Raw genomic sequence first — 72089 nt, forward strand, 5'->3', positions numbered from 1 at the left:
CTGAGCTGGGAGGGCTGGAATAGGCTTCTGAGGTCAAATCGCTTCCCAGTTGAGCTGACGCATGGCCTTAGAGGCTGACGTAGGGGCAGCGCAGAAGTAGCCAGGGAACTCATGGTTTAGTTGCTGAATCAGCCAAGACTTGCAGTGTAGAGTGAGGTAATCTCACTAATTTCTTCTACCAAGTGATTTTCTTTGTAACTGGATTGCCGGGAGGGCATCCAACGATTGTATTCAAAAATGCTTCTGCTTAATAATAAAACCCTCAAATCTGCTGCATCGGTTTTCCCACATTGGGTTTTTCCGGGGACATTTGTCCAAAAATAACTTTGTGTTGTATCTTTCTCTATTGTTCAATTCTTGTTTCGGCATGTTATTTAATTGGTGTAGGCTGCAGTGTATGTATTTCGATGTTTGCCGTAGGAAACTGCAAATAACTTGTTCATGTAAATCTAACAAGTACGAGAAATATCATCAGTTGTTGCAGTAGGGATTTTGAGTTTAAGGAATTTTCACATGGTATCGGAGCTGAGGGAGGTAAAACAAGAAGGAAAGAGTCCGAAGACCTAACGTTGAAAGAAGAAAGGAATTAGAAATTCCTGTAGGGGCAATAATTCGAATCCCCAAGGGGTTTGCGCAATTCAAGCCAGGAAGACTAGATTTTCGTGGTAAAGCTCTCTCTAAGTGAGTCAACAAAGAGGTAAGATTTCCTGATCGAAATCTGTCAACGGCAGAAGGAATAGCGCAGCAAAAGATTCAGCGAAGAGGGGTTTCTTAGGTGGGACGCAATTTTTCCTGTAGCAGTTGCTAGGGCAGGGTAGCGTCAGAAATCGGTTGAAAATAGCACAAAGATGGATACTCAAAGTGTCTCAGAATTATCTACTAGACCTAGTTTGCAGCAAATAAATCAAACCTCAAAACAGTGAGCTAAGGTATGTTTGGTAAAACATTCTTATAGGTGTTGGATCCATAATTTGGGTCGGTTTCATTTGCAGCCTCTGGGAGCCAAGTTGAAGGCTTGATTTGGTGATCGAGAGCCTCATAGGAGCATATCTTGCAGTGAGGGAATTTTTCCTCAGTAGACTTCCCGCCAAGAAGTTCGTTTTCCTATTGGCTGAGCAGTAGCAGTAGGAAGTAGAGAGGAGCAGTTCAACATTTTCGAGGCAGAGATGGCAACCAGTGGTTTGAGGGATCAGGATAGATTGGATGGAGCATCCAACTATGTCATCTCGAAGGCAAGGATGTCATTCCTTCTAGATGAGCACTCCCTCAAGACATATGTCGACAGTGTGGTGGTTGTGCCTACAGATCAAGATCCACTGAAGAAGTACCGAGCAGAAATGGCGAAGGCAAAGAGAATGATCCTCGACGGAGTGAAGGATCATGTAGTCTGTCACATCGCTAGCAGAGGGACTGTTAAGGAGATGTGGGATGCATTGTCTATGTTGTATCAGGGATCTTCCGAGCAATAGAAGATGTACTTAGAGCAGAAATTGAGATTTGCACAAATGCAGAAGGGGGAGAGCATAGATCCGTTCCTCACGAAGCTTCAGGAGACCTGTGATGAGTTAGCAGCTGTGGGTTCTATGCCTCAAGGGTCCGAGTTGGTTAGACTAGTCCTCAATTCAGTCTCAGATGAGTGTCAAGTCTTTGTCTAGAGTACCCTAGGCAGGACAACTTTGCCGAATTGGGATGAGATGTGGGCAGACTGGACCTCAATTCAGTCTTAGATGAGTGTCAAGTCTTTGTCCAGAGTACCCTTGGCAGGACAACTTTGTCGAATTGGGATGAAATGTGGGTAGCTCTCAAGCAAGAGGAGAGACTTGGTCAAGTGTAAGCTTAACGGAAGCAGCAGTTGTGGGTCGAAGCCCGAGGAGGAGGATGAGAATGCAACTCTTACATCGAAGGGGCAGCAGGAGTGGCGGAGGCGAAAGAAGGACGTCTCGAATATCAAATGCTTCCGGTGTGGTGAAATGGGTCACTACGCAACACAATGTCCTCTTAGGAAGAATGACAAAGATGAGAAGCACGATCTGAAGGCTGCACACGCGAAGATCGAGGAGGAGGAGTTCACCATGACATCCGAGATACCTCAAGGAGGGAGGTGGACTCATTTGGAGCTGTAGTTCGAAAGAGCTACAGATGGGCAGGATCCTTGAGGAGTCCACCTCTCAGATCAATACCTTGCTACAAGAGCCCAGATAAGTAGTAGTGGGATGGACAAAGTGTCAGATGATGCAAAGAAGTGTTGGAGCGACAGATGCAGTGGCTAGAACGCCAAGTCTGATTAGCATAGCGCAGAGTTGCAGTAGTGCAAGGAGGCACAGTGCAGTAGCAGCAACATCGCAGTGGCTTCAGAGGCACAGTGTGGGACTAGCAGCAGTCAGATCTTCAACATCGAGAGATGCATCTATGTTGAACACTAGTTCAGAAATTTTGGATGTTTTTCTGTTGTTGATGCAGTGGTAGCAATAGTTTGCAGTGCAGGGGCAATTGGCAGTGGTAGTGCCAGCAGTAGCACGGATGTAGAATTTAAGAGGGAGTTGCAATACGGATGCAATGTTGGTAGTGGCAGGGTCAACAACAGTATAGATGCAACAGTTGCGCAATGGTTGGTGGATAGCACATCAGACATCAGCAGCGCAGAGGACGATGTTATGAAGTCAGGGTGATGCTTCAGTGGGAAGCATTGCTAGAGCACATTCCTTGCTAAGAGGGAGTGTTGATTTCTGGTAGCATCAGATGTGCTCTAAGTCTCAAATTTTGTAGGGAGGCTTGGGCACATGTATTCCAAAGAACCCAGAAAGAGTTTTGGGAAATTCCACCCGGAGACAGTTTTATTAAAATAATTAATTATTTTTAATGGGTCCCTAAGTCTAAACTTAGGAAATTAAAATAATTAATGGGTATTAATCTAACTGTGGGTGTAACTTCTAGAAGAAGACGAGGATCAAGCATAAATGATCTTAGCCATTGATTAGCTTCTAATTTGGGTCGTTGAATGTCAACGAGAAGATTATTTAAAGAGGCTTGAGGGCCATTTGGAAGACACACAGAGAGTTGATCAGTCAGATATAATTGTTGAAGCTAGAGGCAATGCAGTGATTTCATAGTGATCATGCAGAGAAGGGCAGGGAGAGTTTTGGTTGGAGGATCTTCTCCGGCGCCAAGAATACTCAGCAGAGAGACACACAGAGGAGGCAGCGCAGAGGGTAGAGAGGGTGATGCAAAGCCAGGAAGGGCTCATGCAGGCCCCACGTGTTAGTTTTTGGTAGCATCGGAAGTGCTCTAGCCTTGAAAATTGGTGGGGAGGCTAAGGCACATGAGTTCTAAAGAACCCAAAAACTATTTGGTGAAATTCCACCCGGATTGTATTTTATTAAAATAATTAATATTTTTAATGGACTTCCTAAGTCTAAACTTAGGGAAATTAAAATATTAATGGGTATTAATCAAAACATCAGAGAGAATGATCTAGAAGGCGGATCAAGTCATGTTTTAATCTTCGCTGTTCATTAGAGACGTAATCTCAGTCATTGAAGACTCAACAGGAATAGTATAAAATGGAGGCTTGGATTCATTTGGAAACACACACACAGAGATTGAGGAAATCAATTTTCTGAGGTGAAAAGTTATCAGGAGGGAAATCGATTGGGGAGACCTTGCAGCTGAGGGGCAGTGAGAATCCAAGAGAAGGACTTTTCAGTGAATACTGACAGAAAGGCGGAGAGAGCTTGAAGAGAGGCAGTGCAATCGCTCGGAAAGGTTGACGCTGGGCCAATCATGGCCCACGCAGTCCTGACAAAGAGCCAAAAGGGCCTGCGCAGAGCAGAAAAGCTACCTATCTTGCAGAATCCAGAACTGTCGGAACAACTGGAAGAGCTGACATAGAGGGCGGAGAAGTTGATGTAGGGCTGACGTAGGGCCAGGGCTGAGCCAGCGCAAAAATAGCCGAGGTTAGCCAGTCTTATGTCAGATCAGCCAGAATTCTGCGAGATGAAATGAGGTAAAACTCACTCAGATTTTCTGCCAGTATTTTTCTCTATAAAGGATTGCTAGATGAGCATCCTAGATTTGTATTCAGATATTTCTCCTACATAATAATAAACCCTCAAAACTGTTGCACTGTTTTCCCACATTGGGTTTTTCCAAGGACTATCATGTCCAAAAATAAGTTTGTCCTATGTATCTTGTTCTTCGCTCTGTTTTTTGTTTCATGAGATCAAATATTTAATTAGTGTAGGCTGCAAAAGTAATTTGCTTCAGTATTAAGAAGAATAACTTGATGAATGTAACTTAAAAATCAAGTAGGTGAAGTAGATTCAGATTTGCTGCAGTAGGGGTTCCTTTAGTGTAGGAATTTTCACATGGTATCAGAGGATTGATTTTGAAACAGGAAGAGTAGATCCAATGCTGAGCAGTGAAGCCGAAAGCTGCACTTGATAGCAATTCAAATACCCTTGAAGGGATTGCACAATCCTTGTCGGGGAAAGCAGAGACTCCGAGGAAATCTCTCTCTGAGAGAGTCAACAGAGAGGTACGATTTCTGAATTGTGAGCTTGCAGAGGCAGAGGGAGTGACACATAGCCTCAACGCAGTACTTGAAGGGCATAGTTTCTGTCGGGGCAGAAATCCGCTGGAAAAGAACGAAGTAATGTAGAAGGGGAATTTTCTCCTCAAAGAACTTTTTGCCAGAAAGTTCGAATTTCTCACTTGCTGAGCAGTGCTAAGCAATGACTAGAGGAGTCAGTTCGACAGTTGGGTGAGATGGCATCGCATGGGCTCAAAGATCAAAACAGGTTGGACAAAGCCTCCAACTATGTCATATGGAAGACCATAATCTTAGCTGTTCTGGAGGGATATGATCTCGAGGCCTACGTCAAAATTGTTGTAGTTGTTCTTGATGATAACGATCAAAAGAAAAGTACAAGGTCGAGCAGGGGAAGGCGAAGAGGCTCACTCTCGATGGATTTCGAGATCATGTGGTCTCACACTTGCAGGGCAAGGATACAGCCCGAGAGATGTGGGAAGCCTTGTCTTCTCTGTATGAAGGCTCTTCCGAACAGCGGAAGATGTACCTAGAGCAGAAGTTGCAGCAGACTTTGATGTAGAAAGGAGAAGGGGTGAAACTCTATCTTCAACGTCTTCAGGACACTATAGACCATCTTGTTGCAGTGGGGTCCACTCCTCAGTCAACCGCGATGGTGAGGATAGCCCTGAATGGAGTCTCGGATGAATGGCAAGTCTTCGTCCAAAGCATATTGGGCAAGGAAAGACTACCTTCATGGGAGGAGATGTGGGCAGCTCTTCAACAGGAGGAATTAAGGAGGGACCTAGTAAAGGTCAACCTCAATGGTAGCAGTGGGAGTGGCACGAAGACCAAGGAGGAGGAGGAGAACGCAGCTTTAGCATCAAAGGGGTAGCAGAAGCAGAAGTGGAAGAAGGACATTTCAAAGGTGAAATGTTTTAGTTGTGGCAAGATGGGCCACTATGCATCCCAATGTCCTTTGAGGAAAAAGGATAAGGATGAGAAACATGATCGTAAGACTGCTTCACCAAAGATTGACAAAGATGAGATTGCCATGAGTGCCCACACATCTCCAGGAGGGAGATGGGGTGATATTGAGCTGTAGTCGGGAGGACTACATGTGGGCAGGATCCTTGAGGAGTCCACCTCTTGGATCAATTCCTTACTACAGGAGCCCAAGATTCAGCAATAGCAAGATGGACTTAGTGTCAGATGATGCAGTGGATTATTTGGAAGACAAATGCAGTAGCTTGGGACCAGACACTGATCAGCACAGAGTGAGGTTGGCAGCAGTGCAGTTGGCACAGTGCAGAAGTCAGTAGCAGCGCAGAAGATTCAGAGGGTCAGAGACTAGTAACAGTCAAATTCAAAAATTCATGGTATTATGCTGAACACAGTTAAGTTCAGTTAATTTTGGATGTTTTTCAGTTGCTTCTCTCAGCAACTAAGTTGCAGTATGGATGTAGTGTTAGCAGTGGCAATGCTAGCAGCATAGAAAATGCAGCGTTTGAGAGGGAGTTGTAGTACAAATGCAACAGTGGCAGTGGCAGTGTCATGGGCAGTAGTACAATAGTGGTAGCAACAGTGCAGAAAGGAGGTGCTTCAGAAACAGAGTAGCATGCAGGTGGACATTGTTGCTAGAGCACTTTCCTCTTTAAGAGGGAGTGCTAGTTTTTGGTAGCCTTGAAAATTGGTGGTTAGGCTACAGCACATGAGTTCTAAAGAACCCATAAACCGTTTAGTGAAATTCCGCCCAGATTGTATTTTATTAAAATAATTAATATTTTTAATGGAGTTCCTAAGTCTAAACTTAGGGAAATTAAAATATTAATGGGTATTAATCAAACTATGGGTGAGAATGATCTAGAAGGCAGATCAAGTCATATTTTAATCTTAACCGTTGATTAGAGACTTAATCTCGGCCATTGAAGACTCAACAGGAAAAGTATAAAATGGAGGCTTGGAGTTCATTTGGAAACACACACACAGAGATTGAGGAAATCAATTTTCTGAGGTGAGAAGTTCTCATGAGGGAAATCAATTGGGGAGATCTTACAGCTGAGAGGCATTGAGAATCCAAAGAAGGACTTTCCAGAGAATACTGACAGAGAGGCAAAGAGAGGCAGCGCAGTGTTGATTTGGGGTAGCATCGGATGTGCTCTAGCCATGAAAATTGATGGAGAGGCTAGAGCACATGAGATCTCCAAGACCCAGAAATGGTTTGGGTAGATTCTTACCAGTTTAAGAGATATTAAAATAATTAATATTTTTAATGGAGTTCCTAAGTCTAAACTTAGGAAAAATAAAATATTAATGGGTATTAATATAAAACTGGGTTAAAAGGTTCCAAATGACATGGATCAAGCCAAATCTAATCTTAGCTGTTGATTAGAGATGTAATCTCGGTCGTTGAACGACCAACAAGAAAAGTATAAGAGGAGGCTCGAGGGTTAGTGGGAGAATACACCAGAGTGATCAATCATTCGATTTTCTAGAGTGGGGTTTGCTAAGAAAAGTCGAATCAGTGATCAATTTGCAGCGAGGGGCAGTGAGTACGAGACAAAGAGACAGAGATAGTGTCGGAAGGCCAGCACAAAGGCAAAGAAGCAGACGCAGAAGCTAGAGGGAGCCACGCAGAGGCTAGCGGAGACAACGCAAAGGCCAAGAGGGTCTGCATCATCCACGTAGAGGCTATTGGAGTGACGCATAGAGCCAGAGAGGCTGCGCAGAGCCTCATAGAGGTGACATAGGGGGTTTTCAAGCTAACACAGAGGCCAGGAGGGTTGACTCAGTGCTTTAGTTGTGTTGGAGAGGGTTTCGTGGGGAATATTTTTTGAATATCTGCTTCCGAATAGAGAGGTATTACTGGCGGATTATTTTCTCTATCAGGTGAGCCGGTTTGGCACTCAATTGTACTCAGATAGACTGCATAATAAAATAACCCTCAGAATTGTTGCACCGGTTTTCCCAAGTTGGGTTTTTCCGAGGAGTTGTCCAAAAATAACGGTGTCACTTGTGTGTTAGCTATTTCTTTTAGTTGTTGATCTGTAGATGGTTGAGATTGTATTGTGTTTATTTCAATATTTATATGTTTAAATAACTTGTTCGTAATTAACAAGTAGGAGAAATAAATCGGAGAATACAGATAAAATTTCTAATGGGTAATACTTAAAAATTTCAACACACAGTAGCCAGGAAAGGCTGATGCTAGGCCAATCTGGGCCCACGTAGAGCCAAAAGGTCCTGCGCAGAGCAGAAAAGTTGCATGTCTCGCAAAATCCAGGACTGCCAGAACAGTCGGAACTGTCGGAACAACCAGGAGAGCTGACACAATGGGAAAAGAAGCTGATGCAGGGCTGATGCAGAGCCAACGTAGAAATAATTGGGGTTAGCCAGTCTTGTGCCGGATCAGTTAGAATTCTGCTGGGTGAAGTGAGGTAAAACTCACTCAGATTTTCCGCCAGTGTTTTTCTCTGTAAAGGATTGCTAGATGAGCATCCTAGATTTGTATTCAAATATTTCTCCTACATAATAATAAACCCTCAGAACTATTGCACCGGCTTTCCCGCATTGGATTTTTCCGAGGACTATTGTGTCCAAAAGTAAGTGTGTCCTATGTATCTTGTTCTTTGCTCTATTTTCTGTTTCATGAGATCAAATAATTAATTAGTGTAGACTGCAGAAGTAATGTGCTTCACTATTCAGAAGAATAACATGATGAATATAATTTAAAATTCAAGTAGGTGAAGTAGATTCAAATTTGTCGCAGTAGGGGTTACTTCAGTTTAGGAATTTTCACACCACGCAAAGCAGCACGGTAGCTTCCAGCACAGAAGTCTGAGTTTGTTGAGGAAGTTGACGCTTCTAATCCAAGAGGGTTGGAATAGGCTTTTGAGGGCAAATCGATTCCTAGTTGAGTTGACACAGAGCCTTAGAGGTTGACGCAGGGCCCAAGTAGGGGCATCGCAGAAGTAGCTGGGGAACTCGTGGTTTAGCTGCCGGATCAGCCGGGACTTGCAGTGTAGAGTGAGGTAATCTCACTAATTTCTTCTGCCAAGTGATTTTCTCTGTAACTGGATTGCCGGAGGGCATCCAGCGGTTGTATTTAGAAATACTTTTGGTTAATAATAAAACCCTTAGATTTGTTGCACCAGTTTTCCCACATTGGGTTTTTCCGGGGACGTTTGTCCAAAAATAATTGTGTCATTTGTGTTGTATCTTTCTCTATCGTTCAGTTCTTGTTTCGGCATATTATTTAATTGATGTAGGCTGCAATGTATGCATTTCGATGTTTGCCGAAGGAAACTGCAAATAACTTGTTCATGTAAATCTAACAAGTAGGAGAAATATCATCAGAGGTTGCAATAGGGATTTCGGGTTTAAGGAATTTTCACACAAATATCCTCCTACATTTGGCAAAGCATGATGAGGAACAGGGACTGGTTATTGGGGGCCTCTATTGAGAGGTAGGGAATGGATCTAGTGGCAAAATAGGTTTGGATGCTATTCGGTGATTGTAGGGCAATCATTCCCTATCGGCACCTCTCCTTCTAAATCTGCATGGTAGACATATCATTCATCTTTTACATATTGTTACTCTTTAGGAACATCCTTTTTATTTTCAGTCCTGGCTTAGTACAGCTGAAATTGGTCTTCTTGGTTGTATGGCGACAGAATGGGAGCATTACATATCTCAGATTAATGATGCAGGGATAACTATTTCAGAGGAGCAAGATCGGATGTCATGGGTAGGACAAACACTCAAGAATTTGATTTCTATCAGAGAAATATACAAGAGTATCTTACACTCTACCCACTGCGGAGGATCACAACTGGTATCAAAAACTATGGTCTAGGGAGTTGCCACTAAAACTCAAGTGTTTCAGATGGCTGTCCTTAAACAACAAAATCCTCTACATTTTCTGGGGCATCTGGTGATGCAAGAACTGAAAGATTTTTGAGAATAAAAAGGTAGATGTGATAAAAACAATGTTGGGGATCACGGCTTATTTCTCAGAAATTGGACCAAGGGAAAAAGTATAGAAACTGAGAAAAGCGCAAGCATTGGATTTGAGGCAAAGTTTCCCGGTTGGTTTTTTCAATGGAGCTTGCTCTAAAAATTATTGTGGCTGCGGTGCTCTCATCATTTCTGAACTAGGCACATCCTATCATTTCTGGTGGGAGGGAGGCAGGGGCTCCAACAACAGGGCAGAAATTATAGCTTTATGGGGCACTCTCTTCGCTGCAAAATGGCTCAACATCAATGAATTACAGGTATTTGGGGACTCTAAGTGCATCATTGAGTGGGTTTCAGGCCTATCTAGTTTCCACCCTCCATTGTTAACAAATTGGATGAAGCGCATATGATTAGTTGAAGGTACTTTTCAGCAAATCACATACAGGCACATCTACAGGGAACATAATCACATTGCAGACAAGCTTTCAAAAAGAGGAGTTGGGAAAACTCCAGGAGTCATTTTTTTATGCTGCATACAATCATGAAACCAGGACTGACACAGGCAGTATTTCCATCCTTTAGCCTCTGCTTCTTTTCACAAGATAGAGACTACAAATACTGATATTGTTACCAGTTTTCACATTCTGTTTTGGAAAATGTTGGGTATAAAGAAACAGGTCTTTTTCTAAGGACTACTTATTAGGCATTATTTTGACAAAGAAAAATATGTATATATCTTGGAACTCTTTTGTAAGTTTTCTAAGGACTACTTTTCAGGTATTTTTGGACAAAGAATCATTATGTAACTCCCGAACTGTATGACAGATCTATATACTGATCAGAAAAAGAAATTTGTAACCTGAACTTTCTTTTATATATATAAAAGTTAGCTTTTTTTCTCCTGGAAAAAAAACAAAATCAGCTTTATATCTAGTAGGATTTTCGTTGACCGTGGTAAAGATAAAACTTTTTTGTGCCAAGGACACACTCTTTCTCCAACGTCAGCGAGCTGGGTGGGCGGGATATAGAAATAGTAAGTGCCCTACATGCAATCATATTGAGGGGTAGGCTAGCAGGAAATATATGAATTCACACCTTATTCTGTCATCTTCATGATTTCGGGCAATTGTTACATTATGCCAGGGAGAGCGAAGGTCTATAGGTGGCAACCTCTGTTTCATGTGTTCTACTAAACTAAAGAGGGTTTACACAATAGCACCTAAGGGTCGCAATAGCTCTACAGTCTTCTCCACCAATAGATTTATGTTCCCATGTTACAACTTTATCTATACAAATGAGTAGTTAACTTTCGTAAGCAAGCAATTCATCCAATCGATACGAGCATCCCTCATCTCTACTGTTCCCTCCCTTCCACAAAGAAAGAAATTCCCTACGGCTAATCTTCCTCCTTCTATAGCTAGGGAAATGCAATGAAATGATTTGGGGAGGGCATAGAAATGAAAGTCAAAGGCGGGCTGAGAGACGCTCATTTTAGTGGGTTTGGTCGGTGAGAGAGGAAAGACGGTCCTACTGAACGGATTGGATTTCTACAATCAAGGTGGATCGATGGGCACTCTCAATGGACCCATCTACCTTGTCGATTTGGAAAGGACCTCGACTGCAAGATATTGAATCTATTCCATGCAACAAAACGCAGATTTACCATCTGCAAAAGGATAGGAACGGAAATAATGAGATCAAGCAAACTTCCAATATTTACAGAGTGGTTGGCAATAGATGTAGATTTCTAGGGGAAAGGGTAAATTATTGCGTAGATAATGGTCCTCACTGGACGTCCACATCTTTACTGAGCTATGCCCAACGTGTTCAACCTTTCCCAGGGAGGGAGGAGTTTCTCGAATCTCATCCTATTCTATTACGTATGTAATACTTATGTGTGCCGCATGATCAATAAATAAAAAAGCATGTCTTATTACCACAAAAGTAGTGTTTTTATGTGATATATAAAGCGGTTTCAGACCAGCTGCTCAATTGGCTTTCGGAGTTTCTTTTATTACGTATCTAAGATTGTGAGTTCTAAGTTCGAGAATAGGGAATAGTGAGGGGAAGTCGAGTTCTCGCTGAGCTGAGAAAATATAGCATGCCACAGTACTCTGAATTGATAGAGTTGATCCTAAGGCAGGCAAGACTTGGTTTTCTATTGTTATTGTAGCTATAGCTTTTGACGTAGAATGAATGGTTCGGTTACTCTAGCCCCACATAGATTGGGAATGTCGAGAATGAATATAGAGAGGGCTCATTGCCTCACCATCCCCCAGGTAGGATAGATGGAAAGTGGTTCAGGTAGCTCAATTGGTTAGAGCAAAGGACTTCAAATCTTTGCCTTCCCTTTAGTCAAGCAAGCTTCCATTCCTCTATTTTGTTCCCCAAAAAAGAGCGTCCGCTCGTACCTTTCCCTTTTGAGGGCGAGACACTTGACGCTCCTTGCTCCTTGCCAAGTTACTTATTTGGTGAAGGGGTGGACAAGCAATAAATACCTTGCTCCGGCAGTTTTATGTTCTAGAGGCAGGGGCAGCCCTCTCTTTCCCTTTTTTGGATGACTTATTTTTCTGTTTCTGGCTTCTGCATTGAACGGGCGGGTTGGAGCTTTTGTTTTCTGGTCTTGGAGGTTATATTTTCCTCTGTTTGAGGTCAAGATCAATAGATTCCCCTGTTTTGGTTTCTATTTCTGTGAGCGATGTTTTTTCTTTTTTGGGGTGATCTATGTATTTCTGGCGATCTCTGTTTTCTCAGGCTGGAATTCTAATGCTGCTCTCTGCTGAGAGTCGATCTGATCTGTGCTTCAATGTAACCTCTTTTTCTTTTAGGTAATCAAAGACGGCTGTTTTTTTCTTCTTGGAAAAAGCGATAAATACCTTCAAACAACGGGATTTAGTGGGGGAATTAAAGGCTCTATTGATGTCTGGGTTCTATTCGCAGGGAAATCCTGCCAAATACAGATTCGTAGACACCGGGATTTATTGGGGGAATTAAAGGCTCTATTGATGTCTCGGTTCTATTCATAGGGAAATCCTGCCTCGTACAGAGTCGGAGAACGCATTCTCATCTAGGGGAAAGAAAATATCCATATGAAATGAAATGAAATGATATTTTAAGGTCTACGAGATTAAAAATAGTCTATGAGACTATTAGTTTTCTGTTTTTCGCTCTTTGCAATTCAGCGATTTTCCAATTCAAATTGATGATGCGCTGACTCAATCTTCCAACAATCCCTTCGCTAAAAAGACAATGCCAAGACACTGATGCTAACATGTTCTCATAACTTTCTCTGATGTCTTTGAATGCATTACATTCCAAAATGAAATGTTTTTCTGATTCCACGGTGCCAAACGTGCAAAATGCACACACTCGTTCTTCCCAAGCTTATTTAGGCCTTTTTCACCGTCATGTTTCACACCGAAGTTGATGTGAGTTGGTCCTTAATTGAGCAATAAGAATTTTTGCCCTCCACGAAATGCTAGCTCCAATGAACTCTTTTTGTTGTAAATCACATGTAGGGTTGAATTCCTCAATGTAATATTTCTTCTTTCTACCCAACTCTTTTCCCCATACCTTTTTACGAAACTTCTCCATAACAAAATCCTTTAGCTCCTTGCTATTTGTGGGATAGGGATTGAGGTAGATATTCCATTTTTGCATCCATGTGTAGTTTTGTTTCATCCACATTTTCTTTCTTTCACTCATGCCTTCATTGAAGATAACATTAGGCCATCTACCTACTCTCATTTGTTCAATTTTTTTTAGGTATCTTATGAGCCGCACCATAGCAATTGCTTCAATGGAAGTTGCTCCTGTTTCACTCAACATTATCTCATAAGGTACAAAACATTTTATTTTGAACTTGCTCATGATCAAGCATTTTTGGATTTTCTCAATTTGTTTCCATTTTGAGACGGGGGTGCTGCTAGCCCACAATTCACACCCATATAGCATCACTGGACAAACTAGGAGTCCAAAAAGCACTTTAATCGTTTTCCAATCCCATAACTTTGTCTCTCTACATCTGTTTTGAAGAGCATATAATGTTTTCCACCCTCCTAAAATTCTCTTCTCTTTGTAGTCCTCCCAATTGAGTTTGTTGTTGAAATCAATACAATATCATCAGCGTATAAAATAAGCTTTATCACGAACTCCCCCAATCAAACACCATCTCCACCTTGCAGATTTAGCCACTTCCAATTTATGAATATATAGACCAAAAAGAGTGGGGGATAGAGGGCAACCTCGCTTGACTCCAATGTCACTTCTAAAGTTTTCTGAAATCTCTGCTGAGGTTCTAATTTTGACTTTCACTTCTTCATAAAGTCTATGGACACTGGCTCTATAATGCACAGGAATTTCAAGTTCTTCCATTCTACGCCACAACTTATCCCTAGGGACTGTGTCAAATGCTTTTTTGAAGTCAACAAAGTAGCAAAATACTTCTTCTTTGTCCTTTCAAACCTTTTCAACAATATGTCTCAACGTGATGCCATGATCCACTGTAGAATGTTTCGGCCTAAAACCCGCTTGTCCTCTTGCCCTCTTTTCTTTTACTTCTGCCCACTCGCTAATTCTATCTTCTAACATGCTGCCGAAAAGCTTTGCAAACAAAGGATTGATCATAATTGTTCTATAGTTGGATGGATTATTAATGTCTCTACTTTTAAAAAGGGGTATCGCTAGGCTAGTTGTCCAGTCTCTTGGGAATCCTCGCTGAATGATGTTGTTGAATATTTTCATGATGTGCGATGCAAGAACGTTCATTCCCCATTTTAGATACTCTGCTTGAAATTCAACCAAGTCCTTTGCCTTTCCTGTTTTCAGCGTCTTAATTCAATTCTCCACCCCCTGTAATGAGAAGAGCTTTGAATTTGTGTGGAAAGGCTTACTGCTTATTTTCTGTTTGGGACAAGTTTTCCCAAGGGAAAAGGGGAATTGATTTATTCGTTTTTGTTATCTATTTATCAGCACAGTGACAAAGCATTCATGAATGAAATTTTAAAGTCTACTATTATCTCTGTTTTTAGTATTTTATAATTCAATCTTTATATTACTTAAATTAATCTTTTTGTTACACAAATTAATAATAATCTGACTTTCTAACAGTTTTTCATTGAAAAAGCAATGCCAAGTAATTTATACCAATATATTGTTATAACTGTTTCTTCTGAAAGCATCATATTCCAAAATGAGATGTTTTTCAGATTCTACTGCCTCAAAAATGCAAAAAATACACACCATTTTTCCCCAATTTCTTTAGATCTTTTCCACCGCCAAAAAATAAAACACCTACCATCTACAATGAAATATGAGTTTTGTTTATGCTCAAATCACCTCATTACTTGTCCAGGCTGCCACCAATATGATGCTAGTATCTTGCCTAAATACCGGGAATGACACAGGGGAACCCTTACCACCGTAGACTAGTAGTTCAGGGAACGCAGGGACCACCAGGAGAATTTCAAAAATTCCTATGTAGAACCACGGAACAATACCGGAGGACAACAATTATATCTATTCGTTTATGTATCGAGGTGTAGCACGTCACTTCTCTCTATAATTCTCTAAGTCAATTAGCTCATTGAATCATGCACAATGTCTACTATCGCATCATGGCAAATTATCTCCATTCGTTAGCACGGTGAATCACAGGAATCCTTATCTCATTTATTAGCTAGCGTTACAGTCATTACCGTAAGCAAACAATCAATCAATCATGGTTATCCATATGAATCAAGGAATAAAATTAGCTAATATATTCTCAAGAATCAAATCGAAAGAGCGCTAAGTATGAGTACATAAGCATCGCTATTCATTTCTCTCATTGAAGAACCTTCAACCTCGGGTGATTATCTAACGCCAAGCACTATAGTTAAATGTTCCCACCACTATGATTGATCCCTTGCAACCTGTGTAACAACAAACCACCTCTTTCATAGCCATCAGGAACCTCAACCAGCTTTTACAGGTCATCTAGTACTAACTTCAGTATATAATCATGCATGGAACAACGACATCTCAGTGCCAAAACCACCCTTACCACAGTATATTCTAATAAATGCATCCTGTATCCCCAATCAATGCTCTTACAAGTCAGAAGGTCTTATTTTCTGCTCTTCCTCATTATAGAATTTAAAAAAGACAATTGCAATATATTGAAGTGGCAAGGAATATTCATGATAGGAAAATTAAATTGGGTAGAGATTTTAAAGATAAGAAATTAGAAAATAAAATGTTGATTTATTCAGGATAATAAAATTGAATTTGGTATATATTTTTGAAATAGATTTTAAAGATCAGAAATTGGAAAATAAAATGTTGATTTACAAATTGTCGAGCATAACAAAATTAAATTGGATATAGATTTTAAAGATAAGAACTTAAAAAATAAAATGTTAATTTATAAGTATTCTAAGTAACGATAATATGGAATTTCTTCTAAATTATTTATTACAATTAAATATGAATTCATGATATTAATTTGGAAACTATTCTAAACTATTTAGTGTAAACTTCATTTGAAAAATAGAGAATGAGTACTGATCATTTACTAAAAGAGAAAACACAACATCATACAAAACCCCACCACAATTTTACCCTAAAACAATTCTCCACTAATATAAATAAGTTGATTGAAAGGAAAATAAATCAACATGCATAAATAAGGTGATTAAGAAAAGAAAATAGAGATAACTGAGTTTTAATTTTTTGGGATAAATATGTAAAGGTAGTTTTACGAATAGAATCCCCTCTTTATATGTTTCATCTCTCGCTTACAATATTGTTATTTTATATCCTATAATATTTTTCGAAGTTACAAAAACAACAAATCCTTCATCACCCTATTGAGTATTCTAACGTAACTCAACAAGATTTTGAATAAATAATATAAAAGGATGCACCTCTACGGTGTGATCTTATGAGAGTAAAATAGGAATAGGGTTGTCAAAGTCAAGATGTAAATCAATGAATTGTTATTTGCTTGAATTTAATTTAATTTTAAGGAAACTCCAACGACATTTTGAATAAATAATATAAGGGGATGCACCTCTATGGTGTGATGGTGTGAGAGTAAAATAGGAATAGGGTTGTCAATTGAGTTACACTCGATGAGTGTCACTCATGGAGTGTAGCTCAATTGACAATCACCTTGCTATGAAGTATAATGTAAAAAGAATAAGGTTATTAAAATCGAGATATAAATCAATAAATTATTATTTGCTTAAATTTAATTTAATTCAATTTATTGTTCATTTGAAAAAATGAAGCTCTCATTACAAAGCATTTATCTTCATATGGTTCATTTATTTAAATAAATCAAATATATTCATATCATAAATTACATATAAGTAATTGTCAAATTATAAAATATATTAGTCCTTGTCAAAAAATATAATTTATGTCTTTAATCCTATAATTATTATATACTAAAGGGAAAATAAAAAAAATTATACAAATAAATAATAATCAACTCTAAATTTTTAATTATATTTCTCTAAATTTTTAATTATAATATATATAATCTTCATGAATTTAGGTTTATGTGATCCATATCGTGTTTGAAAGAGAATTATTATTTGCTTAAATTTAATTTAATTCAATTTATTGTTCATCTGAAAAAATGAAGCTCTCATTACAAAGCATTTATCTTCATATGGTTCATTTATTTAAATAAATCAAATATATTCATATCATAAATCACATATAAGTAATTGTCAAATTATAAAATATATTAGTCCTTGTCAAAAAATATAATTTATGTCTTTAATCCTATAATTATTGTAACGACCCATCTTTAATTGCACATATTATGTGCCCCTGTATAAAAAAATAATAATACTAAAATATAATAATAAAGCAATAAAAAGGATAATTATAAAATAGAATAAAGATTTAGTATTGTATCAATAATTAATTAATTAATCTAAAGTTCTAAAGTTATATTAAAACAAACATAAATAAACTTTATATATTAGAAAAAAATATATATATAAATAAAACAAAGTATATATATAAGGTACATATCAATATAATCAAGTAATATAAAGTATGTCATATAACATAATAGTGTTAATATATATATGATGATCAAACATTATAATACCTTCAATCTTATATATATATAAACCATCACATAAAAAGAAAAACCTTGAGCAAAGCACAAACTTCTGTACGGGAGGATGACTCACAGCTGGAGGAAGCTGTCACCGCGAGAGTAAGCGGTGGAGTCGTGGGTGTCCAAGGCGGCCACCGCTTAGCCCTGACTATAAAATCACCGAGATAGGGCTGAGAAGGGACAGAAAAACGGAGAGTGGAGAGGAGGAGAACCAGGAAATCAGGAGTTTAAACCAGAGGGAGCTTTACATTGATCTGAGGTTCTGGGCACGGGGCAGTGAGCTTCGGTGAGAAGCTTACTGGATTGGCTGGGGGGAATTGGTTTCCCGGTAATCGGATCAAAATAACCGCGGCGTCATCAACTACATCGGAGCAGGCAGTAGTTCAGGTAGGTGTTCGAAATTCCTTACAGTTACTGTATTTCTGTTCTGTTTTGGTTATTACCGTATTTACTGTATTTCAGTTCTGTTTTGGTTATTACCGTATCTAGTTCTGGTTATTTTCGAAGTTCAGTATATGGTCTTTACAATTATTATATACTAAAGCGAAAATAAAAAAAATTATACAAATAAATAATAATCAACTCTGAATTTTTAATTATATTTCTCTAAATTTTTAATTATAATATATATAATTTTAATGAATTTAGGCTTATGTGATCCATATCGTGTTTGAGAGAGAAATCTTCGACGAAAATCACATCAGGATGCTTATGTCTATGCGTTTCGAACCAACCAGTGTAGTTCATCGTTAGGACAAGTTGAATGAAAAGATCTCGCTTTGCATATTAAATAGCCATAGCAGAATATCTATATTTCATAACCAGGTAACGGCTATGATGGCAACGACTAAATTTGACTAGGCACAGTTAGTTTGACTAGGGGGATAACCTTTATTTAATTAAATAAGTTAAATTGAGAAGGTTATATTTTTATTAAAGTAAATGGACCATTTTATAATTTTAAATATAATTTAAAATAATCAAAAAAACTAAATTATAAAATAAGTTAATAAAGAAATTATTAAATAAATTAATTTAAAATTAATAGTTAGTTGACAAGGTAATCATATATATAAATAATAGAGTAATTAATAGTTTGTTGCAAAAGTTATTATATAAATATTAGAGTAAAATAGTTAGTTATATTTTTATTCAAATATAAGTTAAAGGGACTATACTTATATTTATATATATTTTAAACTAAATTAATTATAAAATAAATTAATTTTAAATTAATAGTTATTTATAAAGGTTATAAATGATCCAAACTGACAAGAATGTTCTGACAAATTTTTAATTTATTAAAATTATTAAATAATAATTTTAATAATAAATTAATATTTTAAATTAAATTAACTATAAAATAAATTAATTTTAAATTAATAGTTATATATAAAGGTTATTAAATAAATTAATAGTTATATATAAAGGTTATTAAATATATAAATGTTAGAGTGATTTAAGGGTTAGAAATAATATTTAAATATTTTAAATTAATTAATAATTTATTTAAGGGTTAAAGATTAGTTTCAAGATTATTTTGCAACAAACTACTAATTACTCTATTATTTATATATATGATTACCTTGTCAACTAACTATTAATTTTAAATTAATTTATTTAATAATTTCTTTATCAACTTATTTTATAATTTAGTTTTTTGATTATTTTAAATTATATTTATAATTATAAAATGGTCCATTTACTTTAATAAGAATATAACCTTCCGAATTTAACTTATTTAATTAAATAAATGTTATCCCCTTAGTCAAACTAACTGTTCCCCTGTTAAATTTAGTCGTTGCCATTATAGCCGTTACCTGGTTATGAAATATAGCAGTTGGATGGCTATTTAATATGCAAAGCGAGATCTGTTCATTCAACTTGTCCTAACGATGAACTACACTAGTTGGTTCCAAACGCGTCGACATAAACATCCTGATGTGATTTTTGCGGAAGAATTCTCTCTCAAATATATAATCTTGTTTTCTTATTATTTATAATTTATAATATTATTAAATAAAACCTTCCTTTAACACTTTCTTGGGAGCTTTTAAAAAAAAATTGAGAATTAAATATTTATTCTTTAAAGGAAAATTAAGTTGAAAATTATTTTAAGTAATCAAGATTTTTGGATTAAAATAAACTAAGAACCATCACAAAAACACATTTAATAAATAACCAAAGACAAGTCCATATAAGATGGTTTAGAATAAATATTATGTTTGAGATATCAATAAGGTGGAAAATATATATATTATGTATGGTTGTTTATTGAGGTTATAATTTTGATTAGATGAGTATTTTTCGCAAAAATTAGGTAAGTTTTGTTTTGTTTGTTTGTTTGTTTTTTTTTTTTTAATTGATTCTTAGAGTGTTTGAATAGTTTTTTAGTGGAAATGGATTTAGCACCATTAAAATATTTGGCAAGTTTTTTTTCAAAAAATTTAATTCTCAGTGTCCTAAAGCTTAATAGTTATAACCCGTATTCCCAAAATTTCCAGCAGATTTCATAGAAATACAACCAAAATTTCTATTATTTTAAAAGTAAAAAATGTGACCGAGTTAGACTACTTGGTATAAGACGATAACATAGTGAAAATCGAATATAACCCACATTCCCAAAATTTCCACTAAATTTCATAAAAAACAACGAAATATCTATTATTTTAGAAACAAAAATATAGCTCATTAGACTACGCTAGGATGATGACACAGTGAAAATTGGATATAATATTATGATGAGGATTTTCAGTTCGTACTTTTATTTAGGATTAAATTAACAATAATAAATAACATAAAGTGATCGATAAATAAACTTTGAAAAACATGTTGAACGCCTGCTGAAAACTGGGTTTAGAAAACAGTGAGTTAAAGATTCTTTAAACCGTGATGGATTATAATCCTTTAACAAATAATTAAGAAATTGATTTATGATTAATTATAATTTTTATTAAATAATTAAGAAATTAATCTATTGTGATGGGATTAATTTAAATATTGAGAAGTTTTTTAAAATATTATATTAGATATTATTGAAATTCAACTAAGTCATTTATTAATTTTTTAAAAATTTTAAATAATCTACTTAACACATTATATGTAGAGTGTGATATAGAGTGTGATGCTCATTAATTTTAAACAAATATCATCCCATTCCCTTAAGGGCAGCCAGTATTAAATTGACATAGGGAATCATTTAATTTTGGGAAAGACGTGGAGACAGGTGGGTTTGACAGTGAAACAAACGACAATCAATTCATAAAAAAATTCAAATCCCCAAGAAACCAGGATAAGCCCCCTCCCCTGTTTTGAAGAGCCTGAGTTTCATTGCACAAAACGCATACGCTATCTACCCGACTACGAGCTTTCTTTCCATTATATCATTCACTTTCATCATCTCTATCTCCACACAGATAAATCCGATTTCAGAGCCGAGAAAATTAGAGGCACCATAAGGTAATAAACGTAGCAGGGCAAGGATTACGTGAGCGGCACATTTGGGGTTATGTTATGTAATATCTTGAAAAGGGTTCTATGTACTGCTCTTTCAAGTACCTATCAGGCAGGAAAGCATCCCGCCTTTTCGGGGAGAATGTAAATGGGTGCATTAGGATCCGAGGATTGAACGTCCAATATGTCAAGGATAGCAGGGGAAGTGTAGCGTGTCAGATAAATTGTTGGTACCGAAACAAGAAAAGAAGAACTCAATCAGATCCGACACACATATATATATATATTTTTCTGGATCTAAATTGTGTGAACATAGAAAGTATAATTTTTTTTTATCGTTGTGCTTTTAGGTTAAGATTGTTATGGGTATTGTTACTCTTAGACAATTAAATTCTGAAACTTTGTGAATTAATCAGAAAAATTATCTTCACCTGTATAGATTCATTATTTAACAACATCAAATCTTATCATGGAAGGGATATGATGGACCGCCCATCAGACTTCTAGAAATTAAAATTGTGCAGAGCTAAACTCACCCTATATATCCTATATATATAACCTAAATCTAATTCCTGGATACATCATTAAGATTTGGAGAATACCTATTGACGCATCCCCTGATGATGGACAGACTCACTTGATAGTCCGAAACGTTGGGTTCACAAAAACTCTACAACAGATCATTCTTCCTCTATCTAAAGATATTAGCATTTTTAAAAACAACACAAAAAAGACCCAACAAATAACAGAATCTACAACTTAAAGAAACTACCCGCAAACAACTAAAGGAAAATACCCACATATAGCCGAATTCCCAAACAAGTAAAGGAAAAGACCCACATAAAGCAGAAACCCCAAACAACTAAACGAAACGACCCGTGGATTTGTTTCAGGGAAATACTGCTCATGTGGATTCTGAATAAAAATGTTTTCCCATCATATAAAGAATCCCCTGGAAAACAGCAGCAACCCCAAATAACTAAAGGAAAAAGCCCACAAATAACAGCAATATCCCCAAACAACTAAAGGAAACGACCCGTGGATTGTTTCAGGGAGATATTGCTCGTGTGATTCTGAATAAAAATTGTTTTCCTATCCTCTGAAGTTAAGAAAACTTTAACATTCAAAATCTATATCTACTGACCAAAAATAAAATGGATTAGAATAGATGTTATATCAGGGAGATATTGCTCATGTGATTCTGAATAAAAAGATGTTTTCAAAAACAAATACAAAATCTATATCTATGGACCAAATATAAAGTGGGTTATAATAGAAGTTATATCTTAAAAATGGATTATAATAGAAGTTATATCTTAGTAAAGAAGAGCAGAGCTCCGAATTGGAGAGGAAAAGGGCATAAAGAAACTTACCCGGAAATGATAGCTACTTAATGGAGAAATGACAGCTACCTGATGGTGATGATGGAGCATCCCGCCATTTTCTAGGAGCAGCCCGCCCTTTTCTTTTCTTCTTTTGAACTCTCAGCAGCTTAGCATTTGCAATTGCTGTTACTAGCCTGCCGAGCCATGCTCAGACAGTACTTCCTGTGATTACAAATTAAGAACATAAATTCACAAATTAGAAATCAAATTTCAATGGACAAATTGGTTTGCAAGATAGAGATGAAAGATGAAAATGAAAACGATGACATAGATTTTAACATACTTACAAATAAATGAAATCGCCTTGGGCCATCGAACCCTACGTCTGCTTTCTTTACATCCAAAAATTTCTCTGTCAATCTTCTCACTCAATGAACTCACAATTTCAGGAAACACTCACACAGAGATCACATAATTACACAATCACATCACATAAAGAACACACAACACATAAAGGGACACACACACAAACACCCACGACACACGGCAACTCTTATTTCTTACCCCATAGAAAAGTTAATGCAGTCTGACATGCAAGGGGAATAGCAGTTTTCTTGCTGCTAAAATGCCAAAGTCAATTTTGAGAGAAATATAAATGCAAGGAAACTGCTATTCCCCTTGCATGTCAGACTGCATTAACTTCTCTACGGAGTAAGAAATAAGAGTTGCCCAAGACACACATACACAAAGACGCACGATACCCAGAGAGCGCTCACTGGACAAACATACACGCAGCCTACCTTAGAGAGCGGGCGTGCGGAACGTAAATAAATGGGCGAGCTAGAAGAAACTGCATGGTCAAGGGATCAAGATTGATCAGTTGGATATTAGCCGTTCAATGATCCGACGGCATAAAATTGTTTACCGGAACATTCAAAATTCAATGGAGATGTTTTTTGCTTTTGTGACGTGTGTGCTTTTCTCCTGGATGCCTTTTGCTTTTCTGACGTGTTCCAATAGAATGGGGTCATTTCTGTGGTTTCAATAAATAAACCTACGGTTGTGATTATGGTTTTAATAAATCTAATGTAAATGTGGCGCTAGAATGGAGTCTTTTTAACCTCAATCTCACTCTAGGATTTATTAGATTGTTATTTCTGATTATATACTTGTTTTTGCAAGTGAACAATTTGATGTTGTTATTTCTGATTATATACCTTGTTTTTGAAAGTTATTTTTTTTCACAGAAATCATTATGAGACTTCATTAAATGTTTGGCAAAAAGCCATAATTCCGGTTACAAATAGTGAAGTTGGCTTTTAGGCGTCTCTTCAACAAGCGGGACATAGCGCATATGCTTATATGTCACCTTTTTTTACATTTTAACAAATGAACTCTTGCTGCTGATTTCTCGAGCTTATGAATGCATACAAATTGTTTCAATAAAAAGCATAACAACATAGATATTTAGGGAATTGGGTCCCAAGAGATTTCATTGTCTCTGAGAATAGTTCCGGGTGCTAGGTGGATTGCCTTGTTTGTTGTCGTTTTTCAGGATATGAAAAAATTTCAATTTAAAAAAAAATAAATTAAAAAAAAAATAAATAAATAAATATATATATATATATATATATATATATATATATATATATATAAATAAAAGGTTTAATTTTATTATCAATTGAAATAAAATGGCATTATGTAGACTAGTTGTCTTTAGTATTATGCTTTTTCTAGTGGGTTTTCTCGGTCTAATTTCTCTAAAATTCGGCACGAATTTATTGAAATCAAAATCTTGAATCTTGATAGATAACCCCTGCACAATCAAAATGCCCTAGAGCTTTTTGAGGGTGCTTAATCCATATATGTAATAAAAAAAACCAATTTAAATAACACAAATCAATATTTCAGCTCAAATTTAATCCAAAAACTCTCACTAAAAACAATTCCCACTAAAGTAAATACATATCTAGCATGTTAGATTGTTTTTCCTTATATATTTTTTATTTTGCAAGTGAATAAATTAATAATTCTATGTTCACATTATTCATTGAGGGTAATATTATATTTAGAATTTTATTAAATTTAATTTAATACTAATATCTAAAAATTATTAGATTTAAATATTAATATTAATATTTAGGTTTAATATTCCTTAGATTTAAATATTAATATTAATATTTAGATTTAGTTTTAATCATAATATTAATATATAGATATTTTATATTTTTAATAATCTTGTGTGGAGTGAAGGGTGAGAATTTTCAATTTATTAAAATAATGTTAATATTTAAAATTTATTATAATGTTAACATCTAGGAAGATTTAACGGTTTACATACTCATTTTAAGAATGGAGAGTGGAAATTGTGTACAAAAGTATAGGTTTTCGATCAATAGTGTTAAGTCCTTGGTAGGACTTGATTTGTAGGACAAGTTAGAAGGGATTGTTAATAGATGTTAGCTCTCTATAATATTAGTGTAGCCCCCATATTGTTATTGTTGCACCCCATAGAAGCCCACTATTATTATTGTTGTTCCCTCACATTATTATTGTTACGTAGGCCCCAATTATATTTTGACCCGTTAGACTCTTATATATACCAAGGAGATCTTGTAATTCGCATCATCCAAGAATTATTCATTTATGTGATGTAAAGGGGGGTTTTCCCCTCGAAGTAGCTCATTATCCGGTCGTTGATCTTGAACTAGATTTGATCATTATATTGTTTGCCATCCATATCGATGCATTTAGAGTGGAAAAAGTTGAGGAATCAGAGCACAAGACCGTTATTATCGGCGGGACCCAGTTTGGCAAAACGGGGTCTAAAACCTTCTAGGAGCGTTGTGAGGCATCAAACGACGTTTTTTGGGGCTAAAACTTTTTCTCCCACATGTGACACCTTTTCATGCTATTATACACATAGATATCTTTCGAACTACGTAAGAAGCGCGTTAATAAGAGTCCATATGTGAAAGTTATGTCACTCAGAATTTGACATTCATGTTTTCACCACCATGGTTCAAGAGGATGTCGTGTCAACCCTCATTATTCATGGAAAAGGGGCTAGCCATGTTATTGTGATGTGAAAGACTTTAGAAGAGTCTATATTGTCAAGAGTCTATATTGTCACTCTGGTTAAGAGTTGAGGTAGTCTCTAAAACCTTCTAGGAGCGTTGTGAGGCATCAAACAACGTTTTTTGGGGCTAAAACTTTTTCTCCCACATGTGACACCTTTTCATGCTATTATACACATAGATATCTTTCGAACTGCGTAAGAAGAGCGTCAATAAGAGTCCATATGTGAAAGTTATGTCACTCAGAATTTGACATTCATGTTTTCACCACCATGGTTCAAGAGGATGTTGTGTCAACCCTCATTATTCATGGAAAAGGGGCTAGCCATGTTATTGTGATGTGAAAGACTTTAGAAGAGTCTATATTGTCACTCTGGTTAAGAGTTGAGGTAGTCAAACTTAACCACTAGTAGACTATCAGTTTGTGATATAATCAGGCCACTAGGAGGAAGAGACATTCCATTCTTTCGAGTGAATTTGTTCCATGGCTAAGAAAATATAGCTATGAGGGATAGGAGGTAGAGCACGCAGAGAGGATTTGTGCATTGTAATAGCCCACAGTGATCCAAGGGATAAAAAATATGCTCAAAAATAAAAGTGTTCAAAATCACCTGAAACCAATACCAAATCATAGATCACGTTGTTCTAATCCCAACGACACTTGAATTGCCTCAATCTGACACCATATGTGAAAGTTATCACGTTCTAAAGTTTTTGGCAAACAACTAAAAAGTCAACGTGCAAGGTTGCTTAGGCTACTGACTAGGCAGGCCATACAATGATGTGGCATTGATGTCAATAGGATAATTGGGTAAGTACGGTGGTTAGACGAGCGAATTATGCACTGACATGTGGTAGGTCATACAGGTTGAATTGGCGTATTTTCATTAGTTGTTGTGTTTTGGTGTGGCCAATCAGGAGGCACCATGTGGCCCTCGGGTTCCATGTAAAATTTTGTTTTGGGGACCAGTGACCTCGGTGGGGTTCGACCCCGTGACCTCTGGCAGGAAAACCGTCGAACTTACTAACAGACCACGCATTTGTTTTAATATATAACATGGGATGGTTTTATTTAAAGTATAATTGCCCGACGATTTGGGGGGGAGTCGGGTCGATGGACGGTCACATAACTTACCACATTAGCATATCACAGAGGCGGGCCCATTTAATGGCATATAACCACTGACTAGGCTTGCGACAGAGAGGGTCGGCGCATGACACCCAACTCACAGTCATATGGCCCATAACATGACCAGGAGCGGCGGACCCAGTGGCCGTGTGGCCTCTGGCCTGTGCCCCTAGCCACAATAACCTCCACATGATTGAAGAAAAGCGTGAAACTTGGGGCATGGGTTCCTGGTTAACGGTCCTAAATTTTGCGCCATTTACAATGGGATTAACGTTGAAAACACATCAATTTTTCGTTGGCGGATATGCCAAACTAGGAATAATGTTGTCTATTTTGCCAGTTTTGTGAATTTACAGGACATATAACAAAGAAAATGGAGAAAAAAGCCTAAATTTTCATTTTTTCAGCCTTTTTGAGCCCAACAAGAGCCTACAAAGGGTTTTTGGGTTCTGGACACAATTGCAACATTGTTTTTGTGATTTGAGCATTGTATGTTGCTGTAATTTACATTTTGAGCATATAATATAAAGGGCCAATATTGGAGTGGACCTGGAGATGTAGCCTAGGAGGGGTGAACTTCGTCACCAAATTGTTTTTTTATGATGTTGTATGTTGTCTATTTTTATCTAGTTAAATCTGCAAAACTTAACTAAAATATTAAATTTGATGTGCTTTTGAAATTTCGATCCATTTCCCACAATACATAAACTAACTTGTAAACGTTTTCAAGAAACTTGGTATCAGAGCATGGTTGTTTTGAAGGTTTGATGGTTTTCGCAAGTGTTTTTGAATTATTACAAGGTCTAAGTTGAGAAGAGGAGGAGTGCTTGAAGAGCCAAACCCTCAAATTTTTTCAAGGAGGTTACAAACTCCAAAAACTCCACCGGTCATGGCACATGAAGAGGGACATGAGTTGATTTCTGAGGATGAGAGAGATTTCAATGATGGTAAAAGTGGTGTACAATGAGAGGACAACAAGGTTGCAAGGAGAAAGTTCTAACCAACAAAAAGGTAATGGTGGTGATGGGAGCAAGCCTCCACCTCCACCTCCTCCTTCACCTCCATCTTCACCTCCATCCTCACCTCCTTATTCACCTCCTTCAACACCTAGACATACTCCTCCTAGATTTCTAAAAGGACATGCTAAGTCTCCTTGTTTAGGCTTGATGTTAAGTTTGAATTGCCTATGTACAATGGGGAAGTAAATGCTAAAAATTTGGATAATTGGGTTCATCAAATAGAAGTCTCTTGCAAGGTTCAAAAGATTAAGGATGATATTACAAAGCTCCAGCTTGCTTCTCTTCATTTGGAAAGTGAAACCCTCATCTGGTGGGAGGCCAGAACTCAAGAAGATTTGAAGAAAAGTGGTAAAATGGTCTCTTCTTGGAATCATTTTATAGCTGCATTAAGAAGGCAATTTTATCCATTAGCTTATATGCAAAAATAAATTATGGATTGAAATTTTTTTAGACAAGCTAAAGGTAAGAGTGTTCAAAGTTACACGCAATAATTTAGAAGAAGAGCTATAATATTGGGTGTTGATTTGTCTTCACAAGACATTCTCCTTAAATACATAGGTGGATTACATAGTTATTTGAGACATAATGTGCTTATATTTAATTCCACCAATCTAGATGACTATGCATTCAGAAAACTCATTTAGAATCAAGAAGAAATAATGTTCCTCAAGGGACTAGCAAGAAACCATCCAAATATGGAGATAAAGAAAAGGGGAAGTTTAAAGGAAAAAGAAAAAGAATGCTATAGTCAAGAAAGAAGGAGAGAAACTTACCTATAAACATTGTTCAAAAGAAGGCTATGATGAATACCCTTGTTGGAAAATACATCCAGAAATGAGACCAAAGAAGTTTAGTAACAAGGGGAAACAAAAGATTATTGCAACAACTCAACAAGATATACAATCTGATTCAGGTGATGAAACCAAAATCACAACAATGAGAATTAAAGGTAAAGCTTATAACGCAAGTATTAGTTCTTCTAGTAAGTCTATTGAGTCTCAAAATGATAAATAAAGAATTGAGATTTTCCATATCAGGGTCATTATAAAACATAAAAAAGTTGATACCTTGTTTGATAGTGGATTCCAAATCAACCTTATTTCTGAAGCTATTGTCAATAAACTAAACTTAGAAACTATACCTCATACTAAACCTTACCCTATGGGTTGGGTATGTGAAGATACCAAATTGCAAGTCACAAGAAAATGTAAAATCAAATTCACCATCACTACAGACTTTATTGATGAGGTAGAGCTTGAAGTTGTACCACTTGACACATGCAGATTTGTTTTAGGGAGTCCATAATTGTATGACCAAAAAGGCATATTCTATCATCATGAGATAAAATATCATATTTTTCAAGATGTAGTTGAGTATATTGTTAGAGCACATCGCAAGAAGATGAACTTATCTCTTGTAAGTGGTGGTCAGATGGAAAGGCTTGTAAATGTTAGTAAGAATTTTGTATTGTTGATGATTAAAGCTAAAGATATTGTTGAATCTGAAGCTTTCAAAGGACGTGATTCTAAATTTAAGCATGATTTGGTTGAATTTGTTAACACTTACAAAAAGATGTTTAAGGAATCTAAAGGGTTGCCTCCTAAAAGAGGAATCCAACATGAGATTTATTTGCAGCAAGATGCACCACTTCCAAATATTGGCATGTATAGAATGTCAATTTTGGAGAATGTAGAAATCAAGAAGCAAATTCAAGAGCTACTTGACAAAGGGGTCATCAGGCCAAACACATCTTCTTGTGAGTCTCCTATTGTCTTGGTTCCAAATAATGATGGTACATGGCACATGTGTGTGGATTTTAGAGCTTTGAAGAAGATCATGGTAAAGAATCACTATCCTCTTCCTCGCATTGATGATTTACTAGATCATTTAAAGGATGTTGTTTACTTTGCTAAGTTAGATTTGAGAAACGGTTATCATCATATAAGGATTGTTGAATATGATATTTGGAAAATTTCTTTGCTTTTAAGACAAAACAAGGTTTGTTTGAATGGTTAGTTATGTCGTTTGGGCTTTTCAATGCACCTACAACATTCATGAGATTTATGAATGATATGTTGAGACCATTCCTTGATGATTTTATCTTCGTCCACTTACATGATATTCTGATTTCCAGTAAGACTCATGAAGAGCATGTCAAGCATGTGAAACAATTTTTAGATGTCTTGAGAAAAGAGAAATTGTATTTGAAGATGTCTAAGTGTGAATTCGGGAAAACCTCTTTGGTTTATTTGGGTCATATTGTAGGAGGAGGTGAATTGAAGGTTGATCCCTCAAAAGTTGAATTCATTGTGAATTCACCTAAACCCAACAATGTAACATACGTTAGGAGATTTTTGGGAGCAACCCAACATTGGAGAAAATTTATAGCTAACTTCTCACTCATTACAGCACCATTACATGCTTTGACAAGTGTGAAACATGTATTTAAGTGGGGAGGCAAGTAGCAAAAATCCTTCAACACATTGAAAGAGAAAATCAATAAAACACCAGTTCTAGCACTTCCATATCTTAAGTAGCCATTTGAGATTCAAATCGATGCAAGTGATTATGCCATGGGAGCAGTTTTGATGCAACATGATAAGCCTATTTGTTATCATTTTGAAACCTTTACTAATGCAGTAATTAATTATCCAACTTATGAAAAAGGGTTGTATGTTTTGGTACAAAGCGTGAAGCAATAGAAGCATTATTTGATGGGTAAGGAAATGATTATTCATATTGACCATCAACCTTTGCAATATTTACAATCACAAACCAAGCTACAACAAGCTAGACATTTCAAGTGGATGGGATTCCTACAACAATTTCATTTGGTAATAAAGGACAAGAAAGGTATATACAACAAAGTTGTTGATATGTTATCAACAACTATTGTTAATGCATCTTCCATTCTTAAGCATAACTCAATTGAGCATGAAAGTTATATTGAACAGTATGCTCAAGATGACGATTTTAAAGATGTTTATGCGACTTTGATTCAAGGAAATCATGTTGAAGAGTTGGATTATAATTTCATAACAAGTTGTTGTATCATCTTAGCAAGCTATGTGTTCCACAAGGTGAAAGAGCCAATGTCATAAGGGAAATCCACACTTCTCTTATAATTGGTCACTTTGGTGTAGTCAAAACAGTTGCACAAATTCAATGGTATTGTTATTGGCCTAGCATGAATGAAATTGTATCAAGATATGTAAAGGGATGTTCCATGTGTGCTACTAACAAGCCTAGCAAGAGGAAATTGGGTTTGTACACTCCATTTCCTATTCCTTCTCATCCTTGGGAAAGTATCTCTATCGATTTTGTAGGGGACTACCAATGTCTAAAAAAGGTCATGATTATCTATATGTTGTTGTGGATCATTTCAACAAAATGTGTGTGTTGATGCCATGTAAGAAACAAGTTACAGTTGAACAAACCACAAAGATGTTCTTCCAAAATTTATGGGTTCACTTTGGGTTTCCCATTTCTATTATTTATTATCAATATTATTGATTTTTCGGGAAGTTTTGGGCAAGTTTATGGGAACTCGTGGACACCAAGTTGAAGAAGAACACAACATTTCATCCACAAACCGAAGGCCAAACAAAAGTAGTGAAAAGAACGATAGTACATATCCTTCATGGATATTGTGGTAAGCATCTTAAACTTTGAGATGAGCATTTGCATTACATCCAACTTGCCTACAATGGTGTCAAGCACTCATCTATGCAAGTATCTCCATTTGAAGCTTGTTTGGGTTATTTTCCAAGGTATCCTTTAGATTTAATATCTAGTAAAGATGTTGCAGTAGATGGACATAGTGATGTGGACAAAAGCAAGCATTTCATTGAACAAATTCAGCTAGTGCATCAAAGAGTACAAGAGAAGTTTGAGAAAAACAAAGCAAAGTACAAAGCAAGGCATGACATGCATCGAGTTGATAATGATTTCCATGTGGGAGATCAATTTTGGTTGTATATCAACAAGGAAATACTTTAAGGAGAAGGTAAAAATCTTAAGCCAATCAGATATGGTCCTTTCAAAATTTTGGATAAGATTCGTAACAATGCTTTCCGATTAGATTTTCCACCTTACATGCAAATTTATTCTATTGTGAAAGTGGAAAACTTGAGATTGTATGAGCCTTCAATGATTGATGATCATGAAGAGAATTTTTAGATTCCATCTATAGAATATTTTGCTCCTGAATATTTAGATGAGCTACAGGAAGACTCAATTCTTGTCAAGAGGATTAGGACTTCACACAGAGGCAATGTGGAGTATCTTCAAGTGGGATTCAAAGGTACCAATCCAAGTAAATCAAGGTGGATTGAGATCGAGAAAGTGAGAGAGTTGTACCCTCTCTTACTTACTAAGTAAAAATAAACTTTTGGTGGTCGAAAAGCTTCTAGTGGGGAGGAATGATCCAAGGGATAAAAAATATACTAAAAAATAAAGGTGCTCAAAATCGCTTGAAACTAGTGCCAAAATGTATGTCTCATCATTTTGATTCCAACAACGCTTGAATCACCTCAATCTGACACTGTATGTGAAAGTTATTGCATTCTGAAGTTTTTGGCAGCCATCAAAAAAATCAACTTGCAGGGTTGAGTAGGCTGCTGATTAGGCATGTCGTAGAGTGATGTGGTGCTGATATCAGTAGGCTGAATCAATATTTCTTTTCAATTGTTATTTTTTCCAGTCAAAACATTTATATTCAGAACACAAGATGAACAACAAGAATAAATGCTTTTATTAATATAATCTTTGCAATAAAATAGATACAATATATATATGGTTCCAATCTGTTGCCAAGCACCAACTTGGACTTTTGTGAGGCTCCAACCTCCAGAGCACCAACTCTGTTTTGTCAAGGCACCAACCTTGGACTTAGGAGCACCAACTCCCAGGACACCAATCCTTCCAGTTCTGAGGCACCAACCTCAAGGGCTCCAACCCTCTGTTGTCAAGGCATGTTTGATAGTAATGTTCTGCTCCCAAAACTCTTCTTTACTGAATTATGTCTGTTTACAACTTCACTGTAGTCTCCATGCTATAGCATCAATGGCAACCAGTCTTCATATGAAGAAGTCTTTACAACTCTTCATATTGTCCACACAGAGTCTGCAAAAGTTATCTCATGATGATATCAAATAGCCATCATGATCTCTGATAATGTCTCCACATAGCTTTAGTGAGTCTACTATTAGTTGCACTAAGCTCTGCACAAGAACCAACTCTCTATTTCAAGCCTCTGTTCTCACTGTCATGGTGAATGCTTCTAGCTTGACTACTGCGCATTGTTCTTGCTATTGCAATCTCTTACTTCCAAGAAATACATTCACATATGCGTCAATACTGGTGCTGGTTACTGTTCCCTTCAAGCTATGTTAGATGAAACTTTATTTATCCCTTCACAGAATTATTCTTTAGGTTGCGTTATGTACCTGATTAACCTAGCACTGGTCTGAGCTTTTCAAAGGTGAATCCAATCAACAGAGTTGCTCTTCCTTCATCTTCCTCCTGTTCTGCTGGACCTTCGGCTTCCTCGTGTCCTGTTGGACCTTCGGCTTCCTCCTGTCCTGCTGGACCTACCGCTTCTTCCTTTCTTCCAATTCACCAACTTTAACCACTTTTTTTTCTCTATTATATAAGCTTGATATGCTGACCTTTGGCTTCCTCCTTGCTCGCTTGAGCTTCGGCTTCCTCAATGCTCGCTCGACCTTCGGCTTCCTCAACGCTCGCTCGACCTTTTGGCTTCCCTCCTCCGGTCGCTTTAGCTTCCTCTACGCTCACTCGTCCATCTACACTTGCTTGATTCTTCGGCTTCCTGGTCCATGGCTTCCTCTGTCGATTCGAGTGTTCCAATACTCACAGGACATGTAAATTCAGAAGAGAGGCTGAATTACAAAGAAATGTTGCATATTAAAAAATATCAGAGAGGCCCTTTTTACTTTAATATTTATACAATAAACTCAATCATTATTTACGGAGGATTTCATTGGAGAGGCTGTACCAACAGGGAGGTCCCACATGCCACGTCACAATCGAAATCGCAATTGGCGGTTTGACATCCCTTAGAGAATAGTGATACAACGGATGCGATATTACATTTAGTCATGTTAAATGGTGCATTCGGGTCCATAATATATATCGCAATCGGCAGTCCGGCGGTGTCAATTATTTTGAACATTGTGATTCAACGGATGCGATATTTCAATAGGTCGTATTATAATGTTGCAGCGGGTACATATCGCAATTGGTGGTTCGGGGGTGACAGACCTTTATAACTTGCGCTATGAGAGTTCTGATAGGCGGATGCGATATAACAATAGGGCAATTCATAATGGTGCAGCAGGTCCGCATATATATATATATATATATATATATATATATATATAGCCTTCCCACTCTATAACATTGGTTATATAGAATTTAACCACATGAAATCCTTATATCTGCGCTATTTCTATTATAATGTTTATATAATAGAAATACACAATAATCATGCGTAACTTACCTTTTCTGCCTTTTTACACCCTTTGCACATTTTCCAATGTTTGCCTTTTTTGGATCAATCCTCCACCGTAGATCTTACCATCCCATTCGATGGTTGATATTACACCCAACCAACAAAGCTGCTTGGTGATCCTGCACTGTAGATCAAAAATGCATTTGATCCAACACTCGACAATGATATCAGGTGAGCTACATGCACGAGGATTACCCGCCTGATAAAGCGGTTTCCTCTCTCCTTCGACGTGCGACGTGTCAATTGCTTAATGGAATCGGGTGACTCCCTCCTATTACCACTTACCGCTTATTCTCAACCCGATAAACCATTTCCGCTTATAAACCCACCTTTCTCTTTGACTAACGCCCGAGCTATTTAGCGCCTGATGATCATAGATCTTCTACCATCGACGGCTGCGACGGATCCTCCAATTTCCTCATCCGCTAATACTTAAATTAATCTTCGTCGTTCATTTCTTTGACTTTACGCTACACGACTTAATCATGGCCGCTCATTACAAACAATCTCATTTGTTGATCTCCAAGATCCAACGGTTCATGTGCGTTCAATCTTCATCTTCAAAGACCCATTATGATTCCTCTGTCTCTTCTTCTCCTCTCTGTTCTTTCTTGGGCATCCATTACATGCGATACTCCCGATATGGCTCCTCCTCAATCTCCCGCTCTTACACTTACTTGGCTTTCTTATGGATTTCGATACCACTCCAATACCTCTTCTCTACTTTGATAGCTCTTATGACTTCTGATATTCTCTCCAATGGCTTGACAGTCTTGGCTTTCCTCTGGTTTCTCCTCATGGCTTCTTGCTCCTGTTTCTTCACGGATCTTCTCTACTTCTCCTTAGCTTCATATCATCATTTAGTATCCTAGAATATTGCCATATTGACATTAATGACAATCTTGATCAACAGTTGCAGTAGATGGACATAGTGATGTGGACAAAAGCAAGCATTTCATTGAAAATTCTCAGCTAGTGCATCAAAGAGTACAAGAGAAGTTTGAGAAAAACAAAGCAAAGTACAAAGCAAGGCATGACATGCATCGAGTTGATAATGATTTCCATGTGGGAGATCAATTTTGGTTGTATATCAGCAAGGAAAGACTTCAAGGAGAGGGTAAAAATCTTAAGCCAATCAGATATGGTCCTTTCAAAATCTTGGAGAAGATTCCTAACAATGTTTTCCGATTAGATTTTCCACCTTACATGCAAATTTATTCTATTGTGAAAGTGGAAAACTTGAGATTGTATGAGCCTCCAATGATTGATGATCATGAAGAGAATTTTCAGATTCCATCTATAGAATATTTTGCTCCTGAATATTTAGATGAGCTGCAAGAAGACTTAATTCTTGTCAGGAGGATTAGGACTTCATGCAGAGGCAATGTGGAGTATCTTCAAGTGGGATTCAAAGGTACCAATCCAAATAAATCGAGGTGTATTGATATCGGAAAAGTGAGAGAGTTGTACCCTCACTTACTTGCCGAGTAAAAATAAACTTTTGGTGGTCGAAAAGCTTCCAGTGGGGAGGAATGATCCAGGGGATAAAAAATATACTAAAAAATTAAAGTGCTCAAAATCGCTTGAAACCAGTGCCAAAATGTATATCTCATCATTTTGATTCCAACAACGCTTGAATCACTTAATCTGACACCGTATGTGAAAGTTATTGCATTATGAAGTTTTTGGCAGCCATAAAAAAAAGTCAACTTGCAGGGTTGACTAGGCTACTAATTAGACATGTCGTACAATGATGTGGTGCTGATATCAGTAGGCTGACTGGGAAGGTCATACAGTGATGTGGCACAATAAATTTTAGACCTTAAAATATTATTACAACCTCTAGAAAATGACCAAATATGCATAGAGGAGAAATCCCAATGAGTGCAAGTGAAAATATAATGATGAAAAATGATTACCAATGAGTTATTATGCTACTCCTATTAGATTTAATCATTGTTGTAGGTACTTTTATGTGGCTGTAGCAAATATATCAGATCTGAAGATTATCCAACAGTCCACAAAAAACCCACTTCTATGCGCTTAAATTCAACTTTAGATTAATTATAAATGCCTTAGGTGATACACCAATGAATTTAGGCTTATTAAAATGTGTTTAAGGCCTCAAATGTGTTGTTGTCATAAAATATTTCAGAATTTAATTTTAGGATAATGGTGAAATTACAGGGTTAGAGAGTAAACCAAGAGACCTTAAGGCCTTGTTGATGGCTAGTTTGATCTCCAATGAGTTTGGTGACCTACGACCACCAAGTTAGCTCTAATATTTGCTGCAAAACCACAATGTTATCCCACTAAAACAATGCAAAACTAGAGATGAATGAATACAAGGTTAGGGCAAGGGCTAGAAGGCTAGGAAATTGCCAAATAAGGGCTAGAAGAGGCAAAAAAATGGATGGAAATGGAAAACAAGGGCGGAGAAATGCTAAAGAGAAACATGATAAAAGGAAATGAGCCCCTTAGGGTTGATGCCAAGTCCTTAAAGGATAACACATGCCTAGGAAAGGCCTTAGAGGGTCTGCAACTGGGGTTTCAAGGGGGTCGAGGGCTCCTAAAGGGAGCCCAAGGATGCGACTAAGATCAAAAGGTGGGGCTGAGGTCTCTAGAAGGTTGGATGGTTTCCCTAGAGGGAGGTCAAGGCCCTTAGAGGCCTGTGGCTAGGCCAAGGAAAAGGGTCGAAGGCCCTAAAGGGTGACAACGAGTTCTTAATGGGTTGTCGCTAGGACAGAGAGGGGGGCCGAGGTCCCTAGGAGGAACATAGGCCTCACAGCTACGCCAAGGCCTCAGAGAATTCCATAAACATGCAAAAATACCGAAATTCTAGAAAATCCCTGCCAAATTGCTGGATGTTGGGCCTATAGGATGAATGGAGGCTAGATCTTGCCTTCCTAGGCCTAAATCTACCTCAAAACCCCAACAAAAATATTCTTAAGTAACTTGAATTTCACCTTCACAAATGAATCAAAAATGCCAAAACCCCAAATATATATACAAAAATTTAAAACCCCAAAAATAATAAAACCCCAATTGCTGCAAAACAAACATGTTAGAATTAATTTACAAAAAAATTACAAAATTTAAAATTTTTGGATAAATAAAAATGGATGAACATATTTTCAAAAAATAAATATTGGTTGAAACCCTCCTGCAAAATCAAATACCATAAAGAAATCTCAAAGCCCAAACATAGTCAACCTTTCCCCATAATCTGTGAACTTGGAGCCCAAGGGCTAGCATACCTGTAAATCTCTATTATATTCTCAAGAAAATTGTTAGATCATATAGTGAATCAGATCACCTAAGATAGAATATATCAATAGAATGTTATTATTGCTAACAAATAAAATAACAATTATTGTTCAATATTCAACTCAAATAGGATCACACATAGCTAACATATACCATAGATTAGAGGAAGAAAAACACCATGAACTAAACCCCAAAGTCTTTCTATTATGATACAAAATGTTCCCAACAAAGTAGCAGCTCAATATCATCATGTAAGAATTACCTCATCAAAAGATATCAAATAGAAGCAAAATGACTTCTTTATATAGCGAAACCCCTCCAAGTGGAAAATAACCGCTAGTTGGCTTAATCCCCATCAAAATAATCATGATCGTTAAAAGCATTGGTAGCATGTCATAAGGATGAATTGAGGACTCTTAGAGTATGCCATTATCAGATATTTGGGCTCAACATTAGCAACAGTACGAAGTGTTTGGTATAATGTTGGTAGCCAACATTGTGAAATGTAGTGATCAGATGTGCCGTAGCTTGTTGACTGGTGACAATGATGTACAAGTTGTGTAGAGACAATGATGTGCAATTGAGCAGTGACAGTAAAGTACAATGATGAGTAGTGATTAGATTGTGTAGTTTTTAGTTGATATGTCAACGTTGATAATCAAGTTTGATGTGCAGGGTAATGATCAATTTGAGAATCATTGTGCAACGATAATCTTGGAAAATATTGTACAATGGTTAGTGGCTACTAGGGTTTGACAAATATACAACATCTTCTTTACAACTTTACTATTAATTTAGAGCAGGGGGATCCGGTCTGAAAATTGTGGAACATGGTTTGCCGGCTCTTTAGGGTGGAAGGATGGTGCAAGGAACGTGATTGGAGTGACCTTTAGGTTGTGGCCTAAGAACACTTCAAGGCAGCAGGGTAGTGGATGCAAATTTTAGGATCTGAGATACTTGGGATCTATTCATATGAAGAATAGAGTAGTGGATATAGATTTTGAGGTAAAGGGTACCTATCTCTTTACTCTAGAGGATAGGAGCGAAGTTAACTATTTGATCATTTATTTTATTTTGTTTTTCTAGATTTTGGAATATTTCATAAATCTTTAATTAAAATATAAAGATGGTAGATTCCACTGTTTAATATTATCTATAAGAAGCTAATATGGTATATAAAGGTAAAGGGTACCCATCTCCTTCCTCGAGCTAAGTTAATTGTTTGATCATTTATTTTATTTTATTTTCTAGATTTTGGAATATTTCAGAAATCTATAATTAAAAATATAAAGATGGTGAATTCCACTATTTAATATTATCTATAAGACGCTAATATCATATCTGAGTGTTTTTACAGATTATGAAACAAGCTCTATTGCTAACAATTGAGGAAGCGGTGCCACACAAATGAAGATAAATCATGAGTTGTAAAAGACAACAAACATCGTGAAGATGGATAATTGTTTATTATCTAAATTGGATACACAAGTAGGACATGTGCAAGGATGGTCAATAATTGAGTCAATAATGGTGTATTCAAATCATATTAACAGTTTTTCGATTCGGTTAAGCAAGGGATCATGATGAATCAACATAAGTGTATCCTTGGATTAGCTATCAACAAAATCAAATCCAAAACCATTATTAGAATAACAGCTTTTTGGATCTTCTGTTTTGTAATCTCGAATCCTTTGTTTTGTATCCTGGATACTTTGTTTTTAATCTGTAACTATAACCTTAGTGTTTTCATTTTGATAAAGTGTTAAACAATTCTATAAAAATAGGTTGAGAAACATATTGTGACAACAACTAAATATTAAGCATAATTTTATGGACCAATTATAGATAATTTTCATATCTTGTACTTTGTTCCTTTGATTAATATCAAACAATAGTTAATATTTTCCATGTGACTTCAATTTGAAATGTTGAGTGGAGATTAAATATGTAGCGCAATTAACATTGAAGACTTGAGGAAGGAGGATCCGCTCCGCAAGATATTCAATGCATGTTTAATTTTATTTTAGAATTTAATTATAGTTATTACCTATAGTTTCCAATTCGATTTTCATTCAATTTTAATATGGTTTGCAATTGTTTTTTTCGTTTAATATCATAATTAATTTTATATGCATAGAGTATTGATTCCTTTCTAATTTTGTGTTGCAATTTAAAACTAAAAGAAATTAAAATTCGATTCTCAATTTGAAAATATTACTTCATGATAATTATAAAAACCAATATTCTTGTGCATAGTTAGGCATTATAATTGGGGGATACAAAATTAATTTGTAAATCACAATTAAATTAGTCCCTTGAGCAAGTTTAATTACTGTCATTCAAAAATTTTCATATTTTGTCTTTGTATATTTTGCTTGGTTGTACTTGTTGGTGAAAATTGGGAAACATGAGAATGATGAAATATCAAAGCAAAGAAAGTTCATGCTTTATGATGATGGTCATGATGGAAGGAGGGAGTTGTAAGGACCTTGATGAACATGATGTAGAACCTTCTACCTTATGATTTCTTTCCAGAACACATTGATTATTGAAAGATGAAGTAGAACCTTGTTGCAATAGGAAGATAAACATGAAAAAGGAATGATGACTTGAGAGGAAGCAAGACAGATTACTAAAACATGTAAAGACGCTGGAAGAATAGTTTGTTTGATGATATTTGATTAGCATTAGATATGGACTCTTGAAGAAAGAGAAAGAGTTAACAAAGACAACTCCATAGAAGAAGGATTGGAACCTATTCATGCAACAACACTTTCACATCATGTCATGGCAAGAAAGGATCACAACAATCCTCTACAAGAACAAACTTATAAGGAGATTCTTCAATATATAGAAGAAGAATCATGATGACATAACATGAGTATACCATACTCACATAGTATGGAAGCAAGCTTCCTAGAAGTTTGTAGGTACAATTATAGCATGAAGGAAGTCCCATATTCAAAATGAGAAGCAATTTGATCCAAATGAAGTGGACTAAGATGACTAGATGAAGTAAGAATAATTATTTTTGATTAATGATTGAATGAGTAGGTGTATGGAAAAGTACTCTAGTATGGAGATAGACCATATGGAAGGATATTATCTAAAAAAGAACAAGTAAGCAGAATTTGATAACTTGGAAAAAGGCCATCAAGTTGAGATAATCATCATATTGTTGTCTTGGTATTGGTTATCTGGTTGTTATATGGTTTTGCTACTTGGAAGAATGTTAGTAGAGGTAAGTGCATCTACAATTGCTTGTCTTTCACTCAATTCAATGAATACATGGATTGAGTGGATGGCTTTGGTAATCCTTGGAAGATTATGTGGTCAAGATGTCTATATCATCTTGGGGTGGAAAGGTAGCAGTACAAAAGGATAACTTGATGTTCATATGACGATGAAGATCACTTTCATGATGAGAAGAAGCTATGTCTAGCTCTACCTTGATTGGCTCAATATAATGCCTTTGTTGATGATGACTAGAGGAAAGTGATTTGAGAGGTTGATGGCCCGAATCCTGTCACATTTTGGTTCCAGGAAGATGAAAGCTCAATTTGATGAGATGCAAAGAAAAGGAGGAACCATGCAGCTAAGATCTTCATGAAGGACTGGTAGTCGATATATTGATGAAGACGCGATAAAAGAATTTGTGGATTATGACTTCCAAATTAAAAGGAAGTAAGGAATCTCCTCTATTCTTAAGAGGGAGTAAGAAGTCTCCTTAAATGTTTAAAAAGGAGCAAGGATATATTCCCTAATCAAGAGGGAATGAGGATCTCCTCTCTAGTTGAGAGTGAGATGGACATTATATTCTCTTCTTCATGTGTCATGCACTAGGCCAATGTTAACAACCATATGTCTAGTGAAGGCCATGAAGGGAGAACAGGGTTTGGAGGATTGGATAAGCGCTTGAGATTGATACTCATTGAGGATAAAGAATCCAAGATAGGAACTAGACCGACACTCTTTCAGTATTAGACATGTATCCAAGATAAGAGTGGTCGAAGAGGATTGGAATTCTTTGAGGATGGGTAATCCAAGATAAGAATAGTCCTAAAAGGACATACCTAGTGAACATTTTAATGGGGTATGTGCCTTGAGAGGTAGTGTGGTGTCTCACGTAAAGCCTCCCAACGGTATGATCTAATATAAATAGAGCTTGTTAGTGGCCTTATTATGTTGACAATGTTGGTTATGATGTTGATGCTTAAACATGGCTTATCAATCTGATGCTTCTTATGAGAATATTTCAGTTTGAGAGTATACATGTACCAGGTGTATAATTATGAATACCTCCCTAGTTAAGAGGGAGTGTTGGAGAATGTAACTAGTTTTGGTCTTCATAATGTACTATTATGTATTTTATGTAAAAGGAAAAAGAAAAGAAAAAGAAAAATTATTATTATTTTTCTAGAAAAGCTTGTTCATCATTCTTTTAGGTTTTTGAGTCAAAGTCCTATTTGGACCGAATGTAAAAGAAAAATAAAAATAATTTTTAATTATGTAATTTTGGGATATAAACCCCTCTAGATTCCAAAACAGCCTACATGTCAAGTGGGCCTTGCCCCAAAGGACATGTCTATTTTCAATCGTCTAAACTATACATATAGAGAGAAGATGGAGCTCATTTGGACACACACGCCTGGATGGTTTTTGGTCTGAAATATCGCATAAATGGCATAGAAGAAGTGAAGAGACGAAGTATGAAAGAGAGGATATTTTCATGAACTAGAATTTGAGGAAGATATGTCTTGGTCCTGCCTCTTGTTGCTAATAAATTTGTTGGAATATTAGAAGGTTTGTCTTGGCATCTAGAGGTGGAAGTTTATGTGGTTATGGGTCTTGGATATCTTATTTGATTTGATTCTATAAGAAGGGAATTTTCTAGATTTTCCCCTAGGAGTGGTTTTTGCCTGGCTTGGAGCCTATATCTTGTGTTTTATTATATTTTGTGATCTTCGTGTTTTATGGTAATTACTTGATGAAGAAAGAAAACATAATAATAAAAATTCTAACAGTATCACAAGTAATTATCATGTAATGGAAATCTAATAATAAGATGAAAACCTCCTGATTTCCAACATGAATTGTCCATAAGTTGCTCATAGGTTTTCCCCAAGGAGGGCCAAAAGCTATAGAAGGAGTAATGCCATTGACTACTTTAGACTTGCAGATGGAATTGATCCTTCATTTCCCTAGATCCGCCTACAATTCAGCCCAAAAAAATCCTTACTAAATTATAATTAAAGAAGATAGACCACATTCCATAAACTCTTCAAAATCAACCTTCTCATCAAATCTTCAAAGCTCCTCACGGCCACAAGAAATTTCAAAAATTTACCTCACTTGGATCAACATTAGATTCATTCCCTAGAGAGGGAAACAAAGTGCCTTTATATATTTTTTGGAGGACGTCTATGAGGGTCAGCCGACTTAAGGATTTGGAGGGAAATTGAAATTTTAAATTTTAAATTAGATGGAGCCAAAAAGCCCTTTTGTAATGAGGTTGACTAGTAGGGTTATAATTTTACAATTTAATTTGAAATAAATGATTTATCCACTTTAGGAAATCAAATTTCTTTGGGATCCCAAAAAAAATAATCACGAAGCTCAAAATATTAGTTTTGACTTTTCTATTTTTGAGCATCACAAGTTAATCAACTAGGACAAAACTTCCCACATCATCCATCAGTTTAGGGACTTTGACTGCAAGATGAGGCTTCATTTTTTGAACAAGCATATATCTCAAACCATGAGGAGTCTTCAGACGTGCCACATACTGTTGGAATCAACATGATGAGAAGAATAATATGATGATGATCCTAAGTCCAAACAAACTGAGCTTATTACCCAAATTCCTCATCAATTATGAGGCTTCTAGGGCTTTCTTTTAGTGCTTGTAATCCATAACGTATATTAAGAGAATTCAATATCTGACGTTGGTATCAATGACAACTTCATTCAACAAGGCTGAATTGACTAGGGCCAAATAATTCACCTTTTAACTTTAGAAAATCATATCTCCTCAATGGAGAGGAGTTAGCGGGTGAGCCACACATCGTTGGAAATCTCTTGAGATGATATTTAAGCTTGTAATATTATCTTCTTCACAATAGTTTTTAGGTGGAAACACAATGGGAGAAAACAACGAATCTTCTTCTTCTTTATCATCAATCTTTTACATCAGTTTGTAGGCTCCAACATGTTAGAGGAAACTAACCCCAAGAAATGCTAGCTTCCACTCGTAGTAGGCTACAATTTGATTAAGGTACCAACTTTGAAAGATGCAAGGAGTTGCTCACTATAGGTTGTAACTTGATTGAGGCTCCAACCTTGAGAATGAGTAGTGTTGGGACTCAGAAATGTCATATTTTCATCCACCTTTTTCTTCACTATTCCTTACATTTCATCATCCCATTAACCTTTTATCATACCATCTTCATAAATACATTTGGGTTTCACCTTCTTATTTTCCATTTTATTCATTTTTGTATTACAAGTGAATTTATGATTAAATGTTATAAAATATACATATTTTTATATATATCTCAAGAATATGTGAGTTTTGTGATGTGTAGGAAATATGTGAAGAATTAATATCTCCTCCACCATATTAAGAAGATAATTATGCAAGCCTATTCCTAAGGAGAAAATCATGGAGGATTTGGTTGGCATATCTTATCCATATCTCCTCCACCATATTAAGGAGATAATTATGCAAGCCTATTCCTAAGGAGAAAATCATGGAGGATTTAGTTAGCATATCTTATCCAAGATATGTGAGAGATTTGTGGAGGATTCAAAGGGATCATATTTTGTAATAATAGGAAAGTAGTTGAAAATGCTTGAGAGATTTGTGGAGGATTCAAAGGGATCATATCTTGTAATAATGGGAAATTAGTTGAGAGTGCTTGAGAGAATATTGGATATGTAATATGAGATGGTTATCTTCCTCATGTATATAAGAGAGTGTTCTCTCTTCATTTTGATAATAATGAATAATGGAGAACGAGATTCTTAGCTTTGATTATTTTATTGTTATGCTTTCATGATTTGTAATTTGATTCTTGTAATATAATTTGAGATAGTTTGTCATTCAATACTTCACATGTTGTATTTCTTTTCCTTTATGCAATTTCCTGCTTTCATAGTTAATGTTTTAATGCCTTCTTAGATTAATTTGGTTCCAGTAATTTAGATTAAATTAGTTCCACTTCAGTCATGCATATATAGTGCATGTGCCTCGTAAACCTACGAACCTCGGATTGACAAATTAAATAGTTGGGCAAGTACTACAACAGAATTAAACGATAATACAATAAGTAGGCTCCAACCTCAAGAATGAGTAGGATCCACTAGGCTATGACTTAATTGAGGCACCAACCTCAATGGAGGCACACACCTCCTTCTTCAACTTCCTTGTGGAACTTTATTTCATCTTATTTTCAAACTAGATCCACTTTCATCTTATATCACTGAGTGATAAGGAATATCATAATATGTTTTTGTTTTCATCATCACAACCTGTACCATCATATCGACCTACACAAATTTTCACTGCCATAATCATTTCTATTGCAACTTGGAAACATTGTCACTGTCACAACCACTGTCACTACGACCTACAAACACTATCACTGTCACAATCACCATCACTACAAAATAATTTCATTTAAATCATTCTTTTTGGTTTTAATATTGTTATCCATACTCTACTTCAACTAGTTCTTCAATTTGGTCATTTAAACCCCTTCTCAGAACCTATTTACTTCATGTATCTAAAACACATGCAACATGCTCGTAGACCTTTAAAATAAACATAAGAGAATATGGCCATCAAATAAGATTCAAAATAGCATCAAACCCATTTGGTCACATTCATCTTTGAACCTTGATTGTTCGACTTCTTCCAGAACTCAAATTGGACAAATAATGACTCCAGAAACTCAAAATAACCACATGTCACTCTATAATTAGTTAAATATTATACAAAAAGAACTTTTATGAAATCCCTTCAAAAGTCTTGTCGAATTTTGGCACTAGCCACTATATACAACAAACTATGTGATATAATGGCAGTGTACATAAAAAAATAAAAAACAACCCAAACTATTCACAACTGAGAGTCGAACCTATGACCACCAATACATAGTGTGCATGCCTTACTAGATCCTCTCTCTGGCATGGCTTGCAATATAGTGCAACACCAATTTATTTACAGCGATAACGTTGCATCAAACAACCCCATGTCAATCCTTTGTGGAAAATTAATCCTCTATGGCTCAATAGTATCTATGGCTCATCGCAACATGGTTTATGGAATCCACTATGACTTGTCATTGAAATCAAAAATCTGTCACACAAAAATTATATGAATGGTGGTAGGGCCATTGTGGCCTCGATAAAATCTTTGTTAACACAAATATATAAATAGTGGTAGGGCCTCATGGCTTGGCTGCTCAGATCAACCTCTGTTAACAGAAATATATGAATAGTGGTAGGGCTTCATGGCCTAGCTGCTTGGAGCAAAATTTATTTAATACAAATCATTGGAACCATACCGATGAGCCATCAACTATGCACAATGAGAACCATAACTAGAACAAAAAAATTATGAAATTTCTCATGCTTCTTCTCTGGTTTGATTTCAATGTTGTCTATTATGTCTCACAATCATAACACCACATAGGTTGAGCAATATATATATATATATATGGATTACAAACAGTCCCAAAGATGGTAGAGCTAACCAAGGGCTCCATTGAATGGGGTGAAAATCTTGAAGTTAACCGACCATGTGACCTTTGCAATGTTTCAATATACCAATCCCTTGATCCGGTCATTAGATCTTTTGGTTTGGACCCAAACCTACCATGTGACCACCCCATGTGACCTGGAGGTCACTGGTCCTTCACATGATGATGTCAGCATGACATCATCATGTCACACAATATCTTGAGAGGGTGCCACATGTTACCTATTTTTATAGCTTTTCCCAATACAAATATGCCAAATCACCATGCCACGTGAAAAACCTTGGTGGTTCCACATCAACCTGCTAACATTCCATGTTAACTATGCTAATGAGCCACGTGTCACTTGTTAATAGGTCGATGTCATCATCTAATAAGACACTACCATGTGTCATCATCCTGTTGGTCAAATAGGACCAATTAAACTCCACACATCTTCATCATCATCTAGCCATTGAACTGTTATGAGTGTTATTGATTAGTTTGAGATATGCATGCCATTTAACAACATTAACTAGTGTGCAGTTTTGTGTGCCTATGGTCATTGATTGTTCTATTTGAACTTTCCCATTGTTTAACAAATTTTAAAAAGAAATGGATTTTGGCCCTAAAGTTTATTCCCTCAATTAACGTTGAAACTTCAGTTGGCCATAAATTGTCATCCACGAGGAGTTTTTCTAAGCAGGATATACCATTGGAAAGGTATCAACAATCTATATGAAACCATGTTATTTGTAGGATCTTTGGAGAAACATAAATTCATCAAAAACTCAAATAACTTCAAGCACCCATATCTTCATGTGATGAGAACTTGTGAAAGATCTAACTGTCATATCTCTTCATAAGGAGTCCTTCTACTTCTTTGGTCATCAAATATGGTACTATTATTGTTGTCTCATACATCCCTTTTGAAATCAATGGAATGTTGTTATCATCAATGAAAGTACTATGTACAATAATATTCCCCTTTTTCATTGATGGAAACGACCTTATAACTTGATGCTCATTTTATGTCAAACAAATCAAGAAATCCTCTTGTGCAAGTGTAATGTCTACAATCTCTCCATGCTCAAGTGTAAGTCCAATGTATAAAATCTCCCCCCTTTTCAAATGTATTTCTCCGTAAATGTTAATGTATACATCAATGTTTACAATCTCTCCCCCTTTGAAATCAATGGCAAAGGGTCATGAATATCTATAGAAAATGACATGTTGATGATCATGTATGAGTATTTGTTCATGGATGATCCTATGGATTTGACTAAATTATGCTTCCTTCATGTTTATATATTGTCTCCCTAAGATCATGCCTCTATTTTTGTTCATGATCATTCGTATGCTCCCCATGATACAACACTTCTATTGTTCTTGCACCCCCCCCTGAGGTCATGCTCTTCTCTTCATCTTCTTTTACATTTGATATATGATCATCCACATATTTCCTCATATATGTAGTTGCTTCTTCAAGTTATGATTTGAAAAATAATGATCTTGAAGAAGATTTCTCCAAAGGATTATATTTAAGGGATCAGAACCAATTAAGGTCCTCTTTGACCTCTTCCCCAATTACCAGTTTGATAAGAATTCTTTCTATGTCGTACCATCCAATGTTGAGTCTGCAATCTCATGCTATATGACCTTCATTGTGACATATGTGACATTCAACACCGGGATTCAACACTTGCAGGAATGGTTGACTCATTATTTTGATTTGTTTTATATGACTCCAACTAGGTACCTGATCATATCCTTTATACTTGACCACGTCATAGGTTCTGCAATCCTGCACTTTGTGTCCAAACTTTCTACATGAGAAACAATAACCAAATTACTTACTTTGATACCTAGGCATAGAAGGAGATCTCGATCTTTTGAAATTACTTTTTGGAGGAGCCATGCGTCCTTGTTATCCAACCCGTGCACTAGTCTTACTCATTTGTTGATCTCCAACACTTGTGTTACACTAAAAAATGTCACCTTGACTACTTACAGTTAGTATGGCTCAAATCAACAGCCATGCTACCCTCTTAGGCAAGTCTCATGCCTCTGTTATCCATCTCAAACTCAAAGAAGAGAGAAAGTCTTGTAAAAACTATGTTTATCTCTGGGGTCGCAGGTTCTCTCTAGCCTTACCTGCGGGGACGCTGACCATGTTCACAAAATCTGCGTCCATGGACGCTCTGTATGTTAAGGGACAGGTGCGTCCCTCTGTAAAAGGCAAAATGCGCGAGTTTTATCTTGAAAAAGTTACTTGTGGTTACTTCTAGAACATTCTAGAGGTCGGTTTGATGAAATGGATGCGCCTCCAGTTGGTTCATGTATCTCTATTAAGGGGGAACTTATCCCATCAATAAGGGAGCTATCCCACCCATAGAGGGGGATGATCCCATTGATAGTGGACCTGAATAACCTCTTTACAGCACTATAAATAAAGGCATTGAGCCAGAAGGAGAGGAGGTTGGAGCTATACATTTTCTTTGGGTAAATGCTGCAGGATTTAGGTCTTCCATTAGAGCCTTTGTGAGGAGAGATTGTCTTCACTTGATTCTACTTGGGAGAGGGTGAGCTTTGTCAAAGTAGAGGAAAACCCTTGATGGACCCTGGGAGGAACTTGCACAACACCAAGGCCAGGTTGTAAGAGTTTCTTTGTTTCGTTATTAATACAAACTGGTTTATTTTTCTCAATAGCTTGTGTTAATGAGTTATTTCATGTGTTCCTTGGTCTGCATGTTGAATATATGTTTTATTATATGAAATGCAAGTGCTTGGTAATTGTTTGATTGTTTGTGGTTGCAGGAATTGACTTGAAGGAGGAGCTCATCCGGATCGTCAAGAACGGACTTCAACAACAGCGTTTTGGAATAAGGTAAGCCTAAACACTTGTAGTTTTCATGTTGTAAAAGGTGTATTTAGAGAAAGATCACTCCATTTTGTCTTGTTTGTCATTAGAATGTCTTAGACTTCTAGGAAGGTCAGTCGTGTCCGCACCCTTGACAGATTCCGTGTGACAAATTGGCGACTCCGCTGGGGAATCCATTAATGAGAGAGTCTTTTCCTTTATATGAACTTTGCTTTGAGAAAATCATTTTTATTTTCTGGTTTTTGACTGTGAGAATTAGTATTTGGGTGGCTTAGCTTTAGATTTAGTTAGATTTGGTTTTTCTTCATTTTTCCAGAAGGACGCAGTCTCTGAGTACTGCACAGTGCGTCTTTGGACGCGCTGTTGCCGTCTGCACAGAGCGGGGCCGCACCTGTGACAACGGGTTGCCTGCGTCTTCCTGTAAAACTTAAGAAAATTCCATTTTTGCTTTAAATTGCTTTTAGATTTTGTTTTTCCTTAGTGTTTTCTGCCCAGATCCTTTAGTACCCTGTCAAGAATTTTCACCTGAACTTGTTTTGTGAGCTTTGAGTGTTTTAGTGGTTTTCAACGAAGTTTAGACCTAGGGTTTGATTTTTGGAAAGGCTTTGTAGTGACTTTGATAGTAGAAAGTTGTCCAGCCTTAGATCTCTCTGGTTAGTCAACCTTCTTAGAAGTCGGGCCTGTCGTAAAGTCTCCTTTTGTGAGCAACTTGCCATTTGAGTTGTTTTGGGTCAAATTTCGAATTACTTGTTTATAAAGTATTGATTTCCATTTTACAAAAAGAACAAAAAGATTAGAGTTTTGTTTTGGCTAGTTTTTGATTCTGCAATAAGCTAGTCCTTGATTTGATTGTGATCAAGTAAAACACCTTAGAAATAATCATTGTTAGTTTTGGCCTCGTTAAGATTGCTTAGAGTAAATTTGCCTTTAGTTTGCTTATGAGTGCATTTTCATAGATTTTAAGAGTTGTTAAGATTGATTTTTGGTTATATTAGATTTATTTGCTTTATTAAAAGAAAAATACAAAAACATCTTCTTAAAAAGTCTTGTTTCAAGTAGCTTTTTGTTTTCAAAAGAAGAAAAGAGTTTTTTCGTGCATGTAAAGAGAAGTTATGTTTTTATGCTTGGAAAAGAAAAACGAATTGTTTCTTTGATTGTCTTCAATTAAGAAGTTGCTTTTATAAAGATTGCATTCTCTCAACTTTTTAGTTAAGCAATTCATCGAAAAAGTAAAGTAGTGGATAAATCATTCTAGGTGCATTTTGTAGTGGTTTCGAGTCGAGTCAACACACCACTAGTTTCACTTCCATCACCTTTTGACTTAAGAAACAACCTTAAAAGTAACGCTTAAATTAAAATCAATCTAGTAATCTTTATTTTTCTAGGGCTCTGAAGCACCAACATAGCTTAGGCTAGGGTCTTGGAGTAGGTGAGTACTTAACTCTCCAAGACTACAAAACCAAACAGATAGTCTATCTTGAGTAGAACAAATCCAATTGTTTCAGTTACATTCTGGGAAAGCTCCTCTTAAAGGAGAAACACGAGCTCGTGTCCGAACCAGTGAGGGGATCATTCCTCCCTCGTTGGGAACGACGCCAGGCAGTACGTATTACAAACGGTAAACCTCGGATTAACCATTGTCGAGGAGCCAGGGGTCACTTATCGGTAAACCTTGGATTGTTGTCAAGGAGCCGGTAAGGGGATTGGAGCTTGCTACTCTGCCCTTGCGTGCTGTCGGAGTTTAGACTGTTCCCCCAGGTGTAATTGTTGTGATTGGTAACCTTAGTGGCCATAATATCTAGGATTCTACCCAAGGTGACGGTGGAGGGAAGGTCCCACTGTACCTGGAGCAGACGTCGGTTATACTCACTTGGATTTTCTGGGGGGTTCGCTTCACTTCGAGACGGTTAAAGTGGAGGAACTTGGTCCAGTCTATTCATTAAGCAGGTTGCCGGGGTAACTGTTCCACCCACTATTTCTGTACTGAATCCTGCGAGGTTGGGCCTAATCACCAACTAGCGCTTTTGGTCCGGAAGACTACTGTTTGTGTGTGGTTTGACGCTCTAGATTATTTAGGCGTGTGCTTCAAATTTGATTGGTTCTTTAGAAGACTTTAGGTGGTTTGATTTGAAATTTTTTACTTTGTTTTCGTGTGTTGTAGTTAAAATCTTTAATTGTGGCGGAATTACCGAGAAGGTCCCGTCGAATTGCGGGCCAGTCTCCTGAAGTTGTTTCTGTGGCCGAATTGTTGAGAAGATCCCGTAGACTTAGGGGATCCCCTCCTCGAGACGACCCAGGTAATTTAGAAGGGTTAAAGGTCCTTGTAACTCCTCCTAGTGGCAGTAGAGTAGGATCACCTGAAGAAGGAGAATCTTCCTTGGTAGTCCATCCAGATTACCAAAGTTTAGAAACAGGTTACAATCCCGAAGCTGTTACAGTTTCCGAGCTTGCTGGTAGTTTTTCATCTGCCAGTGAAACAGGCGAAGAACCTGAAATTTCAGAACCTGTTACTCCAACTCCTAGTGTTCCTGATTCACCAAGAATAGAAAGAATTATCACCGAAAATCTTCCTGTTGGATTAATTGCTATAGAAGAACTTGTTCCAGAGGAAGAAATAGGCGTTTCTGATTCTGAAGATCTAATTACCCTTGATCTAAGGGAGCGTGAATCCATCTTTTACAGTCCTCCTAGAAGTGAATCTTGGTACCTTGCATTAACCAATTTTTTAGACAACTCAGTAGGTTTTTCTACACCTCGTACTCCGGTTCCACCTAGAGGAATTCATTCTCCTGTAAATATGTCTGGTCAGTCATCTGTGTTTTCACAAAGTCCTGAATCATTTTTACATGGCGGTCCTTCTGTTCCTACTGGGTATCAATCACTTTCTGGTACCTTTGCGGGAGCATCTCCTCAACCCATTGATCATGGGTTATTAGTTGGAAACAGTGGTAATGTACCATTGAGTATAGGTGAAGTTTATATGATGTCAGGTTCAACTCCCATTAACCAACCTCAAGGTGGCCAATTACCGCCTGGGGGGCAACCTTCGTTAATGCCTGGGGGGCAACCTCAAGGTACTTCATTTGTGACTGGGGGGCAACCTCAAGGGTATCAACCCCAAGGGTATCAACCCCAGCCTCAATATGTACCCCAAAGTCAACCTCAGTATCAGTATCAACCTCAAGGATGGCAACCTCAAGGATGGCAACCCCAAGGGTATCAACCCCAAGGGTATCAACCTCAAGGATACCAACCTCAAGGTCAAGGTCAACCCCAGTATTCGTATTTACCTCAAGGTTATCAACCTACGGGTCAATACCCTGGTCAAGGTTATCAACCACCTCAAGGGCAATCATATGGGACTGCACCTTACAGTTATCAACCCTATCCTCAATACGGCTATGGATCTCAGTATCCTCAACCTGTTACGAGTCAATACCCTGGAATGTTAACATGGGATCCGTCACAGGGTCAACAGATGTCGCAACCAAGTATACAGTCGGTACCTCAAGCAGGACAACCTGCAGTTCCTGGTCCACCCCAGCAACCGCAACCTGTCCAGTCAAGTGTTCAGACCCCTGTAACTTCTGTAGTTACTCAGCCGCCAATTGCACCTGGTACTCCACCTCACACGGCTGCAGCAACTACCGCTTCATCTACCATGCTTACTTCTGGAGTATCGGCAGCTCCGGTTTCTACTGTCCCTGTAACCACTCCTCAGACATCTGTACCGTTGTCTGGACCCACGGTTCAAACCACAGTCCAGATGCCTGCAGGCCAACCTGGTACAAGTACGGTTGTTACTACTCAACCTCAATTTGTTCAACCTCCGTACCAGGGACAGTATCAACCTGGGCAAGCTGCCCAACAACCGGTTTACCAGTATCAACCGTATCCTGGGTACACTTATCAACCACCTCAGCAACCCCAGTACGGTCCGGTTAATCCTGGTTTTCCAGGAGGATATAATATCCCAAATGCGACTCCTGTTCCTAGTTATCCTGGATATCCTCCTCCTGGGGCTGGTATTGTGACTCAGAGTTTTAGAGATCCTAACCGGCAGTTACCGTTTATTGCGACTTTAGATTTACCCGACTTGACGCGCCTAACGAACGATCCAATTCAATATCTTCCGTTCTGGCCGCCAATGCCAAATAAGTTGCCCAGCGATATACCCAAGTTCGAAGGTAAGTCTGGAGAGGATCCGTCTAATCACGTGATGACTTACCACCTCTGGTGTGCATCAAATTCCATCTCAGATGATTCCATCCGCTTACGTCTTTTCCAGCGTACACTCATTGGTCTCGCAGCCAAGTGGTACATTGAGTTACCACGGGCCTCTTTTTACAACTTTAGCCAGTTAGCTACCTCGTTCTTAACTCATTTTCAGTTACCAGTCAGATACGATAATGGTACAGAATTATTAACTTCGCTAAAACAATCGACATCCACGTACATTTCTGATCACATCCATGAGTGGAGACGTCGAAGAAGATTAGTGAAAGTTTTTATCCCGGACCAAATCTTAGCTGAATGGTTTGTCAAATCATTATTACCAAGAATTACTGAAGATGTAGCTAAGGCCGGAGTAGTTACTGAGGAGCAAGTCATTGCTCAGGCACAATACCTTGACTTAGTTTACACTCAGTCGGGTACGTTACACGAGAAAATTCCGGATCTTCCAAAGTCAAACCAAATCGCTGCTGCTCCTTCGGGATCTCATGCCGCTGATGGTATGATCGGTATCGTGACTACGAAGAGTAAGAAGAAGTCTTCCAAGGCCTCCAATACTCCAATTATCACTTTGCCTGATTCTCCGACAGGAGAGTCTTCTCCTCCTGAACTTACCGCCGACATTCACGCTGTAGAGTCATCTACGGCCAAATCAAAAAACGGTGGAAAGAAGAAAGGAAAGAAGAAGGCTAAAGCAGACAAGGCTCCAAAGGAGAAAACGGAAAAGTCGGAAACCAATGACGAAAAGCGCAAACCTCGATATCCTTGTCTTATTTGTGAAGAAGATCATTTTACGAGAGACTGCCCTCATCGGGCCGAGGTAGTGAAAATAGTCAAAGGTTCTCCCACTCCTGCTGTGTTAAAAAATCCATTTCCAGAGCAGGAGAATAAGATGATAGGTTCTTCTTCGAATGCCAGTGAAGAACCCATTTTGATGATGTCTCATGTCAGGATTGCGACTCGATCGCAAGATTATGGTAGTAAGGCTCCTGTTGATGGTAAGGAAGCAGAATCTTCTCACTCTAACCCATCAACCTCAGCTCCTGGTTCCGATCCACTACAGATCGAAAAACCTAACCCAGACTTAGTGATTAAGCCGCCCGCCAAGGGTGTACTTCGAAGGTCTGCTTTCAATCCACATGCGAGAGCAGCCCAGAATTACAACATTGTTGAAGACTTAGCTGTTTCACCTTCAGCAATGTCGGCACTCGAAGTGCTGCAATCATGTCCAGCGCAACGAAAATTGCTTTTGTCGGCTATTGGAGCTGTCGATGTTCAGGACCCGAACCTAATGATCTTTGATCTAGAAAGTAGTACACCGCGTCTCCCCCATCAAATGGCTTTCCAAATTCCAGTGATAGTCAAAAACAGGCCTATTCATCGGACTGTGATTGATGAGGGAGCTTCTACGTGTATTATGTCGATTCAATGTTGGAGATCGCTTGGTTCTCCTTCGTTGAACCAATCCCCCACCATCCTTAAGGCCTTTGATGGCCGTGGGTTCCGTCCGTTTGGTATTCTACAAGAATTGCCTATAGGGGTCGAAGGTAAAACCGTTAGTCTGGATGTGGAAGTGGTTGATGCCCCTCTAGACTACAACCTTCTTTTGGGTCGAAGTTGGTCATATGCTATGACAGCGGTCGTTTCATCGGTCTTCAGAGTCATTAAGTTTCCACATAACGGTAAGATCGTGACTATTGATCAGCTGACATACTTTTCATCCGACCCAACCTCTTTAGAAACTATCCAGCATGTTGGTAAAACGACAATCCCTTATAGGGACATTGGTGTAGGTTTAGTTAAGGATTCCGGTTTACTGGGAACTTTTCCTCTCCCTCCACTCAATGCAGACCCTTCGTTTGCAACAATTCATATGATCACGTCAGAAAACATTATTTATGATGATCCTTGGTATGTTCCCTCTGACTCTGAGCTAGACTCACTCGGTGATGTTATGCCGTTGAGTCCGTATGAGATTGCTTATGAAGCTCTTATGTCTTTTACCGACTTTCATTCAACCGACCAAATGAATGTGGTCAGTGAAGAGTCACTTTTCACCTCACCCTTAGAACGGATAACGTTTCCCGAAGAAGTGTCATCTGACGAACAACTTCGCGAAATCCTAAGTGTAGATGATCTACCATGGGAAGATCTCCATCACAGATCTTCGTTTTTACCTAAGGATGATGCATTTGAAAATGATTTTTCATCTATCTTTACCGCTGAATATGTCAAAGACGCTCAGGATCCAACGAAACATTCTGATTCAGAGCTGAATTTAGGGAATATTTCTCGTACTATTCCCATTGATATTTCAGTGAAGCCCGGAATCGAGGAGAACATTCATATAGGTGCCGCATGTACTGAAGAAGAAATCCAAACTTACAAGGCCCTATTCCAAGAATTCCGCGACGTGTTTGCCTGGTCTTACGAGGAAATGCCGGGAATTGATCCTGCCATTGTTGTTCATGAAATCAAAACCTACCCGGATGCTAAACCCATTCGGCAACGGTTGCGTCAGATTCACCCTCGAAAAGCGGCTGCGATTAAAGCAGAAGTCGAAAAGCTGTTGAAAGCAGGTTTCATTTATCCGATCCCGTTAACGGATTGGGTATCGAATATTGTTCCCGTCAATAAAAAACAAGGAACAATAAGAATCTGTATCGACTATAGGGATATCAATCGAGCTTGTCCAAAAGACAACTATCCTACGCCTTATATCGATCAAATTATTGATGATTGTGCCGGAAGTGAGATGTTTTCCTTCATGGATGGTTTCTCAGGCTATAATCAAATCAATATTCTACCTGCCGATCAACCAAAAACGGCATTCATTTGTCCATGGGGGACATTTGCTTATTGCAAATTACCTTTTGGACTTAAGAATGCCGGGGCCACTTTTCAACGGGCGATGTCTTATGCATTTCATGACATCAAGCACATTGTGCAACCCTATCTCGATGATTTGCCTGCTCATTCTTTACAACGAGCTGATCACCTTGTCCACCTACGAGCAATCTTTATGAGGTGTAGGCATTATCGAATTCGGTTGAATCCCCACAAGTGTGTTTTCTGTATAGAAACAGGTCGATTGCTGGGATTTGTTGTTTCAAAAGCCGGCATTCGCGTCGATCCCTCGAAAGTCGAGGCTATCATCAAATTGCCTCCTCCTTCGAGTTTGCGCCAACTCCAAAGTTTGCAAGGGAAAGCGAACTTTTTACGCCGATTCATCCCAAACTACGCCGAGGTCACTAAAGGTTTTACACGGTTGTTGAAACAGAACGCACAATTCTTTTGGGACGAGATTGCCCAACAATCTTTTGATGCACTAAAACACGCGTTGACCCATGCACCGTTATTGCATCCTCCCAACTACAACCAGGACTACTTCTTATACCTCGCAGCTTCGCATTCCACCATTGGAATGGTGTTAGTTCAAGAAGATGAATTCAAAGCAGAGCATGTGATATATTATCTTAGTAGAACCTTAAATCCCACTGAGTTAAAATATTCGCATGTGGAGAAATTGGCCCTGGCAGCCGTTCAAGCTGTCCAGCGTTTTCGTCACTACATTCTTCTCCGCAAGACTACAGTTATTTCGGATTGCAACCCTATGATTTATATTTTGACAAAACAACTGCTAGGGGGCAAGTACTCTAAATGGATTGTTATCCTGCAAGAGTTCGACTTGGAGTTCGAGAAGTCCAAGTCTAAGAAATCTTTAGTTTTTGCGGAATTGATGTGTGATTTCCCGAGTGCTGACACAGAGACTGTGGCAGAGGAGTCCATTGCGGACGAATCTTTGTTTCTTATTAGCACTTTAGATCCGTGGTATGGGGATATAATCATCTATCTCCAAACCCAAACCTTTCGGCCTGAAGCTTCCAAGGAAGACCGTCGAAAAATTCGGTTTCGATCCCAGCAATACAGAATTATTGGAGATACACTTTATCGCCGGGGGGCAGACTTAGTTTTTCGACGTTGTTTAACTCACGAAGAGGCTGAGAGAGTTTTGAATGATTGTCACTCTGGAGCATGTGGCGGTCATATGTCTGGGTATGCCACAGCTCAGAAGGTGTTGCGCGCTGGCTATTTCTGGCCGTCTATGTTTAAAGATTGTATCCTTGCTGTCAGAACATGCCACAACTGTCAAGTGTTTGATCGAAAGATGCGCGCTCCACCTGCTCCTCTCCACCCTATAATTGCCGCTGGTCCATTCGCCAAATGGGGCATTGACTTTATTACTTGTAACCCTCACTCGGCCGGGGGGCATGCGTATATCATCCTCGCGGTTGATTATTTTACAAAATGGGCCGAGGCGATGCCTACATTCGACGCAAGCGGCAAGACAGCTGCAGTTTTCGTATTCAATCATATCATAACTAGGTTTGGTGTCCCACAAGCAATCATTACTGACCATGGGAGCCATTTTCGAAACGTCATGATGACTGAGCTTACAAGCCAGCTTGGTTTGCGCCACGATAGCTCTACTCCTTATTATCCGCAAGCCAACGGTTTGGTTGAGTCAATCAACAAAGTTCTAGTCATCATGATTCGACGGATCATTGGTATCCATCGAACGAATTGGCATAACATGTTATTTTCGGCGCTATGGGCATATCGAACTTCAGTGAAAAATTCAACAGGTTTCACCCCTTTCCAGCTAGTTTATGGCTTAGAAGCTGTGTTACCTATTGAATGCGAAATCCCATCACTTCAAATGGCTGTCGAATTACTTCCAGCTACTTCCGAAGAGGAGAAACGGTTATTATACTTGGCTAAATTAGATGAGACTCGACGTGACGCTACTTTAGCTATCGAGACTCACGCGAAACGAATGAAAGCTCAGTACGATAAAAATGTAACCCCTCGAAGTTTTTCGGAAGGAGACCTAGTACTATTATATGATCAAGCTAACGATAAGCTAGGTGCCGGAAAATTCGTTCCCATGTGGCATGGGCCCTACATTGTAAAGCGAAAGCTAGCAAAAGGGGCTTATGAGTTAGTTGATTTTGATGGGGACTCTTTGGGTAAACCCAGAAATGGACTTTACCTAAAGAGGTATTATGCTTAAAATGATGGGTATGGAGAAATTTTTAGATAGGTTAGATTTTCTTTCTAGCTAGCAAGTGTGTTAGTTTAGTCAGTGTGCTTAGCTTAGCAAGTGTGGTTTTTCGTCATTATTCTGGCTTATCTTGGTTTTACTCTTGATATTGTAGATGTCGACGCCTCTCCAAACATACATTGGATTTGCTGATGGTGCTTGTCGTAATACACGGAATATCTCTTCCGCAGCTTGGGTTATCTATTCGCCCTCTGACGAGTTAGTTTCTATGCATGGGGTAAGCCTCGGTCAAACAACGAATAACATTGCAGAATACAGTGCAGTGGTTGAATTATTATCCGAATCTATTTCATTTGGAATTCGACGTTTGATAGTGAGGTTAGATTCTGAACTTGTTGTATTACAGCTTAATAGAGTTTATGCCATTAGAAATCCTGTGTTATTAAGGTTGTTTTTGAGAGTGCGTCTCTTGGAACGTGAATTTGATTACATTGAATATCAACATATTCCAAGGTCTTTGAATACATTAGCAGATGCAATTGCTTCTCGAATGTTGGACAGACATTTACAATAATCATGCAAGTAAATTTAAAAACATTTCATCACATATGTTAAACAAGATAAGCCGGTAATAGTGATATATATAGATAGAAGTGTGTCAAAAAATATATACATCGTCTTCGATCATAGGTTTAAAACACCTTATGATCGGCAAAATGATAGTACAAAAAGTCAAAAATGTCACATGTGACTACAAAAGTGACTAGTCAATCACTGGTGGTGCTCTCTGTACGACACCACTGCGCGGGCTACCTTACGCAAAAATCTCCTAAACGGTCCAGGGACCGCGACTACGAAGCGCTGAAGCCTGATAGGAATGTCGTCCATAGTAGTCTCAGGTATATCTGCCGTGAGACGCTCTAGATCATGCTCCAACTCAGCTAGTACTTCTGCTGTCGCATCCTGTGGGGCCGGTACCGGTGCAGCTGGATGTAGTCTATCATAAGGCCGGAGGTTGGCTGGACGCTGTGGACCAACATCTGCATTTTGAAAGATTTACTATTAGTTTTGAGACGATATATATAAAAAATACAAAAAATACATAACTAGAAAACTTGTGAAAATAAAAAGTACCTCTGTCGTCCCATTGTTCTCCCTGTGGAAGAACCATGTCCGGATCACCTCTGAAATCCATTCCGGCATACGGAAAGTCCTGTATCACAAAAAGCTGGCCCTCTAACCAGTCAAAATAACTATCTGAGAATCGAACTACTGTCGCGCCCTCGTCAGGATGCCGGGCCATCACCGCAACCCATCGTATCAGCTTTGGCTGCTGGGGACCCAAGATATCAACAGTGAGTTGCTGAGGGATCAGCATTGGAATTCTCTCCAAGGCAAAGCTCACGACTATAGGCCCATATCCAAAAGTCTTTAGTCGTCCGTTCTTTGCCTTGGTCAGTTGGCTCTTCATATGAGCCGACACAGCTTCACACCAGTTGAAAATGGTGCCTTGGTAACAGTCAATTGCCATCCGCATTTGGGATCCGGAAGCAATGTGTAAAGCGGCCGCGCCGCAAATTCTGGTAACCGTGAACGCTATGACTTTGAGTTCCGGTAGAGTGATGTGTTTTATCTCTATGCCTTTTGAATGGTGAGCCCCAGGTGTGCACCAATTCTCGCGGAGACTATCAAGGGATTGGCCACCCGGCCTAGTCCCCGCAAGACTGAGTTGCTCACCTCTGTTTGGCAAGCCAGTGAGAAAGTATACATCCGAGGGCTCTATCTCGAGCTGGTGCCCTCCTATGTAAAAGCATTGTTCTTGTACGTTCCATCGCTCAACCAGCCATTCCAAGAATCTTACCTGGCCCCTCATGCCCGGTATGGTCCAATATTTGTATAATCCGCATGCTCTTAGGGCATCCAGGGAAGGTTGATGATTTATTGCAGCTTCATCTTCCTCTACATGCTCTCTTTCTCTCCAGTCTAACATGATTAATGCCCTGCATATCAAAAATAGCAATTAGAAATTAATTTGGGAATTTTTGGTGGTTTTTTGAGAGAGTTGGGGTTTTGAAATGCGCGTTTCTCGGAGGACGCACCCCGGCTTTGTAGCACAGGGCGCCCGGACGCAGCTGGCCTGAAGGCGGGCTGCGTCTTCCGACCGTTTTCCCGTATGAGAAAAAGTCGGGGGACGCAGGTCACCCGAAGGGCACCTGCGTCCGCCGAGAGGCGCATTCCAAAACCAAAACCCCCCAAAAAATGAAACTAAAACCTAAAAATTGATTCTAAACGGATAGAAATGCAGAGTAGGATGTGTAAAATACCTGGATGAGACGGCGTTCGATTCCGACGGTCAGATTTTCCGCAGCGACCACGGGAAGTTTCTTGTCAAAAGCTCCTTTTTCAACCTCAACAGTGAAACGGTAAAAATGACATGGTAAAAGGTCTTTTTATAGGTTTTTTGGATGAATTAGTTCATTTTTTACCATGAAAAGATGTTTTTGAATGTATTTTTGCCTATTTTAAACAGGTATGAGTAATGTGTCGCTTTTGTGCAGGACAAAGGGATTTCGAGGGAAATTGTAATTTTTCACAAACAAAATTTCAGAGTCATCTTTTAAGCCCTTTTCTGACTCCTAAAACATGAAAAGATCGCCGAGTGTTTCTTTTTCACTCGTTAAAACGGAATTAAAAGACGGTCCCCTTTTAGCTCTTTTCTGACCGCAAAATCAGGAAAAGATTGCCGGGTTTTTGTCGTTTCGAACTCGATAAGGAAATAAAACGACGTGTCCTTGATCGCTTTTTACTTTTCAGGTTAACGACACTATTATGAAAGTACTCCTTGGTCGCAAGATCAAGCGGTTCCCCCAGGTATTATTTTATACTTTTTCGGGCTTGAGGGACACAAATATACGAAAAAGTTCAACGTGGAGTCTCCTTTAGTTTTTTCAGACTCTCTAAAATTGAAAAACGCCGAGTTTCTCCTATACTGGGCTCGTTAAACTTTTACAGTAGAGGACCTGTTCAATTACAAACAGGAACGAACCACTCCTTCCTAGGGTTCGAATTTAAACTAGGTTGGACTCGTCCGAAGGATGAGCTTATAATCAAGCATATGTTATCCTCCTCAAGCTTGTTAAAAATAAAGAGGTACTTGCCAGAAATGGTGGGGGAAAAAAGAGAAGAATGAACCTATTTGTCACCTTTTGTCTCAGAAGAAACTTTATTACCGCTCTTGAACACGACACTTTTCATTCACCTGGGTTGGGAAATCTTTTACCTCACAGTTGACCAAATCACTTTGAAAGTCTTTAACCGGGTTCCAGGGGTTAACTTTGAGTTATTCGTCACCAAGCCATCTGTTGTGTCGTTATGTGTTCAAGAGGTCTGCAAGCAAAAACTTTCATCTGCAAAATACTTGTCATCCATTTGACCATCCCTGAGTCAGTCCTTACAGCAACATTTCTTCAACTTGAACAATGATTTCGTGTTGCGGGCTTGCCTGCAACGGGTCGCTTTCTATCGACATCGACACATTATCTAGAAAGATGACTTAGGAATCGACAGTACCTTGAAGTCTGCATGCATCAATGGCAGGTTTCTCGCCTTTGACGTCAGTTTACATCATTGACTTTCGATCAAAGGATTCCGTGAAGTGTTCGACATCAAAACATCTATTCACATTTCACGGGTTGTGCTTGGTACTTTGAGAACCATTGACATTACTGGTGGTTTCTCTCACGCTTGTTAACAGTTTACATCATTGACTGGTAATCAAGTGGTTTCTAACATGTTCGACATCGAATCATTTAATCACATGGCTAGAATCGTACCAATTCGGGAAGTAGAAGTGAAGACCCTGGATCTAGTTTCTACCATCCAGGCTGCGAGGAGTTTTGTATTCATTATCTATGTAGACTAATCATAAACAGATGGCTGCGTCCATACTGTGTCTACAAAAGTCTATAAAAATGATGTACTGCAAGATCATTCCTGTATCAGAATAGTTAGTCCATTAGTTAAAGTTTTGAATCTGAGTATGGGAATGCCTACCTCAGTGATGATATAATCTTATCCATGTATTTTGTGTTGAAAATTGCAGGTTCCAACCAGGCCATCCACAAGGCAATCCTTGAAATGATAAAGCGCTTCACCCTTCCTAGAATTACAAAACCCTATTCTATTCCAGGCTTCGCACTTTAGGGGGCAATCTGTTACACTAAAAAATGTCACCTTGACTACTTACAGTTAGTATGGCTCAAATCAACAGTCATGCTACCCTCTTAGGCAAGTCTCATGCCTCTGTTATCCATCTCAAACTCAAAGAAGAGAGAAAGTCTTGTAAAAACTATGTTTATCTCTGGGGTCGCAGGTTCTCTCTAGCCTTACCTGCGGGGACGCTGACCATGTTCACAAAATCTGCGTCCATGGACGCTCTGTATGTTAAGGGACAGGTGCGTCCCTCTGTAAAAGGCAAAATGCGCGAGTTTTATCTTGAAAAAGTTACTTGTGGTTACTTCTAGAACATTCTAGAGGTCGGTTTGATGAAATGGATGCGCCTCCAGTTGGTTCATGTATCTCTATTAAGGGGGAACTTATCCCATCAATAAGGGAGCTATCCCACCCATAGAGGGGGATGATCCCATTGATAGTGGACCTGAATAACCTCTTTACAGCACTATAAATAAAGGCATTGAGCCAGAAGGAGAGGAGGTTGGAGCTATACATTTTCTTTGGGTAAATGCTGCAGGATTTAGGTCTTCCATTAGAGCCTTTGTGAGGAGAGATTGTCTTCACTTGATTCTACTTGGGAGAGGGTGAGCTTTGTCAAAGTAGAGGAAAACCCTTGATGGACCCTGGGAGGAACTTGCACAACACCAAGGCCAGGTTGTAAGAGTTTCTTTGTTTCGTTATTAATACAAACTGGTTTATTTTTCTCAATAGCTTGTGTTAATGAGTTATTTCATGTGTTCCTTGGTCTGCATGTTGAATATATGTTTTATTATATGAAATGCAAGTGCTTGGTAATTGTTTGATTGTTTGTGGTTGCAGGAATTGACTTGAAGGAGGAGCTCATCCGGATCGTCAAGAACGGACTTCAACAACAGCGTTTTGGAATAAGGTAAGCCTAAACACTTGTAGTTTTCATGTTGTAAAAGGTGTATTTAGAGAAAGATCACTCCATTTTGTCTTGTTTGTCATTAGAATGTCTTAGACTTCTAGGAAGGTCAGTCGTGTCCGCACCCTTGACAGATTCCGTGTGACAACTTGTTCCATTATTGCTCGTGGACACTTTGTGATGAGCCATATTCATCCATTGTCGTGCATTATTCCCACTTGTGAATCCTTTGCCTTAATTTTAGTTTCTTCTATTCTACTTCTTCATGAAATTTTCTTAAGAGTCATTAAAGTGAACATGCTTGGCTTGGTGTACTGCATGCTTTGGATCTTAAAGTGATTTTTTACTACATGCTATGAATGTCTAATCAATCTTCTTGGGATGAATTTCAAGTAATGAGCTTTGGGGACCATTGTTCTTAGATGCCTCTTGTTGGTACCATTCCTTGACCTCCTTTTTCCTCTTCAAACACATCGGTTGCCTACCTTTTCCTTCATACATCTCTTAGACCCCTTGAAATTGATTAGTTAACAGTATTATAGTTGTTAAATACATTAGAATTGATTTATGAGTTTTATGTTAAAGAATTAGGTATTTTTGATAAAAAAGACTACAGGAAGTTGCAACATCCTGTAATTTGTTTATTGTTTGACATATGGCATGACAGCTAGGCTAAAGCAAAGGGTAGGGATGAAAAGTAGAATGTACAAGCATGGACGAACACCTATCCTACAACAAAACCAACGCTCCTAGAGGCACGGTCAATGACGGTCAAAGTATAGCATGTTGGCGACAAAAGCAGCAACATCATAGGGTTCTAAACCGATGTAGTTTTATTCCTTTTGAAATTGGTTCAGAATAGAAACAACTTAAAATCTATGCCATAGCAAAAGCGGCAACAGCTGCATCATGAATGTACATTCATTTCGAATGTAAACGTTGTAAAAACATATGAAAACACAGTTATGTGTAGTCAATTAGTGGTTATCATTGGATCATTTTGAAAACAGAGTTTTGAACTTAATACCAAAAACACGGTTGCAGTCACGATTTCCTTGTTGCGTTGATTCTATAGTTGCTTGAGCACAGTCCAGTATACCTCTGAAACGCGGACGGGCCCTGTGTGGAACGGGTATACTGTTATTTTATTTCATTTGCAACTTCTGAATATTCAATAGTTTGCACAGTGATTAGAGTTCAGTTTATGCTTTCGTTGATTCAATTAGAAATTCGTATGAGTAATGTTTATGAGGGTAGCTTGAAGGATTAATCGCTGACATCATTGAATTGTATCCTGTAATGGATCTGATCTTTCATTATTTTTAAGAGCATCTTCATGAACCCTGTTTCTCATATAGTTGGATTTTAAGTGTGCTTATGATTTTAATATATTTCAATCTTTCATGAATGATAATGCTGAGTGTTCACTGAACAGGGGTTTTATGCACAACATCCTCGTAAGGGGATTGAAATCTTGGTTTAAGTAATACACAGTGTTTTTAGATAAGTAGATGAGTTGAGTGACCTGAGTGTCCAGGTGATAGGGAACATACCTCAACCTTCCGTAAAGAAGTTCTGTAACCTACCATCACGAACACTTAGTTAGGAATCCTTTATGTCTACAAATTGTAGACGCATGCCTCGAAGTTTACTGATCCTGGTCGATAATAAATATAGCCTAATCTAGCACCCTAGATAGGACACTACATTTGTAAAAATTTCTGTTTTCCCACCCCGGTTTTCAGTTTCTCCTTATTTCTCCCATGTAGTTAAATGCCCATTCGCATAACCATACATTTAACAGACTGAAAAAAATAAATATTGCTGAAAACACAAATTCTGGAAATTTTTCAGAATGCTGGAAATTGCAGAAATAAAAATCAGCAATTAAAAACAGCCATTAAAACACATTAAAACACTGATATTTTTGGTCAACTTGACCCTGGAAAAACCCCCTACAACTCTTGGGGAAACCAGTTTGAGAGCTCTTCTTTATTTCTGAAAATTGTCTTTTTACAGTGAGAATTATTCAGCAAAAATCAGCAAGCAAATTTACAACTTATCTCCTTTCCCGTGCCTCACAGCAATCTGGAAATTACAGCAAACAGGACAGCAATAAATGCTGTACGGCCTCCATTTTGTGTGCAGAAAAATCAGCAAACTGCTCCTCGATTTTTGTGCAAAAATATGCCTTTCACTATGTGCTGAATCAGCTGTACAAATCTGCTCAACTGCTGCCTTGGAATGTGTGCCAAGCTGCTGTCTCCTTCTCCTTCCTGCTCAGAAATCTCTCTTGCTCTCTTGCTCTCCTTCTCCCAATCTGCTCATGAAAGAATTAATGACCTTTTCCTCCTTTAATATAACTCCAAGTGACTTTTGGGTGATCCAAGTGACTTTTGGGTGATCTCTAAATCCAATGGCTGAAATAGATTTAGATCAATGGTTGAGATTAAATGCTCATTTAAATCTCACTTTCTATTTTTTAATTCACCCCACTTTAATAAAGACCCACTTAGTCATTTATTTCCAAAGTCACTTTTCCTTTCTAATTTTTCATTGACTTTATAAAAGTCACTTTAAAATTAGACTTAATAACTTTATCACTTAAAGTCACTTTTAAATTAGATTTAACTTTATAAAATTATAAAGTCACTTTAGGAGAAAAATTAAATTCTTTTGGACACTTTTCCCTAGGCCAAAGATCAAAGCCTAAGGGAACCACCTGTCCTCCGGTACCAAATTTCAACACTCCCTCTTACCGAGGAAGGCGTTCCTCACCACACCCATCTTGTCTCTGAAGTAGACATGCTTGCCCCGTGGTAAGGCTTTGGTAAGGATATCTGCAACCTGCTCATCAGTGGAAATATACTCAAGCTTCACAGCTCCCTTCTGAACATAGTCTCTGATGAAATGATATCTGATCCCGATATGCTTTGACCTGTCATGAAATACTGGATTCTCCGTGAGTTTAATGCAACTCTGATTATCACAGTAAATCACTGAAGGTCTCAACGGCTGACCAAATAAGCCAAACAACATCTTGCGAAGCCAGATAGCCTCACAACTAGCTAGACTGGCTGCCATATACTCTGCTTTCGCTGAACTCAGTGCTACTGACTGCTGCTTCCGGCTGAACCATGACACTACTGCTGAACCCAACCCAAAACAACACCCTGAAGTGCTCTTCCTATCAGAAGCACAACCTGCCCAATCAGAATCAGTGTATCCTGCCAATCTCACTCCATCTCCCTGCCTGTAGTCCAGACCATAATCCATTGTCCCCTGCAAGTACCGCAAAATGTGTTTTGCAGCCACCCAGTGAACCTTCCTAGGCTCACACATAAACTGACTCATCGTGTTGACTGCAAAACAGATATCTGGTCTAGTGTTGACCAAATACATCAAGGAACCAATCAGCTGCCTGTACAATGTGGGATCCACCAACTCGGAATCCGAAGCATGAAGCTTCTTCCAGTTGGTGATCATCGGTGTCGACATGGGTCTACAATCCTCCATGTGGAATCTGCTAAGGATGTTCACAATATACTTCCCCTGCCCCAGGAAGAAATGCCCCTCCTCCTGCCACACCTCCAAACCCAAAAAGTAATGCATCAAGCCGATGTCCTTCATCTCAAACTCCGCCGCAAGATCTCTCTTGCAGTGCTCTATGAGTCTCTCTGCACCTGTAATGATCAATTCATCCACATACAGCACCAGAATGAGAGGCTCCTCACCAATCACAATAAAGTAAAGGTTCGGATCTGCCTCACTCTTTGTGAAACCCATCCCCTGCAAGTATGCATCTATCCTGGAGTACCAAGCTCTAGGAGCTTGCTTCAGGCCATAAAGGGCCTTCTTCAATCTGCACACATGTGACTCCTTCCCATGCACCTCAAAGCCCTATGGCTGCTCAATGTACACCTCCTCCTGTATGAAGCCATTGAGAAATGCGGTCTTCACATCCATCTGGTGGATCTTCCAACCCATCTCTGCTGCTATCGATATAATGGAGCGGATCGAAGTATATCGAGCCACGGGAGCGAAGGTCTCCTCATAATCAACTCCCTCTACCTGGGAGAACCCTCTAGCCACAAACCTCGCTTTGAATTTCTCAATGCTGCCATCTGCAGCATGCTTTACCTTGTAAAGCCATCTGGAAGTAACCACAGATTTGCCCTCAGGCCTCGGCACCACCTCCCAAATATCATTCTTCATGATAGAAGAATACTCCTCCTGCATGGCCTCTCTCCAGACCTGCTGGCTAGCTGCCTCCTCATAGCTAGAAGGCTCAGAGTCAAGGATGCTGGTAACCATCGCCATATAGCTACAGAACCTCTCAGGTGGTCTACTCTCTCTGACCGGCCTCTTCGGCTCAGCAACAGATGTGGCATCTCTCAAGGTGTCCTGAAGCCACTTGGGCTTCCTCTTCCCTGAGCATGCGTCTCCCATAGGAGAATGAAACTCCTCCTCCTCATCACCATCAGTAGCCTGAACTCCTGACTGTCTGTCTGTTGTCCTCCTGCCTGCACCTGAACCTGTAGAAGCTGAGGTACCGTGTGAACTGTCCATCAGTGGACTCCCTAGTGAACTGCTCTGTGAACTGCTCGGAGCACCACCCCTCTGGCTCGGCGAGCCACTGCTCACTGATGGACCTGACATCCTCATAGATGTACCTCCGGATCCTCCTGATCCCTGCCCACTGGATCCCTGCGACTGACTCAACTGCTGCTGAGGGTCTGGCTGATCCAGATACTCTAACTCCCGTGACCTCCTAAAGGCCCTGTCCTCCTCGAACTTCACATCCCGTCTGACAACAACTCTCCCCTGTGCAGGAATGTAAATCCGAAAGGCCTTTGAGGTCTCACTGTAGCCCACAAAGATACCCTTCTCTGCGGTGGGCTCTAGTTTGGTCCTCTCCTCCTTGGGTATATAGGAGTATGTAATGCATCCAAAGATATGAAGATGACCAAGATCAGGTTTCTTCCCAGAGAAAGCCTCCTCAGGAGTCATGTGCCCCAAGGCACGATGCGGACTCCTGTTCTGCAAGTAAACAGCTGTGTTGCAGGCCTCTGCCCACAAGAACAATGGCAACCCCTGATCATGTATCATGGCTTTGGCAACCTCTATGATGGATCTGTTCTTCCTTTCCGCAACCCCGTTCTGCTGGGGGTTGTAAGGAACAGTGAACTCCCTCCTAATGCCTACCTCAGCACAATAGTCAACAAACTCTCCAAGGGTGTACTCTCCTCCATTGTCCGACCTCAAGGACTTGATCTTTCGACCTGTCTGAGTCTCCACAAGAGCTCTGAACTCCTGAAACCGCTTGAAGACCTCACTCTTGGTCTTCAAAAAATAAATACAGGTCCTCCTGGAGTGATCATCAATGAATAAAACATAGTACTCATATCCACTCAAGGAAACATGAGACATCCGACCGCTCACATCGGAATGAATCAAATCAAGTATCCCCGTCGCTCTGCTATCACTGCTGGGAAAAGGGGATTTGGCAAACTTGCCCATCGCACAACCTCTGTAAGTATCAAAGTGATTAGTACTGAAATCTGGCACACCTGTAGTGATCTCCCGCAATGTCCTCAAGGCTCCATGATACATATGTCCCATCCTGCAGTGCCAAATCTCACACAGCTCAGAACTGCTAGCTCTGTTGTCGGTACTACTGCTCAATTCCAAAAGGGGCTGAAATGCAAACTTGTACACCTTTGCATGGCGTACACCTATCACTCTAGCTGAATCAGCTGGAGTGCCCCTGGGATACATCAACACATGTCCTCCCCTGAACAGTACCTCATATCCTCTATCCTCCAAAGTTGAGATGGATATCAGGTTCTTCCTCATCCCTGGCACATAAAGAACCTCTGACACCTTCAAGGGAGGTTTGGACTCCCTCTGAAATGTCACTGTCCCCACCCCGACTGCTCTAACAACTCTGTCATCACCGAGTACTACCTCAATATCAATGCCACTCTCTGAAAGCTCTGAGAAGTACTCCCGGACTCCTGTCATGTGACGTGAAGCCCCACTGTCCACATACCAGATACCTGAAGATGCTCCGCTAATCGAGGGAAAAGCATGCTCCCTCTGAACCTGTGTGGCAGGTGATCCTGCACTAGAGGACTCACACGTAGTGAACGCAAACTCTCGGTCAAAACGACCAGCAAAGTCCTCAATCTCTGCTGAAGCTGCCACGTCCTGGTTCTTCCCCTTCTTCTTCTTCTCCGGACACACAACTGCATAGTGTCCCATCTTTTGACAATTCCAACACTTCACCTTGGAATAGTCCTTCTGTGTGTTCCCCTGTTTACCTTTACCTTTGCCTTTGCCCCCACCACCACTTGTGGAAGCCTGCTTCTTCCCTTTGCCTTTCTTGCCTCCTGCCACCAGTGCTACGTCCTCATCCTGCTCAACTGGCTTGGCTGCCCCAAGCTGTCCTTTCCTGATCTATGTCTGAATACAATCATCCCAAAACCTCTCCCACGTGGGAAGGGTCTCACGTGCACAAACCCCATCAGCAAAGTTCAACCATGAACGGGGGAGGCCATTCACTGCAATACGCACCAACTCAGTGGATGGAATGGCCTCTCCAATCGCTGCCAACTCATCTCTCACATTGGTAATCTTTGTGAGATATCCAGCTGCACTATCATTCCCCATCTTAATGTTCTTCAGCTTCTCCTTCAGGACCATCTTCCGGTTCTCATTGGTACTCTGGTAGAGATTGGACAAAGCTGTCCACATCTCATGGGCATTGCTCTTTCCTCTCACATGAGGAATGCAATGGTCTTTGATTCCGTCTAGAATCAGCCTCTTACCCTTATTGTTCTTCTTTTTATACTCAGCCAACTGAGTAACATCAGTGGGCACAACAACAGGGTTCTGTGCGGTATGCACCATGATATCCCAGACTTCTGCCTCCTCAAAGATACTCTGCATTCTCTCCTTCCAAACACTGTAATTTGTATGCCCATCCAACCTATCCTCCACCCTCAATCCCAATGACATTCTGCTGTCCTAAAACTGAAAAATAGCACTGCTGTAGTAAAGATAAAACTGCTGTTTATGAAAAAATCAGCTTGCTGGAATTTTCTGAGTGAAAAATCAGCAACTGTAATTTTTCCTTTTGCTGTCCCAAACTGCCCTTCAGCACTCAAGCTCTGATACCATGTAAAAATTTCTGTTTTCCCACCCCGGTTTTCAGTTTCTCCTTATTTCTCCCATGTAGTTAAATGCCCATTCCCATAACCATACATTTAACAGACTGAAAAAAATAAATATTGCTGAAAACACAAATTCTGGAAATTTTTCAGAATGCTGGAAATTGCAGAAATAAAAATCAGCAATTAAAAACAACCATTAAAACACATTAAAACACTGATATTTTTGGTCAACTTGACCCTGGAAAAACCCCCTACAACTCTTGGGGAAAACCAGTTTGAGAGCTCTTCTTTATTTCTGAAAATTGTCTTTTTACAGTGAGAATTATTCAGCAAAAATAAGCAAGCAAATTTACAACTTATCTCCTTTCCCGTGCCTCACAGCAATCTGGAAATTACAGCAAACAGGACAACAATAAATGCTGTACGGCCTTCGTTTTGTGTGCAGAAAAATCAACAAACTGCTCCTCGATTTTTGTGCAAAAATCTGCCTTTCACTATGTGCTGAATCAGCTGTACAAATCTGCTCAACTGTTGCCTTGGAATGTGTGCCAAGCTGCTGTCTCCTTCTCCTTCCTGCTCAGAAATCTCTCTTGCTCTCTTGCTCTCCTTCTCCCAATCTGCTCATGAAAGAATTAATGACCTTTTCCTCCTTTTCCTCCTTTAATATAACTCCAAGTGACTTTTGGGTGATCTCTAAATCCAATGGCTGAAATAGATTTAGATCAATGGTTGAGATTAAATGCTCATTTAAATCTCACTTTCTATTTTTTAATTCACCCCACTTTAATAAAGACCCACTTAGTCATTTATTTCCAAAGTCACTTTTCCTTTCTAATTTTTCATTGACTTTATAAAAGTCACTTTAAAATTAAACTTAATAACTTTATCACTTAAAGTCACTTTTAAATTAGATTTAACTTTATAAAATTATAAAGTCACTTTAGGAGAAAAATTAAATTCTTTTGGACACTTTTCCCTAGGCCAAAGATCAAAGCCTAAGGGAACCACCTGTCCTCCGGTACCAAATTTCAACAACATTTTGGTGCCGTTGTCGGGGAGGCGTAATTAAAGGATCTAAAAAAAAATTCAATAAACAAAAACGAGCAAAAACATAGATTTAGAAATCATGTTCATTTATGCCTAGATTTAGAGACAATCAAGGTAGATTCATAAAAACCCCCCATCCAAAAACTAACCTATCATCAGGAGCAGAATCTTTAGGGAATACAACACCAGCTGAGGAAGTCACCATACAAGCATTAGAGGATAAACAAAAGTCAGGACAAAGACTTACTCTCATCGAAAGGCAAACTTTATTAGCACATAAATCGCAGAAGAAATACTTTCCTAGATCCTCCATACAAGGAGAAAGTAGCACAGTGACCGAACAATCTGTCTTTAATCTCCTTTTTAAGACAAGTGACACCGACACAGAGAAACCTATTAGAATGGCTGAGGAAGGAGATGGATCAGTA

This window comes from Pinus tabuliformis, chromosome 7 (genome assembly GCF_031772625.1).
Source record: "Pinus tabuliformis cultivar Carrire ecotype Pingquan chromosome 7, CPIR1, whole genome shotgun sequence".
Lineage (NCBI taxonomy): Eukaryota > Viridiplantae > Streptophyta > Pinopsida > Pinales > Pinaceae > Pinus > Pinus tabuliformis.